At 41.5% G+C, this 72089-nt stretch overlaps 1 long non-coding RNA gene and 1 pseudogene across 2 annotated transcripts; one reads left to right on the top strand and one right to left on the bottom strand.

Moving 5' to 3' along the window:
- Positions 1–19551: 19551 nt before the first annotated feature.
- LOC121039910 (voltage-dependent anion-selective channel protein 3-like) lies at positions 19552–20719 on the bottom strand (annotated as a pseudogene).
- Positions 20720–42346: 21627 nt separating this feature from the next.
- On the top strand, positions 42347–54515 carry LOC121039684 (uncharacterized). 2 transcript variants are annotated; one of them, XR_005794932.1, is made up of 3 exons: positions 42347–43001; positions 53430–53602; positions 54058–54515. It is a non-coding gene; the product is annotated as an uncharacterized LOC121039684 (long non-coding RNA). The 2 variants fall into 2 exon arrangements; XR_005794933.1 differs by lacking the exon at positions 42347–43001 and adding an exon at positions 52421–52841.
- Positions 54516–72089: the final 17574 nt, after the last annotated feature.

Consider the following 72089-nt stretch of genomic DNA (forward strand, 5'->3'; position numbering starts at 1 on the left):
TTTGCTTCATTCTGCCACCACCCAAAGATGAAAGGCGGTGATTTCTCCTTCAAGGGCAGCGATTTCTCCTTCAAGGGCAGCCCTCAACTGACACCTTTCCCAACTTCTCCTTCCTTCTGGCCATGCTACCTCTTCCACTCTATGGCAGTCCTGCATCCGTGGCCAGTTCAAAGGGCACATGACTACAGCGATGAGGGAATAAACCAGATGCAGAGAGAGGGGTTTGACTAAGCCAGGGTTTCCAAAAGTGAGGTTCACCGCCTGCCTGCCTCAGTCACCTGGAGAGCTCATTAAGAAGGAGGCTTCATCAATCTCATCTAGACCTACTTATTCAGAATGCCTGGGTGTGGAATCCAGAATCTGTATTCTCTCCCCCACCACACGTACAGTAATTTTCCCCAGGTGATTCTTTTGCACACACAAATATGAGTCCCAATTAGATGATGTCTCAGCTCTCAGATCAAAAAAAAAATCCTGCGGCTTCATGATCCTGGTTTGAGAAAATTTATCTGATTTTTCAGTTATTTACAGTCTTAAAGTTTTACGCTCCTTTTTCTCTTGGGTATTCTCTTTGCCCCTTCTCTTTTATTAGTCAGAGATCTATTTTTTAAGTCTCATCAAATTATTTTATTTTATTTTTTTTAATTTTTTTTTAACGTTTATTTATTCTTGAGACAGAGAGAGACAGAGCATGAACGGGGGGAGGGTGAGAGAGAGGGAGACACAGAATCCTAAACAGGCTCCAGGCTCCGAGCTGTCAGCACAGAGCCCGACGCGGGGCTCGAACCCAAGGACCTCAAGATCATGACCTGAGCCGAGGTCGGCCGCTCAACCGACTGAGCCACCCAGGCGCCCCTCATCAAATTATTTTAAAATAATATACACAGTATATTACACACAAGACTCTATGCTTTGCATGGGGGATGGGATACTTCCAAAAATACATAAGGTGCCCTTCCTGAAAGGTGTATTCAGGTCAGAAAAGGAGCTAAGAGCGTGTGGAACCAACTTCACTGCACGGCTGAGGGCAATCCCAGGACCCTAGGAACCCTCCCCCACCCCCGCTCCTGATTGGTCAATGCTTGGACATGCCAGTTAATAAATATCAGAAATATCAATCCTGGCAATAAGTAGAAAGAAAGTTCTTCAAGATTTGAGAGGAGGAAGATATCACAATCAACTGGGACAATGGGGGGGGGTGGGGTCCATAGAAGTGGCAATTGAGGGAGACTTTAAAGGATAGGTATGACTTCAATGGGAAGAGGACATTTCAGTAGAAAAAAAGTATGAGAAAAGGCACAGGTGCAGGGAATTGTAAGATGTGATCGTGGGAGAGATTCAGTTTGGATTGAGCGGAGAGGGGTTTAATTGGAAACATGGATGGGGTATCCGTTCTCTAGTGCTGCATGACCAACCACTCCAAAACAACAACAATTACCTATCTTGCTCATGAATCATGAATTTATTTCATCCGTGGCAGCTTAACTGGGGGGAGGGGCTGGGGAATTCATTTTCAAGATGGCTCTCTCACGTGGCTGAAAAGTTGGAGGTGGCTCTCTGTTCTTCCTTATGTGGGCCTCTCTGCAGCTTGGCCTTCCTCACAGCTACTGGGTTGCAATGTAAACATTCCAAGAGGGCCACATGAAAGATCTCTCACCTTGTATGACCTGGCTTTGGGAGTCATAGTGTCACCTCGGCTGTGCTCACCAGTCTACCCAAATTCGAAGAGTGGGAACAGAGACTGCAACTTTTTTTTTTAATGTTTATTTATTTTTTAGAGAGAGATTGAGAGACAGAGAGAGAGCACAGGTGAGCAGGGGAGGAGCAGAGAGAGAGGGAGAGAGAAAATCCCAAGCTGGCTCCATGCCATCAGCACAGAGCCCCACGCAGGGCTTAATCTCACGAACAGCGAGATCATGACCCGAGCCAAAATCAAAAGTCTGAGGCTCAACTGATTTAGCCACCCAGGCACCCAACTTCAGAGACTGCAGCTCGTAAAGGTAGGAGTGTCAGAGTCTTTGTAAGAAGAGTGCAGGAAGGGAGATATTGATGTAGCCAATATTAGAAAATACATGTGAAATAACTCTAATAATGTATTAGTAATACAAAGTGCTTTTTAAAAACATAGATGATTTCATTATATGTAGCACAACAACCTCCCAAATAGGTAAATAGTATTCTTTTTTTTTTTTTTAATTTTTTTTTTTAACATTTATTTATTTTTGAGACCGAGAGAGACAGAACATGAACGGGGGAGGGTCAGAGAGAGGGAGACACAGAATCTGAAACAGGCTCCAGGCTCTGAGCTGTCAGCACAGAGCCCGACGCGGGGCTCAAACTCACGGACCGCGAGATCATGACCTGAGCCGAAGTCGGCCGCTTAACCGACTGAGCCACCCAGGCGCCCCAATAGTATTCTTATTTTGCAGATGAAAAAAGAAACTCAGAGAGGTGGAGTGGAGAGGTGGATGTGCCATGAATTTGATGAAACTTCACTAGCACTCACACCTTCTTCCAAAGCCCTAGGAGACACCCAGAATGGTGGTTACATAGCCATAACTTTCATAAATATTCAGAGGTAAGATGTATTAAGTGCAACTGGTTAAATCTACTGTACTTTTTCACCTTAACCTCTCCTCCATCCCATTGTTCCTTGTGTGAGGTGTCATTGGAGGGGAGATAGGCATTTTGGAGATCCAGTTGAGGGGAAATTAAATTACGGATATATTTATTTTTGGTGGAGTGAGACATATTGATGTGTTTTTCAATGACTTCAAGGTATCTAGTTAAGGTATTACTGGGAATCCCAAAGTACAACGACTTCCAGGAATACTCCTAGAGCTTATTGGCTGACTCATCTAGTATTGTGATTCTGAAGTCCAGGACCAAAGCTCATAGTGTGATATGGCTTTGCTCTATAGCACCTGGAATTAGAATTAAAATATATGGGTAGTGGAGGAGAAATAAAGTTGAAAGGCACATAACCAGAAGCTTGTCCATGGAGAATGCTTTTGATCAGGACGGACTTGCTATATCTTCCCAAAGGCAGAAAAAAGTTCAAGTTCAAGGAGAGAAGAAAAACACTATGATACCAGTATTAAGAAAGAGGGTCTGTCCTGAAAGTCTCTGAAAGGAAGGCTGGATCTCAGAGCCGCTGACAGGTAAGGAGCGATGCCTGCACTGGGTTTACAGGAGGTGGGAGAGAGATGAGGCTCCCTAGTTCTCACCATAAAGAGGAATTTGCAGAGCATAGGAGTATGGTCACCCTCGTGATCAACCAGCAACAAAAAGCTGGGTTTTTTTGTTTATAATTTATAATTGTATTTTATATAATTTATATAAAATTATAAATGTTTATAATTTATAAATTACCATTCTTTACATGACGCTGGGTGGGGATCCTGGAGTGTGGAAGGTGACACACAGGATTAGACGGTTTCTGACCTTGTGATACAAAGTCATGTCCAGTGACGCTAACTCAGACTGGCTTGGGGAGTGAAACCAATAACAGAAGGAAAAGCAAAAATTACTTATACAATGCAGCAACTGTGTCTACGCTATTTGTTGGCACATACTATTTGTCGCTTGAGATGGAACATAGATATCGTGTTTGGGAAAGGACAGATGGGAAAAAATCACCAAAGTCCCGTGCTTACCCAGGGCAGGAATTAGAGAAATCCAACTGGAGAGGCTTTGTGGAGGAAATTGATTCTAAGAATCACTTACGAAGTGGGCTGGGGAAGGGAGGTTATTCCTGGGGCATGCTCCAAATAACACTTGGGGGGTTCAGCTCCTGATGGAATTACTGTGTAAGAAGTGAAGGAATTTCGAGTGTGTTTGAGAGGAGTGATCTAAAACCCACAATGACTGGGGCACCTGGGTGGTTCAGTATGTTAAGCATCTGACTTCGGCTCAGGCTCAGGTCATGATCTTGTGGTTCGTGGGTTCGAGCCCTGCGCCAGGACCTCTGCTGTCAGTGCAGAGCCTGCTATGTACGGATCCTCTGTCCCCCTTTCTCTCTGCCCCTCCCCCACTCACTCTCGCTCTCTCTCTCCCCCTGTCTCTCAAAAATAAACATTAAAAAAAAATAAAACCCACAATGAAAATAACTGCTATCATTTTTTTAGACACCTATGTGAAACCAGAAAAAAAACCAAAGTCGGTAAAATAATCTTCGATCCCGACGATGCCTTTGAAAGAGACCAGACAATCTTGGATGTGTTTGCTAAAGGTCTTAGGACCCAGGATGTCATCAGAAATGGTGCGGTTGGGGTCAAACGGGCCAGGCTGATGAGTGGTAAGTGAGACCTGAAGAAGACAAGAGTTGTAAGACCATGACCATGGCCCTGGCGATGGGAGAGGGGGCGTGTCCGCGAAGCGATGAGCCGTGGCAAGGGGTGGACAGGAACTGAAGCTCACTCTGAGGTTTATGGGTGGTGCTGGCCTCCCCGAAAACAAAAAATAACCTCCTGTGTTTCTTTTGCGACTATCTCCAGACACAGCCTGGTCCTCTGTACACGTACCCCTCTAATGAATGGATGAACAGGCAGCACCCGCTGACTTTTATTGCCACCTGGTTCCTGCCAGTCTGGCTTCCAGCTGTCACCACACCAACTGCAGAGTCTTTTCTGGTGGGGGGGGGGGGGGCCGGGTCTTTCCTCCCCTCAGCAGCCCTGGGCACAGAAGACCTTTGTCTTCTTTGGAAAATCCCTTCCCTGTTGTGGCTTCCGTCATCTGCATTAACTGTCACTTTTTTTTTTTTTTTTTTTTGGCCTTACTGTCTCACCTCTCCCTCTGCTCCTTCATTTTGTCTTTCAATGGCTCCTCTCTAATCTCCTGTTCCCCAAATGCAGGCACTCCCAGGTGTCAGTCTGAGTCTTCTGGTCTTCTATCAGGCTCTAGTTCATTTTTGTTTTACAAATACAGACAATTGTTACAGTAATCCCCCAATCTACGTCTCCAGAGTCAACCTTTTGGTCAAAGATTCTAGTACATTGTCCTCGAGGTATTACCCTCATTTCACGCTCCAAATATCCAACCCGTTCCTAAAACTAACTCTGTCCCTTGCTTCCTGATTTCTGGTCATGTTATCACACTTCTCCGATTCTCCTACATTTGTGTCTTTGGGTCTGTCTTTTCCTTTGTCCCCCAAATCAGCCGCCAAAGTCCTATGGACTCATCTTTGCCGTTTTTGTAAACTCGTTCCCACCTGTCCCTCCTTATCCCAGGAACTCCAGGGTGTAGACTGTTAGCTGTCTTTCTCTAAACTATCACCTGGAAGTGCTGCTTTCACGGCAGTGGTAGTAGCGGGAGTATCACGTGTTAAGCGCTTACTGTATGTGAGGTACTTTAGCAGAAGCTTGAAATACATTACCTCACTTAAGCCTCTCCCCCTATGAATGGGGGGTATCGTAAAACATATTTACAAGCAAGAAGACAACCTCGGCAAGCTCAGCTGTTTCCCAGAGTCATTCAGCTGACGTGGAGTGTGGCCTTGAACTCATACCTTGTCTCATTCCAAACTTTGCCATGCTATGGATGTGCTAAGATATCCACAGCAGTCTCCTGTTACTTACCGGGTCAAGCCCAGCACCCTCGTTCAACATCCAGTGTCTCCAGAATTGAGCTTGACCAACCCGTCTAGTTTACTGCTTTCTGCTCTCCAGAGGGGACCCTTCTTCCTAACTCCCCCCACCTTCCTGTGTGGTAGGTGGAGCACAGACATTGAATCATGACTCTGGCATTTAGTACTTCTCTAAATTGGAGTTCTCTCATTTGTAAAATACCCAACCCCAAATCCCAGATTGTGGCGAGGATTAGATATAATGAAGGTACAAGAGCCTGGCATGGTGCAAGGCACATACTAGGGGCAAAATAAATAGGACCACTCCGATGGTTACTATTATTTCTGCTTCGGTGCCTTTGTTCATGATATTCCCCACATACGGAAATGCTTGTCCTTCCTATTAGTCTTGCCTAACAGTTCTTGTTTTGTTTGTTGGTTTAAATTCTAGTTAACATAGAGTGTGTTATTGGTTTCAGGAGTAGAACCCAGTGATTCATCACTTACATACAACACCCCGTGCTCATCCTGACACATGCCCTCCTTCATGCCCATGACCCATTTAGCCCATCCCCCCCACCAACCTCCGCTCCAGGAACCCTCAGTCTATTATCTGTATTTAAGAGGTTTGCCTCCCTCTCTGTTTTTATCTTATTTTTCCTTCCCTTCCTCTATGTTCATGTGTTTTGTTTCTTAAATTCCACATATGAGTAAAATCATATATTTGTCTTTCTCTGACCGACCTATTTCGCTTAGCATAATACACTCTAGTTCCATCCACATTGTTCCAAGTGGCACAATTTCATTCTTGTTGATCATCGACTAGTATTCCATTATATATATATGTGTATATATATGTATATGTATATGTGTATATATATGTGTATATATGTATATGTATATGTGTATATATATGTGTGTGTGTATATATATATATATATATATATATATACACACCACATCTTCTTAATGACTCATCAGTCGATGGACATTGGGCTCTTTCCATAATTTGCTATTGTTGATAGCACTGCTATAAACATTGGGGTGCCCCTTCAAAACAGCATACTTGTATCCCTTGGATAAATAACTAGCAGTACAATTTCTGGGTCTTAGGGTAGTTATATTTTTAATTTTTTGAGGAACCTCCATACTCTTTTCCAGAGTGGCTGCACCAGTTTGCATTTCCACCAACATTGCAAAAGGGTTCCCCTTTCTCTACATCCTCGCCAACATCTATTGTTTCCTGAGTTGTTCATCTTAGCTATTCTGACAGGTGTGAGGTGTATGAGACAGGTATCTCATTGTGGTTTTGATTTGTATTTCCCTGATAATGAGTGATGTTGAGCATCTTTTCATGTGTCTGTTAGCCATCTGGATGTCTTCTTTGGAAATGTGTCTATTCATGTCTTTTGCCCATATTTTCACTGGATTATTTGCTTTTTTGGTGTTGAGTTTGATAAGTTCTTTATAGATTTTGCATATGAACCCTTTATCCAACAAGTTGTTTGCATATATCTTCTCTCATCCTGTCAGTTGCCTTTTAGTTTGTTGATTGTTTCCTTTGCAGTGCAGAAGCTTGTATCTTGATGAGGTCCCAATAGTTCATTTTTGCTTTTGTTTCCCTTGCCTCTGGAGACATGTTTAGTAAGAAGTGCTGGGCTGAGGTCAAAGAGGTTGCTGCCTGTTTTCTCCTCTAGGATTTTGATGGTTCTCTGTCTTACATTTAGGTCTTTCATCCATTTTGAACTTATTTTTGTGTATGGTGTAAAAAGTGGTACAGTTTCATTCTTCTGCACATCGCCGTTGAGTTTTCCCAACACCATTTGCTGGAGGGACTGTCTTTTTTGTCCATTGGATATTTCCTGATTTGTTAAAGATTAGTTGGCCATATGTTCGTGAGTCCATTTCTGGGTTCTCTATTCTGTTCCACGGATCTATGCGTCTGTTTTTGTGCCAGTAGCATACTGTCTTGATGATTACAGCTTTGTAATCTCGCTTGAAGTCTGGAATTGTGATGCCTCCAGCTTTGGTTTTCTTTTTCAACATTGCTTTCGGCTATTTGGGGTTTTTCCTGGTTCCATAAAAATTTTAGAATAATTTTTTCTAGTCCTGTGAAGAATCCTGGTGTTATTTTGATAGGGATTGCATTGAATGTGTAGATTGCTTTGGGTAGTATCGATGTTTTAACAGTATTTTTTCTTCCAATCCACGAGCATGGAATGTTTTTTCCATTTCTTCGTGTCCTCTTCCATTTCTTTGATAAGTGTTCTATAGTTTTCAGCATACAGATCTTTTACCTCTTGGGTTAGGTTTATTTCTAGGTATCTTATGGTTTGGGTGCAATTGTAAATGGGATCAATTCCTTGATTCTTGATTTCTCCTTCTGCTGCTTCATTATGGGTGTATAGAAATGCAACCGATTTCTGTTTGTTGATTTTATATCCTGTGATTTTGCTGAATTCATGGATCAGTTCTAGCAGTTTTTTTTTTGGTGGAGTAATCAGACAACAAAAAGAAATAAAGGCATACAAATTGGAAAAGAAGGAGTCAAACTTTCACTCTTCACAGGCAACATGATACTCTACGTGGAAAACCCAAAAGACTCTAGCCAAACAGTTCTTACAGGCCAAATCCCACCTTTATTAAACTCCCCTATACTCCAGAAAACACTGATCTCTCCCCTCTACAATTGTAGACACACTTTTTATACACATGAGATGATTAGTATTATATACTATCTTATTTTCCAATGGTTTCATGTAAATGAGTCTCACACGTTACTTGTGAACTTGGTTGTATTTCTTCTGTTCTCATCCTTTTTTTTTTTAATGTTTATTTATTTTTGAGAGAGTGAGAGAAACACAGAGTGCAAGTGGGGGAGGGGCAGAGAGAGAGGGAGACACAGGGTCTGAAGCAGGCTCTAGGCTCTGAGCCATCAGTACAGATCCCGACACAGGGCTCAAACCCATGAACGGTGAGATCATGACCTGAGCCGAAGTTGGAAGCTTAACCAACTGAGCCATCTAGACGCTCCTGTTCTCATTTTTCTGTTTTCATCTCAAAAGTCCCGGCAAAGGGTACCAGAGTGATTTGTTAATTGATTGATGGAGAAATTTAAACATTAGGAGAAGGAAATTTAAAAATTATGAGAGAAAAAAGAGCAAATTGGGTATTGTCTTGTTTGATTTGATTTAGTAATCAATGGTTTGTGTTTAGGTAGCCCTGTAAGAGGTCCGGACCAGGGGAGGAGATTCAGAAAAACAGGTAATAACAGCTGTATTCTAGGGAGAGAGAAGGAGTAGATCTCGATATTATCGAGGTCTTACTTTGAAGAAATGATTTGAGATACATTTTCAGGGAGTAGTAGTGCAAGAGACACAGCTAAGTGTGAAGATTCAGTGGGCTGGAAATAGTGAAGGGACGGTCCAAGACATTCATTTTTTAAAAATAACATAAAAACCAGAAAGTATATTTCAACAGAAAACCCAGAGGTTACATTAAAGAAGTAAGGTTGTGACTGACCTCAAGAGGAAGAGGAAAAGCCTTGACTGAGCTCAGGGACCCAGCTAATTGGGTCTTGGAAAGCCAGAAGCTTTGCTTAACTAGCTACTAACAAAGGAAATTAGATAACCATATTACTGTGAAAGACACCAGATCACATTTATTGAGTGATCTGAAAGAAGTGAAGGAGCTAGATACGAATGCTTTGTGTTGGTTTCTGAGACTGAGTCACACCAAAGCCATTTGACTGTATTCACTCAGTTGCCCAAATAGGCAGACATCCTGATAAGCTCATGAAGCTTGACGTGTGAGACTGGCCACCATGGATGAGAAGCAAGGATAAGTTGAAAGGAGAGGATGTGTTCACAGCTTTAAACCCCCTTCTAATTCTGCTGAGAAGATGTAACTTACATGACTTAAAGTGGAGGCAGAGTAAATAGTAGGAGTGTCATAAGTCAGTTGTGACATGCCATCTTTGTGCCATGTAGCGAGGCTGTTTACTCCAAAGACTCCTTTGCTTCTGCAACATAAAGGAGAAGAGGAATGTTTCAGCCAAGTCTGTGTCAAACAGTCCCAGAAGTCCCGCGATTCACCTCAGATCCAGTCAGCTAATAAGCATGTGGCCTTACCCATAATCGTTCAGGGACATGGCTTCTTTCATGTAGTTCCACTGTCTTCAACACAGGATTTCAAGCTCATCCTGGTGTCCTCCAGTCAGCAGATGGGGGAAGAAGGACAGAACCTCCTTAGTCCCTCAGGGCCAGTTCACTTTCACTACATGCCATTGACGAGTGCTGGCTGTCAGGCCTCATGCCCATGCAATGATGATTGGGAAATTAATTTCACTATGTTCTTAAAAGGATGAGATAAGCTTGGTGAGTCAATCTCTTTAGAGAAAAACATAGTAATGTGCCGGGTAAAAAAAAAAAAAAAAAATTCAGGTAATGATTTATACTTCTCTACCAATCAACATACCTATACACATGGAATGATTTAACCTTCCGTTTCAAACAGATGTTTTGGGTTGTGTAAACCCAAAAAGCATATGGGTCTTATGTGCTTTCTGGTAAAAACATTTGTGTAAATGCATATTGCAAGAGTTTGTTTGTTGAATGAATGTGTTATTAAATCAATGAATTGTTGGGGCGCCTGGGTGGCGCAGTCGGTTAAGCGTCCAACTTCAGCCAGGTCACGATCTCGCGGTCCGTGAGTTCGAGCCCCGCGTCGGGCTCTGGGCTGATAGCTCGGAGCCTGGAGCCTGTTTCCGATTCTGTGTCTCCCTCTCTCTCTGCCCCTCCCCCGTTCATGTTCTGTCTCTCTCTGTCCCAAAAATAAATAAACGTTGAAAAAAAAATTAAAAAAAAAATAAATCAATGAATTGTTTACAGTGATAAGGTGGAAGCTAACTTTGTCCCACCAATAATCAAGGAAATTTTAAAACTCTAAGAAGCAGAAATGGGAAAGGAACTATGAAAAACTAATCAGTCAGCCAACAATTAGAGCATACATCAAGAGACTAAAAGTATAGAACATTGAAATAGTTGAAATCCAGAGACTATTTTTTTTAATGTTTATTTTTTTAAGAGAGGGAGCATGAGCTGAGAGGGGCAGAGAGCAAGGGGGACAGAGGATCTAAAGTAGACTCTGTGCTGACAGCTGTGACCTTGATGTGGGGCTTGAACTCAGGAGCCGTGAGATCATGACCTGAGGTGAAGTCAGATGCTCAACCAAAGGAACCACCCAGGTACCCTGCAATCCCATGACGTTAGTGTTCCATAATATCAGGGTGACATTTCGTTTCAAAGGTTAATTGCTTGTTTTAGGTCTCCAAAACACTTTCGGGTTGAAGGAAGTTGTTATGGTTTTCACACAAGTAACTTAATGTACAGAGTAGAGGGTATTTTACGGAAAGTGGCAAAGGTAGATTTGAAGGTAAAATCACCTGACCAGTATGATATAGCTGATATAGATAGAAAAGGTCATTCTGAGGCCATAGCAGGAGGGATAGGAGTCAAAAATAGACTAGAGCTCTTTGTCTATGATGGAGAAAATTTTCAGACTCTCCTCCTGGATGACAGATAGATCTACTTAAAGAGTTAGCCCAGGAACCATGCTTTCTTCCCCAGAGTCCTCAGATAACAGAAAAGATGCCTCAGCTCTAAATTCAGAGTTTTCTAGCAGGAAGATGTCATCGAATTTAATGCCCATTTTAACTAGGAGGAAATAAAGCCTCAGAGCAGGAAAATGATTTGCCTGATGTCACAGATGGAGTGGACCATCCAGTTCTACTCCATAAAGGCATAGTAGCAAGACCATCGTTGTGTTGAAATTGAGGCTATTTGAGTGTAGTATATCATAGGTCCTTTGAAAAAAATGGGTGGTGGGGAGTAAAGAAAGGAGGTGTGCCCTAGTTTCTGAAGCAGTGGGTGAAGGAAGAGTCCACAATCAGGTGGGCAAGGCCTGGAGCTAGGGGTGCGAGCAGCCTTCAGGTGCTCAGGAGCCAAGAGGACCAAGCACTGCTCCCTGAAATCTGTCTGTTTATGGCAGGAAATGACAATATGGGTCAGTTCATGCCCCAGAGATAAGGCCAGGATGGATGCCAAGGCCACCAACAACTGAACTGGAATTCAGAATAAAGCTGGCCTCCCCTAACCTAGAGACTAGGCAGGGCAATGGACCCGACTCCAGCTGGAGTGCCCAGCTAGAGAGGAGTGCAGCAAGAGAGAGAGAGCTGGGACTATTGGAAGCACTTCTGGAACCTGCCGGGTCTGACGCACAGCAAGGTCCCTCAGGAGTCACCTGAGCCCAGATATTATTATAACCAGGCCATGGAACTGGGACTGGGCTGTTGGCTTATTCTCAAGCCCCACCAGGCATGAGAGGAAGGTGGAACCCCTCATGTTTTTGTATCTGTGGCATTCAGGGCTGGCTCTGGGGCTGGGACTATGAGAGGGAGTAGCTGGAAGTGGATTAGGAAGCAGGGCCCCAGACGCAGGCTAGATTAAGTAGAAATGAAGAACAGACTCAGAACCTCTGTGCCCACCCAAGGTCCAAGATAGGTCTTCTAAAGACCTAGAATCTCAACTCAGCATTGTCACTTACTGGTTGCTTGAACCTGGGCAAATTTTTTGTACCCTCTAGGTTGCAGCTGCTTCTTTTAAAAGGTGAAAATAATATAGTTGAAAAGTAGGGACACGAGTCTCAGCGAATTGGTGATTGACTGAAGTTCTGTGCAGGTGGTGGGTCGTTGGAGTGTTAAAGGGGCTGAGGCACCGAGAAGTTCTCTCTGAGCTGGAAGGCGCTGGGTGGACGCAGATGCTACCCTTCACGGTCACCTTTTCTCTGGGGCAAAAACCCATTGGGGTGCCTGGGTGGCTCAGTCAGTTAAGCATCCCACTCTTGCTTTCGGTTCAGGTCATGATCTCATGGTTTAGTGAGTTTGAGCCCCGCATTAGGCTCTGTGCTGATAGCTCAGAACCTGGAGCCTGCTTCGGATTCTGTCTCCCTCTGTCTCTGCCCCTCCCCCACTCATGCTCGCTCGCTCTCTCTCTCTCTGCAAAAATAAATAAACATTAAAATAAAATAAATAAATAAATAATAGCTTTTCTAGGGGGCGCCTGGTGGCTCAGTCAGTTAAGCTTCCGACTCTTGGTTTTGGCTCAGGTTGATCTCACGGTTCTTGGGTTCCAGTCCCGCATCGGGTTCTGCATTGACAGTGCAGAGCTTGCTTGGGATTCTCTCTCTCCCTTTCTCTCTGCCATTCCCCCACTCATGCTATCTCTGTCTCTTTCAGAATATATAAATAAACTTAAAAAAAAAAAAAAGAACCATTTTCCGAAATATTCCCTCACAGGTCAATTACCCATTTTCTCCTCACGTGACCACGACCAGGGTTGGACAAAGGCCATGAAGAAAGAACTGCCTACCTAAATAATGTTGCAGCCTAGACCCACTGGGGTGTAGCTTCACTAACAGCGGACATGTATTAAATCCTTCAATCGCCAGGTTCTACCTGAGATACTTTACATTTATTACCACCCCTGACAACCCTGTCACGTAGTTTCTATTATGAGCCCCTATTTGCAGATGAAGTCATCAAGGTACACACAGAAGTTACCAAAAGTGGTGGAATCAGAATCCGAACTCAGGCAGCCTGAGTTCACTCACCCAACCACACAGTCTTTCTTTCCTAGATTAAGCTACTAGGTCATGAACAGGTAGCGATAGAGAGTAAAGAAGGAATTTTCCATGGGAGCAACTGATAGCTGGAGATTTGGGGGAAAAGGGAGATGAAAAGAATTGAATGGAGAAGAAAAATGTCAAGTTTTTGTGGGGGAAACAGAGAGTAAAATTTTTCTTGGGAATAAGATCAAAACAAAGCCATCGAGGCTGGTTGTATTCATGTGTCATATACTGATAAATTGAACCTTCAGCGGATAGCTGGAATTAAACATTGTATCAGCCTTCAGGGGACTCACAGTCTAAAACCAGACGTTCGCACACCTCTAAAGTCTAGTTTGATGACGAGAGGTTTCTGACAGAGGATGGAAATCACTGCCTAAAATAGATCCTTAGGTCAGAGGCCACAGAAGAATTACAGGAGGACTTCAGCAAAGACATGGGTGGGGGTCCCCTCTGAGGGTCTCCCATCTCTCACAGAGGGAAGCATATGATTTCTCCTGTGTCTCCTCAGAGCAGAGATGGGGGGGGTGTCTCTGCATCATGAGCAGTATACTCAAAATCTACTCATCCAGGTCAGGCCCTTCCCTAATTCTGGCTAAGATCAGACAAGGATGAAAAAAACTTGGGGTCAATTATTTGAGGGTGGAGAGGGCATGTGGAAATGAGGCCACTGGGGACTTTCTACATTGCAAAACCCTGAAATCATTCTTGGTTTTGCGCTGTTGTAAGACGAGCCAAAAATTAGCAACCATTTCTTGGTGGAGAGGTGAGGAGCCAGTAAATCTACTAACCTCTGCCCGATATTTTCATACTAGCTTTGTGAGTCCCTACAAGACGTACAATGGTCTAACAGAAGTAGACAGAGCGGTGAAAATAATTATTTAAAAGTTATTGCAGGTAAAATTTTATTTATTTATTTTTGAGAGAGAGATCGTGAGCAGGGGAGGGGCAGAGAAAGAGGGAGAGAGAGAATCCCAAGCAGGCTCCATACTGTCAGCGTAGAACCCCACGCGGGGCTCAAATCCACGAACTGTGAGATCATGACCTGTGCCAAAATCAAGAGTCGGACACTTAATCGACCAAGCTGTCCAAGTGCCCCAGGACTGTTTTTAAGGGGATAAAAATCTTGGTACCAGAAAAGAGCTCTTAATCTTTTGAACACTGACCTAAACTATTTTTGTGGTGGAATAGAGTGAGTAGGATTAACGGAGCAAGTGGATTCCAGGTGCTTCTGGAAGCCAGGAAGCCCAACACATAACGAGGAGAAGAGCAGGATGGTTGAGTGAGCAGGAGCTACAGGTCTCATTCCTGATATTTTGCACCCCACTCCACCTCCTCACCCACCATCACCAGACCCTTTCCTCTCTACGATGAGAGCATATGAGTTGACACCAAGGGAGAACGCCCATCTCAAGCCAGTATCGCTTTTCATAATTACTTCCCTTCTTCCACTTACACTTTTTCCCCAAGTATAAAAATAGCACACTCATTGACAAGGATTCAGGACATACAGAAAGGGTCAAAGAAGAAAATTTCTTAGAGTCTCAGTATCTGTTATCCTTTGCACTAAGAGTAGGGGTCATTTGTCTTGTTTACCAAGCTCTATCCCCCACTTCCTGGAGGACTAAGTGGCACATAGTAGGTGTTCAATACAACACCTTTTTTGTAGGCATCAACCATATTTTTCAAATGAATCAATCAGCATACAGAGATGACATCTTTGTATCTAATTACACATTATCTAATATTTCAAAGCATACATTTTTTGGGTAAACTTGGGCATATAATTTTTTTCTGTGCATTTTTATTGTGGTAAAATACACATAACATAAAATTTATCATTGTAACTATTTTTTTTATTTATTTTTTTTAACGTTTATTTATTTTTGAGACAGAGAGAGACAGAGCATGAACGGGGGAGGGTCAGAGAGAGGGAGACACAGAATCGGAAACAGGCTCCAGGCTCTGAGCTGTCAGCACAGAGCCCTACGCAGGGCTCGAACTCACGGACCGCGAGATCATGACCTGAGCCGAAGTCGGCCGCTTAACCGACTGAGCCACCCAGGCGCCCCCATTGTAACCATTTTTAAGGACACAATTCAGTGGCATTAAGTACTTTTACAATTTGTACAACCATCACCACTATCCATTTCCAGAACGTTTTCATTTTCCCAAACTGAAACTCTAGACCCATTAAATACTAACTCCCCTTTCCTTCTTCACCCCAGTCCCTGATAGCTTCTTTCTGCTTTATGTCTCTCTGCATTTACACATTCTAGGTACCTCATATAAATGGAATCATATAGTAATTGTCCTTTTGCATCTGGTTTACTTATTATTTTTTAAATGTTTATTTATTTTCGAGAGAGAGAGACAGAGTGCGAGTGGGGGAGGGGCAGAGAGAGAGAGGGAGACACAGAATCCGAAGCAGGCTCCAGGCTCTGAGCTGTCAGCCCAGAGCCCGACGTGGGACTCGAACCCACGAGTCGTGAGATCATGACCTGAGCCAAACTCAGATGCTTAATCGACTGAGCCACCCGGGCGCCCCATAGCATAATATTTTCAATGTTTACCCACTCTGGAGCATATTAAGGCTGAATACTCTTCGATTGCATGTATATTATAACTGCATAATAAATATAGTTATGATAATCATTATATATTCATCCATTTTATTATTTTATTTGGGGGACACATTCTATCCGATTGAGCGACAATTTCCCTATGAGTTCATAAGAGATGACCTAATCATTCTCCTATGCTTGAACATTTAGGTTATCTCAGACTTAAGCCATGGTACGTAAGCCTGGAACCCCCTTGGACATAAACCTCGGTCCAGGTGTGTGACTGATATCACCATTTCCCAGTAATAGCTTCCTGGAAGGTGAATTACTGAGACAGTTATGTTATCTAAACTTCTCTTGAGGGTTTCTTTCCAATTTGCTTGTCAAATGGTTTTCCAGAAAGATGCATGGTTCTTCCAGTGGTGCGTGAGAAAGTCTACCGTACCCTTTCAACACTGAGTGTATTTATATGAAATGTCTTGCTAATTTGGTTGATGAAAATGGTATCTTGTTGACCGGAGTTGCATTTGATGGGTTATTTTTTAAAAAAATTTTTTAATGTTTCTTTATTTTGAGAGAGAGAAAGACAGAGACAGAGCGTGAGCAGGGGAAGGGCAGAGAGAGAGGGAGACACAGAATCCGAAGCAGGCTCCAGGCTCTGAGCAGTCAGCACAGAGCCCGATGCGGAGCTCGAACTCATGAACTGTGAGATCATGACCTGAGCGGAAGTCGGACACTTAACCAACCGAGCCACCCAGGCGCCCTTTTGATGGGTTATTTGACCTCACTTGGACAGTCTCTAATATGTCCATGTCCTTCCCAGCAGCTCTCAATGCACCAAGAGTGGAGGAGTCTGTAGTTGTGGGGGTGAGGGCAGGGAGGGTGAAAGGTGAGGAACAGGGGAGTGTAGACCAGCTGGCTCTGTGTATGATTATGTGGGGCTCCGATAAGTTAGCCTTTACCTGCATTTATAATGTCCTGAGTACTTAGCTAAGCTCAGCCCTCTGCTACAATTTCAGTCATTACAACCTGAATTCTCTCAGTTTCTCAGGCTTGCAGGCTGACTTCTGTTCATCCGCAGTCCTAAATAATTCCTACACAATTCCTTTGGCTTACCACCAACAGGTGTTATTATTTGCTTTTTGCAGATGAGAAAAATCAAGCGTCGAATACCTTGAGGAACTTTTCAAGGAAACACAAGTGATAAGTAGCCAATCTGGGATTTGAGTTACCTGACTAGAAACCTATGCTTTTCCCACTACATTACTCTTAAAAAGCTTCACAAACTTGAAAAGTGCTCTTCATTTATACAAGGTATATAGAAAAGAATATTTATTCCTTGCATTTTACTTAGGTGTACCTTTTTAATAGCATTTTTATATAGATTGACGATATTCCCAGGTGAATTGGTAAGTGTTAGGTTTTCTATGTTTAATCTTTTGATTTTAAAAGCCCAGGGGAATGCAACAAACACACCAGAACCTAATCCTGGCTCTGCTGCTTGCTGTCTGCGAGCTGTTTGACTTCGACAGGTCACTTGATCTCTCCAAGCCTCAGCTAGAATGACATCCAACTCACAGAGTCATTGGGAAGATTAAATGTGACGATATATGCCACTGAATCTAGCAGCGTATATGGCATGCATCAGGTGGCCAACACAAACTTTTAAAGGTGATGGTGAGAGGGCAATTGGCAAAAGGAAACAAATTGGGGACAGTTCAGGAGAAAAGGAACCGATGCATTTACTGCTAGTCTATATCTGTAAGGGAAAGGAAGATACATTTTCTTTAACTTTTTGTGGACGTGTAACACAAATACAGAGAAGTGAGCAAATCGTCATAAAGCCCAGTGAATCACCCCAAGTAATCGCTCTCGTGGAACCACCTCCCAGGACAAGAAATGGGACATCAGTAACAGAGCCCTCTTGGCTTCCTCTCTTGATCCTTTTCCCCTCGGCTCTCCCCAAAGGTAACCATGTGCTTGACCTTTAAACCAATGGACAGAGTTTTCCCCATTTTACCTAAATGAAACTTGGCCCCTATCTCATACCATATATAAAACATAAAGCATCTAAAAAAATATGGATGACTCTCAAAAGCATAATTTTCAACGGGGGAAAAAAAAAGAGCCATTCAGGGAAGAATAGCGTTTACATAAAGTTGAGTCTTTTGAGTAACAATTTCTTAATGTAGCCATATTTGTCCATCTTTTCCCTTACAGCAATATTTTTGTCTTGCTTAAGACTTCCTGTCCATTAATCTATGATAAAGAAGAAAAGAATATATAATAGGAAAAAGAGTCTCTTCAATAAATGGTGTTGGGAAAACTGGACAGCTACATGCAAAAGAATGAAATTGGACCCATATCTTACACTATCTACAAAAACAAATTCAAAATGGATTAAAGACTTGAATGTAAGACCCCAAACCATAATACTCCTTAAAGAAAACATAGGCAGTAAGCTCTTTCAAATCTTTATGTTGTACACTTGAAACTAGCATGTTAATTATATCTCAATAAAACAATCAAAAATAGATAAATAATTTAAAATATTATTTTTTGCTTGTTGTTGGGATAGAAGGATAGATTTGATTTTTGTCTTTTGGTATCCAACAACCTTGCTAACTAAAGTCACTAATTAAATTTAAATAATTTATTGGAAGGGGAACACCTGGGTGGCTCAGTCGGTTGAGCATCTGACTTCACCTCAGGTCATGACCTCACACTTTGTGAGTTTGAGCCCCGCATCAGGCTCTATGCTGATAGCTCGGAGCCTGGAGCCTGCTTCAAATTCTGTGTCTCCCCCTCTCTCTGCCCCTCCCCTGCTCATGCTCTGTCTCTCTCTCTCAAAAATAAATAAACATTAAAAAAAATAATTAAAAAAATAAATAATTTAGGGGCGCCTGGGTGGCTCAGTCGGTTAAGCATCCAACTTCGACTCAGGTCATGATCTCACGGTTTGTGAGTTGGAGCCCCGTGTCGGGCTCTGTGTTGACAGCTCAGAGCCTGGAGCCTGCTTTGCATTCTGTGGCTCCCTTGCTCTCTGACCCTCCCCCACTTGTGCTTTGTCTCTCTATCAAAAATGAATGAATGAATGAATAAATAAATAAATAAATAAATAAATAAATAATTGATTGGTAGATTCTTTTGGGTAGTCCACGTACATCACCAAATTGCGAGTAGGAGCAGTTTTTATTCTTGTGTTCATATTCTTATACTTGTTTGCTTTTATCTTGCTTATCAGATTGGTAGGACATTCTTATCTCATTCTCATATCCAGAGGTAAAGCTTTTAACATTCAATCGTGTTGTGTAAGATTATTTATAGGTACATTTTATTAGATTCAAGCAATTTTATTTATATTTGGTAAAAGTTCTGTTCATGAATATATATTGGCTTTGGGCAAGTTCTTGTTCAGAAATTATCTGGAAGGTAACATGTTGTTTTCCCCTTTATTCCGTTAGAGTGACAAATTTCATTTTTTTTTCAAACGTTAAACGATTCTGTTGTTGTTGTTGTTGTTGTTCCAAACGTGATGGATTTATTTCATTTTACTCTGCTGCAAAACAAAAGTTCCAGTACAGCACAGAGACCATTATCTTTTAAAAGGTCTTGAAACATGTGGGACATGCAAGACATGATGTATAAAGTGGAAGCTTGGATCACACTTCCTTTATAACCCAACACTACATTGTCGCTGAGGCATGCATGGGAAAATAACACTGGGGCACTGAACTGAAATGTGGCACAGACGTGACAATTCTTGGCCTGCCTTCAAGCACCAACCTTAGGATGGACTTAGGATCTCTAGACTTCAGTGTGGGGAAGATTATTACCATTCTTTGGAAGAATAAAAAGTTCACGCTTCTGAAATTTCACAGAAGAGTTTTAAGGCCCGAACACAGTGTGTCCATTTCTCTTCGTGTCCAGAGACAAAACGGATGCTTCACTCAAAACCACATGAAGCTTCATAGCTCAGACCCCACCCCAAACTTGTGACCTCCTGCATTCATGTTCTTTCCATCAGTGAAAGCTGATAGGGTAGGTTTGACTACAGGCTGAAAGGTTTGAGTATAACCCAGTCCAATCAGACTGGGATTACTCACTTTGGCCTATAGAGAAGTTCTACAAGCCAGTGTGTATTTAGCAGCAACGTCAAAACAGGTGCTGGTGACAGCTACGCAAGCCAGGTTCACTGGCAATTCAGTCTTCTCATTTTAAGCCCCTGGTAGATAGAACCTCCAAATTCAGTGCCATCGTTTACATGCGTGTGCAGCTGGAGGTGTGCATCCCTGTAGCCCAGGGCAAAATGATCCTGTGACAGCTTGGATTTGGCTGTGTCAAAACTCATCTGAGAGCCAGCAAGAAACCTCCAGTGGCTAACACAGCCCAGTCATAGATGGTTGGTCCAGAAAAATCTGTATCCGCATCACCGTCAAGACAGAAACAATCTTATTTATAGGGGATTTCAATTTTCCGCTCTCCCTCAGTATAAATATGGTACCGAGAGTCAGTTTCAACCCTTCAGCCAACTTACGCTACAAAGAAGTTTCCATCCCAAGAGTGTTGTCCATGTTCCATTTGTTGATTGAAAGTAAGTCCCCAGTTACAGATCTTCTATTTGGTCTCTAGGTGGTCTGATGTTTTCCCTGTATCCGTGGAAGCATGACCAGAAGTAGAAAATTCCACTCCGCTACAAGATTTGGTTCTCAGATCTACTGACTATACCAAAACCAAATCCTCTGTTGAAGACATCCTTGGCAGCCATTCCCAGGTCATGCTAAGTCAGTGTGTTACATGTATCTCCAGCCAGAGGGCTTGTCCCCATTCTGCCAGGGCAACCAGAATATTAAACCATTCTCACATTCTTGGAATAGCCCTGTTTGGCCACAGTGTATTCACCAGACATTGCTGGATTTATTTTGCTAGTAGTTAATTTATTTCTTACATTTATGTAAAACATCATGTTATTAGCCTTTAATTGTCCTTTTTTTTTATAATGTGCTTGTCAGGTTTTGGTATTGAAGTAACACTGGCCTCAGAAGACAAAATGGAAAGTGTCTCACTTTTCTATTCTCTGGAGAAGTTTATACACAATTGGCATAATTTTTTTCTCAAATATTTGGTAAAATTCACCAGTGAAGTAATCTGGATTTATTTTTTTAATGGAAAATTTAAAATTATGCATTCCATTTCTTTTATTGTTATAGGACTGTAGAGATTTTCTTGTGTCAGTTTAGGTAAACATTGCTTTTCTGGAAAATTGTCCACTGGTAAAAAAAAATTAGTTATTTACATAACATTGTTATAATATCCTCTTATAATATTTTAAATATTTGTAGGATCTATAACAGAGTCCCCTCTTTCATTCGTGACGTGGGTTATTTTTACCTTTTTTTCTTTGATCTCACCAGGGAATTAGGACTTTATTAGTCTTTTCAAAGAGCCAACTTCTTGTTGTGTTGGCCCTCTCTCTGTTGTATTTACTTTCTATTCCATTTAGTTCTCTTCTTATTATGTTTTCCTCTCTTCCACTTTGAGTTAGGTAACTTTCCAACTTTTTGAGATAGATACTTAGATCAGTGATTTTTCAGCTTTTCTTCTTTTCTATTATATGTGTTGTAAGGGTATAAATTTTCCTCTAAGTATGGCATTAACTGCAACCAATATGCTTTGCAATATTTTCATTATCATTCCAGTAACATATTTTCTAATTCCCCTTGTTCTTTCTTTCTTTTTTTCATGTTTATTTACTTTTGAGAGAGAGAGAGAGAGAGAGAGAGAGAGAGAGAGAGACAGAGCACAAGTGAGGAAAGGGCAGAGAGTGGGGAAAAGGGAAAGGGCACAGAATCTGAAGCAGGCTCCACGCTCTGAGATATCAGCACAGAGCCTGACTCAGGGCTCAAACTCACAAACCTTGAGATCATGACCTGAGCCGAGGTCAGACGCTTAACCAACTGAGCCACCCAGGCACCCCTCCATTGTTATTTCTTCATTGACTTATGGGTTATTCAGAGGATAATTCTTAATTTTCATACCTGGAGCGATCTTCAAATGGTCTATTTATAATTTATTTCTAATGTAATTCCACTACTGCCAGACAATAAGCTATATCATTTCAATCCTTTGGTGTTTGTTAAGGTTTGATTTAAACCTAGCATGTGGTAATTTTTTATAAATAATCCAAACGTAATTTTAAAAATGAAATCTACAGTGTTGAGTGAAATATTGTTTATCTATCAATTAGGCCAGATTTGTTAATTGTGAAGTCCAAATCTATACTTTTTATCTCCTTAATGAGAAAGGCATGTGAAAATTTCACACTATGCTTGGAGATTTATCCATTTCTTCCTGTAGTTATGCTGAGTTTTGCCTTACACGTTTTAAGGCTATTTTATTAAGCACATACAGTTTAGAATCACTATATACTTCTGGTAAATTAAACTACTTATTTTTATAAAATAGTCTATCTCTACCAATTATTTCTTCCTTAAAGTCCACTTTGTCTGATAATAATATAATAACCCTGGCTTTTTTGGTTAGTATTTGCATGATACATCTTTTTTTTTATTACCTTACTTTCAATATTTCTGTGTCCTGATCTTTGTGATGTGTTTCTTATAAGCAGCATATAGTTGTTTTCTCACTCCATCTTACCATTTGCTTTCTAGTTGTCCCACATATTCTATGTTTCTTTTATTACTTTCAAATTGATTGTTTCTGTTATCCCATTTTCCCACTTATTTTGGCATTTATACATTACTTTACTATTCTTTTAGTGGTGACCCTAGATATTATTACACACATCCTTAAAAAAAATCAACATCAAATAGAAATACTTTTATCTCTTCCTGGACAGTACTAGAACTTTATAGCACTTTAACTATATTTACCTTATTATCCAACTTAGATGCTATTTTGCCATATGTTTGTAAATTTAATTAACTTTGTTAAGGAGGAGTTGGCATGGCATAAAATGTTCCTGTTTTAAGTGTACAGTTTGAGGAGTTCTGACAAATGCATACACCCATGTGACCATCGTGGTATAGAACATTTACTTCACCCTGAAAAGTCATCTCATGCTTAGGTAACTATTGATCTTTAAGATTGGTTGGTTGTGATTGATTTTTAAAAAAATTTTTTTTTATTTATATATGAGATTTATTGTCAAATTGGTTTCCATACAACACCCAGTGCTCATCCCAAAAGGTGCCCTCCTCAATACCCATCACCCACCCTCTCCTCCCTCCCACCCCCCATCAACCCTCAGTTTGCTCTCAGTTCTCAACAGTCTCTTATGCTTTGGCTCTCTCCCACTCTAACCTCTTTTTTTTTTTTTTTTCCTTCCCCTCCCCCATGGGTTCCTGTCAAGTTTCTCAGGATCCACATAAGAGTGAAACCATATGGTATCTGTCTTTCTCTGTATGGCTTATTTCACTTAGCATCACACTCTCCAGTTCCATCCACGTTGCTACAAAAGGCCATATTTCATTTTTTCTCATTGCCACGTAGTATTCCATAGTGTATATAAACCACAATTTCTTTATCCATTCATCAGTTGATGGACATTTAGGCTCTTTCCATAATTTGGCTATTGTTGAGAGTGCTGCTATGAACATTGGGGTACAAGTGCCCCTATGCATCAGCACTCCTGTGTCCCTTGGATAAATTCCCAGCAGTGCTATTGCTGGGTCATAGGGTAGGTCTATTTTTAATTTTCTGAGGAACCTCCACACTGCTTTCCAGAGCGGCTGCACCAATTTGCATTCCCACCAACAGTGCAAGAGGGTTCCCGTTTCTCCACATCCTCTCCAGCATCTATAGTCTCCTGATTTGTTCATTTTGGCCACTCTGACTGGCGTGAGGTGATATCTGAGTGTGGTTTTGATTTGTATTTCCCTGATAAGGAGCGACGCTGAACATCTTTTCATGTGCCTGTTGGCCATCCGGATGTCTTCTTTAGAGAAGTGTCTATTCATGTTTTCTGCCCATTTCTTCACTGGGTTATTTGCTTTTCGGGTGTGGAGTTTGGTGAGCTCTTTATAGATTTTGGAGACTAGCCCTTTGTCCGATATGTCATTTGCAAATATCTTTTCCCATTCCGTTGGTTGCCTTTTCGTTTTGTTGGTTGTTTCCTTTGCTGTGCAGAAGCTTTTTATCTTCATAAGGTCCCAGTAATTCACTTTTGCTTTTAATTCCCTTGCCTTTGGGGATGTGTCGAGTAAGAGATTGCTACGGCTGAGGTCAGAGAGGTCTTTTCCTGCTTTCTCCTCTAGGGTTTTGATGGTTTCCTGTCTCACATTCAGGTCCTTTATCCATTTTGAGTTTATTTTTGTGAATGGTGTGAGAAAGTGGTCTAGTTTCAACCTTCTGCATGTTGCTGTCCAGTTCTCCCAGCACCATTTGTTAAAGAGACTGTCTTTTTTCCATTGGATGTTCTTTCCTGCTTTGTCAAAGATGAGTTGGCCATACGTTTGTGGGTCTAGTTCTGGGGTTTCTATTCTATTCCATTGGTCTATGTGTCTGTTTTTGTGCCAGATTTTTAAAAATTTTTTAATGTTTATTTATTTTTGAGAGAGAGAGAGACAGGGCATGAGTGGGGGAGGGGCAGAGAGAGAGGGAGACACAGAATCCAAAGCAGGCTCCAGGCTCCAAGCTGTCAGCACAGAGCCCGATGCCAGGCTCATGACCTGAGCCAAAGTTGGACACTTAACTAAGTCACCCAGGCGCCCCTGATTGATTTGTTTAAGATCATCATGATCCTAAAGACTATCTCATGTTTTGAGATTCATTCATGTTCTTACAGATATCACTGGTTCACTACTATGTATAGCTGAATGATATTCTATTGTTATCTATTGTTAATAGTTCACAATTTATTTATACATTCACCACTTGGTGGATATTGGAATTGCTAGGTCTCATATGTTTGTTTAATTTTTTTAAAGAAACTACCAAATTGTTTTCAAAGTGGTTTTGCCATGCATTTTGATTTTTATATATTTAAACCCCATAAAATTTTATTACTATGATCTCAGTCATCAATAATTATTTTTATTTCCCCTTTCTGTGTATCTTATATTTTTCTCTTCATTCTTTTTGCATCTCTGAGCTGCTGTCTGGAATAATTTTCTTTCTGCCTGAAAAACATCTTTATTTTCATTAGTGTAGGTCTGCTGCTGATGAATTCTATTTTTATCTGTCCAAAAATGTATTTATTTCGCTTACATTTTTGAAGGATATTTTGGATGGTATTGAAATATAGATTGTGATTATTTTCTCTTAATATTTTGAAGACACCATTCCATTGTCTCCTGGCTTTTATTGTGTCTATCAGAAAGTAAACTGTCAGTCTTATTGCTATTACTTTGAAGGTAATGTTTCTTCTTTTATTAGCTACTTTTAAGAACTTTTTTACCCTTCATTTTCAGCAGTTGTACCATACTATGCTTAGGTGTGTTTTTATAGTTATCTGCTTGGTTCTATAGTGCTTCTTAAATCTGTAGTTTGATATCATCAATCCATTTTGGAAAATTCTCAGGTGTTATCTTGGCAGATAACAATACTGTCCAATTCTCTTCTTTCTTCTCCTTCTGGACACCAATTATGCATATCACAAAACTTTTCACTGTATCTGTTATGTTTCTTAGTCCCTTTTCTTCATTTATTGTACTTTTGTTTCTCTGTGCTTTTATTTTGGATATTTATTACTGATCGTTCAATTTCCTATTTCTCTCTCTAGCTGTTAAACTCATTGCCAAATTTTTCTGTTCCCGAAGTTTCATTTTAAAAATAATTTCCAGTTTTCTGTAAAAATTCTCAATTATGTCTTTTATTTCTGTAAACATATTAGTACAGTTATTTTAACATCTGTGTCTGATTATCCGGATACCTAGAAGTCATTTTTTGTGTGTGTTTTCCCCGTTGGTTATCTATTACATTAACTTGTCTCGTCATAGTCTTGATTATTTAAAAGTGAATATTAGATATATTACATGAAAAATTGTAGAGAAACACTGAAGTTTAAGATGATAGTCTCTTTCAGTAGAGAGGATTTATGTTTTTCTCCTTGGTAATAGCTAAAGGTTCTAGCAATCCTAAATAACCTGAGTCTAACAAGGGATTGGGATTATTTGAAGCTGCTTTAGTCCCTTTGAGATTAGATTATTTATAGTTCACTTATTGAGATTAGATTATTTATAGTTCACACTTAGTCCTAGCGTGCAGCCATGTAGTTTATCCAAAGTTTAGAGGGGTACTTGGATCCTTGTCACCCTCTATTGAACTCCTCAGCCTCTCATCTGCCTCTTCTAGAAGCTCCAGAGTCCTGAATGCAATGCCCATCTTCCTGTTTTCCTTCTTTTCTAAGATCTTGGCTCCATGATTCTTCACTGGCTTCTTAATTCCCTGATGCCTTCAAACATTTTTAAAAAATAATTGTTCAGCTCTTCTAGCTGTTAGCAATAGGATTAATCTGAATTACTTAGATTACCACAATCAGAAGGGGGCCTCCCAGAACACAAATGTTTAGGTATAAATGAATCAGAGTGAAGAAAAAGTCTACAAAATAAAGTATTAGAAATCAGATGCACATGAACATGAGTACAAAGAACATAAACAGTACAAGTGAAATACAGCTATAGCCTCTTAGGTAGTCTTCAATATCTCTGTTATCGTCTATATGCTATCTTTTATATGTTTTATCTCCTGTATATATTCTACCTTATGACTAATCACCTCCCTACTTTGGTACATTTGCCTGGGAAATGTAATGGAATTTGTTGTATAAACCTCAATTGTCAAGTTATTAGTGAGAACATACAAGAAATTGAGAGAGGGAAAGTAAATGATATATACTACAGTTACTTGGGTAATAAAATAAGAATATAAGATGCAATTGGTTGATCAATTCTCAGGGACAAAACAATTGCCACTCAAAAAATTAACTGATAAAGAGATGTGAGGAATAGTAAAGATATAAAATATAAAAATTAGGATAACTCCATGGTGGTTGTGAGGGTGGAGGGAAAAAAAGCCAAACTAAGAGCAAAGTAGTATTACTAAAGCAAAAGGGCAGTAGCATTTGAAAATAAATAAACAAATCTTCAAAGAAGCTTTATCATCAAGAAAAATAATAGAAAATGAAGTGGTGGTAAAATAGAAATCAAGGAAATAAAAGTTCTCAAACCCCAAACTCCTTTAAATATAAATTCCTATTGAAAAATAACTTTTCCATAAGTTAATCTATTATTTTCTGCTTCAGTAATTACAAGGCATATCATGTATTTCAATAATTTTTGTTACATTAGGACTTCATCATCAGTTTTTTAGGATTACCACTTTGATCATAGCCTTTATTGAAGAGATGGAAGATGTCAAACGTGTATGGGACTAGGATGAGTCTACACAGACCCAACTTATCCTGAACAATATTTTTTGGAATCAATTCCTGGCATAATTTTTTTCCTTGCCTTGGCTTCTTTTTCTTAAAAATCTGCTTACAAAGGGGTCCAGTGAACTCTTTCCAGTTCAGTAAACTGTTGTCCAGTCCAGCTCCAGTGAACTGGTTGATCCATGACTTGAAAGAAAAGTACAATTTCCAGAGTTGTAGCAATTTAGTGTCACTGTACCAAGTCAAAAGATGCATTTATAAACGAGGGAGAGGAAAGGAGACAGAATTATTGAGAATGAAGTATGAGAAGCAGTTAAATATTTTAGCTTGAGGTCTTTCTTCGTTGTCATGACAAGAGAGTGTACTGAATGATGTTGAAAGCCAAACAAGCCATCCCAGGCTAGGTAGGACCTCAGAGCTTCAAGATTCGTTTACTTGAGAACAAAAGAGGGCACCAAGCACAGTACTGCAGGTGCTCTAACCTGGTACATTTTGGAAGTCAACATGGGGAGCACATGATGCTAGATAGACCCAAGAACTTTGAGCTCTTTTAGTCTTGCTTTTATAATTGAAGAGCAGGTTGGTAATATGGGGAGTATATTAGACAACATATCTAGTAATGTTGAACACAAATCTGGCATTTGAAAATGGAAAACTACATTTGGAAAGACTGTTCACACAAGCCATCAAAATAGATCAGAATATGAGTAAAAATGCAGAGGTTGCACTCTCAAAATAGGATATACGTTTCTTACTCTGAACTTCTGACTCAGGATGTCTCCTCTATGGATTTCTTCGCACTTGCTGTTATGAAATGGTTTGATGAAACCATTTAGTGTACTGACCCAGAAATTCTCCGCTTGTTTTGAGTTATCCTGCATTATCTTTAGTTGTTTCAAAGAAAGGTATGAAATTTTCAGACAAATGAACTAATAGCTTTAATTAGAAACTAAACATATATGAGAAGGGATTGAAGGAGATTGCCTGGAGTGTTAGAAAACAAAATAATCCAAGGGCACATCCTTTCTAAAAGTTGGATAATCATTGCATTATCTAGAGTATATCTAAAAACACTATATAATTTCCATACATGTGTCTCTTTTTTTAATGTTTTATTTTTTGAGAGAAAGAGCACAAGCAGGGGAGGGGCAGAGAAAGAGGAAGACACAGAATCCTAAGCAGGCTCCAGGCTCCGAGCTGTCAGCACAGAGCCTGACATGGGGCTCAAACCCACAAACCGGGAGATCATGACCTGAGCTGAAGTCAGATGCTTAGCCAACTGAGCCACCCAGGCGCCCCTCCATACATGTGTCTTAAAGTGAGCTGAAGCTACAACATATAAACAAAACAAAACAAAACAATGAACTGAGAGAAAAAGTCTTGTCTCAAGGATACATAATCAAAACAATTGGTGGATTTATGCTTTTTGCTTTTTGTCACATTGAGTCATGTACCACTTATAAAACTATTGTCTCTCGAGTTCTGATTTACCTTCTGTGCTCTGCTTCGTAATGGTGGGGCTGGGACTCTACCCACAATTTTCTCGTGCCAGCTGGCTCTCTCTTGGAGTGCCAACAAGGAGTATTAGAGGAAGCCTAGTAGGCAGGAGGAAGGAAAGAAACCTACTCCTTTTTGTAGCTTCCTGTTTGCTTCCTGTTCCGGTCAGCAGCAGAAGCCCTGCTTCCTGCCCCCTGAAGCCTTACTCTGTGCCACAGGCAGCAGTTTCCAGTTCTCTTAACCTTTAGAGAACCTGCCTCAGTGTCCCACCCCCGCCCCCTCAGAGACGCCACCACTAGCTGCCGGCCTCTTGTCCTCAGAGGTCTGAGCTTCTGCTCTGTGGGACTTTTCTCTAAGCTTCAAAATTGTCAGCATTCCAACATCTTCCCTTCATTGGAACCCTAGATGGGTTGCTGCTTCCTGCAGTTGCTAAGTCAGTCTATAAAATGCAACACCTTAGTGTTCCATTTTTGCCTTGTCAGTTACTTTGATGGGTAGAATAATGGTCCCCCTAAAGACATCCACATCCTAATCCCCAAAACCTGCGAACCTGTTACCTTACGTGGGAAAAAGAATTATCAGTTCAGGATCTTGAGATGGGAAGATTCTCCTGAATTATCTGCATGCGTCCCGTGTAATCACAAGGGTCCTTATGAGAGGGAGGCAGAGGGTCAGAGTCAGAAAAGGGGGTGTGCCAGTGGAAGCAGAGGATGGAGTGAAGCCAGGGCCAACGAGACGAAAAAATGCAGATGGCCTCTGGTAGTTGGAATAGGCAAGGAAACATAAATGCCCTGGAGCCTCCAAAAGGAACACAATTCTACTGACACTTTGATTTTAGCTCGCTAGAAATGATTTTGGACTTCTGACCTTCTAGAAATTTAAAGTAACAAATCTGTTACTGTGTGGTCTCAGGCCACTAAATCTGAGGTAATTTGTTATAGCAGTAATAGAAGCCAACTCTCATTACCTAGATTAATATTAAACCTACCTACCTAGTTTAGAATACTTTATATTAAATTCTGTCTGTTAAACTAACTGTGGGGGTTTGAATCTCCTGACTTGACCTTGACTGATTCAAGTAGAGCTGGATGTCTAGTTCTGTGTTATTAAAAGGTTAAGTACTGCTCAGTTATATTTTATTTTATTTTACTTTATTTTGTTTTATTTTATTTTATTTTTTATTATTTATTTTGTTTGAATAATCAGGTCTCAGTTGTGTTCTCCAAGGTTACCATTAGTTTGTGATGACATACTTAGCATGGAATGTTTTAAAAATAGTCTTCCTGGGGCGCCTGGGTGGCGCAGTCGGTTAAGCGTCCGACTTCAGCCAGGTCACGATCTCGCGGTCCGTGAGTTCGAGCCCCGCGTCGGGCTCTGGGCTGATGGCTCAGAGCCTGGAGCCTGTTTCCGATTCTGTGTCTCCCTCTCTCTCTGCCCCTCCCCCGTTCATGCTCTGTCTCTCTCTGTCCCAAAAATAAATAAACGTTGAAAAAAAAATTTTAAAAATAGTCTTCCTATTTAGGCCAACTTTACACTGCAGAATATAACATTAAAACATATGAACTACATTAGAAATTAAGACAAAAGACACTTGCCAATTTGTCAGGTTGTTGTGAAAATTAGGAAAACCCAGCGTAAGGTCTGTGGCACTCATTATAGTCATTGTGTGGGAAGCAGAGAAGAAGACCTGGCCTGGCTGAGACCAGGAGTCTGGTGAGTGAGGAAATGAGCGAATGTTACTTACCTGGACATGAAGGTACAATTCAGTAACTGGGAAGGCCAGGAAGACTGGGAGACAAGGTCAAGTGCCAACTCTAGGGATTTAGCAGAGGTATGAAATCATAGCTATACAGAGTGATTCAGGTTGTTGAATTAAATCCAACATTCAAGAAATGCCTAGCGGATTAGAAGCAAGACTGCCATCATGGTTTTTAGTAGAAAAATAGAGTTCATCGTCCAGGGGTATCTACAAAGGTAGTAATGAGCAAGTCGATCCACAAAACTATCTCTTCAGAAGGGCTTGATCTCTATTCTCAGAGCAGTTACATGAATATGTGTAGGGTTTACTCTGATTTCTGTAACTTCTATCCCTCAGTGTGAAAACGTACAAGGACTCCAAGTCCATTTAGGGTTAAATACATCTACAAAATATATGTAATATACGACATGCTTAATATTATATTTATATATTTCGGCACATTAATGCTTTATATATTCGTAGTTAATACATTTATATTTATATACATAAAGAGACTTGTTTTAAGGAGTCAGGTCACATAATTACGGATGCTGGCAAATCCAAAATCTGCAGGATGGGCCAGGAACCTTGAGAGTCAGGTAGAGCGGATGCTGCAGTTCGAGTCCAAAGACCATCTGCGGGCAGAATTCCCTCTTGCTCTGGTGAGGTCAGTCTTAATTCTATTAAGGCCTTCAACTGATTAGATGCGGCCCATGAACCTTATGGAGGTCAATCTGCTTGACTCAAAATCCACTGATTCAGATGTAGGTCTTATCCAAAACACCCTCATAGAAATATTCGGATTAATGTTTGACCAAATATCTGGATATCATGGTCCGGCCAAGGTGACACAAAATTAACCGTTACAACCTCTTACCTAGCTGATGAGGTAGAGGAAGATATTATATTTTAAGAGCAAAGGATATTCACATAGCCTTGCTATAAGCTCTTATTTCCTCCAGTATCCTGAAGACAATAGAACAAGTTATTTTGTCTCCAGAGAACTCCTATTCCCTTTGATAATAGAGCAATTTGAGAACTAAATTATGTAGTGCTCTCTTCAAATGCAGGGTCCAGCTTAAACAAACGAATTTTATTTTGTTTTAAGGTTGTTTTTTAAAAAAAAGTATAATTATAGTAAAATATCGCCTATTTAAAAATAAGTAATCTGAGAAATTTTTCTTATTAAATGTAATTGCAAAAACAGAAATAATCACCTCCCCTTAAGGGAGGGTTAAGAAGCAAAAGCTTCCAGGGGTGCCTGGGTGGCTCAGTTGGTTAAGCATTTGACTTCAGCTCAGGTCATGATCTCGTGGTCTGTGAGTTCAAGCCCCCATGCCAGGCTCTGTGCTGGCAGCTCGGAGCCTGAAACCTGCTTCGGATTCTGTGTGTCCCTCTCTCTCTGTCCCTCCCCCACTGGTGCTCTGTCTCTCTCTCTCTCTCTCTCTCAAAAATAAATAAGCATTACATTTTTTTTAAAAAAAAGAAGCAAAAGCTTCTATAAAGCACATATATTTTTTTCTAAAGGAAAAGCAACTATATTAAACATTAGACTACCGATTATAATAGCAAGACACATTGAAAGAAGTGAGAAGTGACAATTCATCGCTAAAAGAAACAATAACCCTTAGACCTCTGATTGCTTTCTACTTCTTCAGTAATCGACTGGGGGTCACATAGTGTTTGGTACAGGAGTGCTATCCATCCCCTGAAGGTGGTATAGTCCCAGAGCACACAATGATAATTAACAAAATGATTGAGTCATTCAATTGGCTTACATTCAGAACACCGAATCTGTAAGAAAGGTTAGATATTAAATCAAGATGAAAAACAGAGTGCATCTTTCTCTACCCAAAATGTCCAAAAAAAAAAAAAAATCTTAAAACATTCAAAGAACACATTAAAAAGAGAGAGAGAGAGAAAAATAAGAAGCACAGCCAGAAAGCTTCAAACTTGGAGGAAATTCGTGAATGATTAAAAGCAGATGGGATCCTGTTAATTGAGGAAACCCTAATCCAAAACACACGCAGGAGAAGGCAGCTATGGAGTCCAGGAGAACTCCCGACAGAATTTCCAGCGCAGGGTCAAGGGAAAAGGAGAGGAATAACTGAGTCGATAAGCAATTTGGCAACTGAACAACGGAGGAAGGTGGACCTCTCCTCCTTCCCCCTCTCGTGCCGAGTGACAGCAGCCACAGAGTGTAGCCCCGGTGACGGCAGGGCTGGCCAGGCAGAGTGGAGGACCTGGGCCACCGCCCCGGGTGAGATCCGAGAAGCGCCTCCGATGTCCAAGCTGTCAAATAGGCAGGCGCATACTTGGTTGTGGAACTCAGGGGAAAGGTAGGGACTGGAGAGGCCAGCCTGGACTCATGGGACCTGGACGGCAGTTGAAGCCATGAGACTACATGAGATTACCTGGAGAAAGAATGCAGGAAAGGAAGAGCTCCAGGACATCTCGACAGATGGAGGACAGGTTTTATCTACGTGACACTGAAACAATCAGTTAGTGGAATCAGTTCATGGTTGTGAAAAAAAGGGCATTGGAGGTTATGTAGAAGGGGGCTTTGCCTACCTAGAGCAGAACTGAGACACATTCTAGTCCCCCTACCGAATCCAGGGCCGTCAGGGTTCCTGGGAGATCTTTGAGGGGAGGTTGCCTTGCTTCTCTTTACATATCTGAGCTGCCACACAACAGGTGCTTGATCAGTGTCTATTTAATGAACACATTTTTTACATTTATAAATAAACTTCCATAGCTTGGGGAGAATTTGGACCAAATTTCTCACTGTTGTCGAGCATTTTCTCCACCCACCTCAAATGCTTGCTCTCCATTCTTCTCCCTTTGCAGGTCTACAAATGTCTACAAATATATCTTTTGGATTTAAAGACTTTTAAGTAAAAAGGGACATCCTTCCTTTTTACCTGTCTCAATATTAAATTGGCCTTTTGTCATTTTATTTCTAGTTTTCCAGCTGGGACTAATTTCACTTTTCCATCAAGACCTTTATGCAGAAAATACTGAATGAGGAAATATTCCCTCCGCAGGGAATACCTCCAAGGACAGTAATGGAAGATGATTATCTGACAACAAGAGCAGTGACCACACGGTTCAGCTACTGTTTCCCAAATGGAGATTTGACCTTCATGATGATCTCTGAGTGTGATTTCATTAAAGGAACCAGTGGGTTCCTTGTACTGTTTAACTGGAACGGTAACAATACTCATATCCTCTTGGAATTCTAATGTCTATCTAGATCCCAGTGGAGCAGAGTACCTGTTTACTGATATTCTCTAGAGTTGATAGGAGCACCCATCATTGCAAAGAGGAGGAGGGAAACAGACAAGGGATAGATGCACAAGGAAAAAAATGTGTTGTGCGATATTTCCATGACCATAAATATAGCTCTACCTTATAATTTTTTATGACTTCAGAGATTCCATTTTACAAATGTATAACAACTTCCTTCACCCAATCTACATTCTTGGACGTCGATTTTTTTCCGCTTGTAAACATCTGTTGTGGACAGTTTTGAACCCCTGTCTGATTATCTCTTGAGATAAAATCTTAGACGAGAGATTAGTAGATTACAGGATATTCACTGTAGAGGATTTTTGACATGTACTGCCAAAGTGCTCTTCCGAAATGTTGTACCAACAGGTCCTCTCGTTATCAGTGACCCCTTTTCCCACTCCATTGCTAACTTAGAGCATTAACGTTCTTTGAAATCTTTGTCAATTATTTGGGTGAAAAAGGTAGCTGATTGTGGTTAAAATTTACTTTTCTTTGCTTACATTTTTTACATTTTTATTCAGGTCCAATTTTCCAAGCTGTTAAAGATGCCACAAGAAAAATGCAACCTAGTGCTGCTTCTTTTCTCCAGGGTATCTTGTACGGTGGTAGATTTTGTTCAACAGGCTCCCACCAAGGGTCTTAGGACCCACGCATCTGGGCAGTCACGCAGCAAGACACAGAAGAGACTGAGAAATCTGAGCCTGTGTGTCCCAACCCTTTGCTTCTTACCCTGAAACCGTGATCTTTCACAAGACAGCAGAATAGTGTCTTAAGGCTGAGGAAATATACCTCTTTTAAACAGAGTTCACCTAATGATGACAGACCTTTGCTATTGGAATGTATTGGAGAAAAACCAACTTTTTTCTTTGAGAAAACAACTTTTCTGCAGGGTAGCAGAAAGCAGAGTAACGAGCATGGGATATTGCCAACTTCACCACTTTATGAAAAGCAATGTCGACGGCAAGAAGCCCTCTCCTTTCTGGGCCAAAGATCAATCAAGAGCCTACTCTTCACGTATCCCCTCTAACAATTTAGTAGGAAACTTTATAACGCTGACCTAATTAAAAGGTTTCTTTTGTAGTGCCTGCAGTTTGGGTTAGTGGTTTGTTCTCGCTCTCTCTGTTATTGATGCAAAGCCGTGCGAGCTTCGGTTTTCCCACTGTTATGCACCAGGCTTGCCTAGGTCAGTAACACACTGGGTTGCAGGCTTTTAGGGTTTTAGAGGATTACAAATGGTAGCCTATCATGGCCACAAGATCATAAAGTGGCATTTTATCCCACAATGAAGGGCTTGGGTTTTCTCTGTAAAAACAAATTGTTGTATTGCAGATGGGCCATCTTTTCTTTAAAAAGGAGAAAAGACCTACTTCCAATTCAAGCAGGATATCGCGTGTTGCAGAGGAGCGAATGCTTTTTGGAACAAATTGCTTGTACAGGGCAAAGGAATGCGGGCAAAATGCTGATGAAGTTCAGAAACAAACCTAGTGAAGGGCGGAAAACGTCTGGCGCAGTATTCGAGCCATAACGAAGCACTTAGCTTATGACAAGAATGCACTTCAGCCACCCGTGTTCAATGGAGATGTGGACACCCCAGCCCAGAACTGGCCTCAGTGAATGCCCTCATGTCTGGGCCTCCAACAACCCAGCAGGGGCAGCCCCTCGGGGGAAAGGACAGAACCTGTGTCTTAGAGCCAAAGGGACCTCAAAATGTGCCTAGTACAAACGCCTCGTAGGTTAATAGCCAGCCCAGAGGAGATCCACAGGACACCCAGCTGGACCTGAGATGCTCTCCCTCCACCCATGCCAGGTGCCGCTCAAGTCCCTCTCCTATCAGCTGCCCCTCTGTAGGAGAGGGAAGAATTCTCCATACATGCTAACATATATTTACAGATGGAATAGAGGATGTCTGGGATTCCCAAGGATGCAAAAACCTTGGTGGGGACACAGATGAAACCAAGTTGGCTATGGGTTGGTCATCATTCAAGCTGATAATGGCTACGTGGAGATTATTATACTGTTCTCCTTTCACCTGTGTTTTAAAATTTTCATAAGAGGGGCATCTGGGTGGCTCTGTCTGTTAAGCATCCGACTTCAGCTCAGGTCATGATCTCGTGGTTCGTGAGTTCAAGCCCCGCGTCAGGCTCTATGCTGACAGCTCAGAGCCGGGAGCTGGCCTCAGAATCTGTGTCTCCCTCTCTCTCTGCCCCTGCCCTGCTCATGCTCTGTCTCTGTCTCTCAAAAAATAAATGAATGTTAATAAATAAATAAAATTTTCATAAGAAAATGCTTTTTAAAATTTTTTTTAATGTTTATTTATTTTTGAGGGGGAGAGAGAGAGAGAGAGAGACAGAGCATGGGTGGGGGAGGGGCAGAGAGAGGGACACACAGAATCTGAAGCAGGCTCCAGGCTCTGAGCGGTCAGCACAGAGCCTGATGTGGGGCTTGAACCCATGAACTGTGAGATCATGACCTGAGCTGAAGTTGGACGCTTAATCAACCGAGCCACCCAGGCACCCCAAGAAAATACTTTTTAAAAATCATGAGACAAGAAAGAAAGAAAGAAAGAAAGAAAGAAAGAAAGAAAGAAAAGAAAAGAAAAGAAAAGAAAAGAAAGAAAAAGAAATCATCTCTAAAACTCAGGGTGTGAGGAGCTAGGAGGTTCCTGCAGAGCATTGGTCTGGTGTCCTGCACTTGGCTTTTGTTCAATAACTACGGACAACATTGATAATGATCAGAAAAATGACATGTGGAAAAAAAAAGTGGTACAGAGAAACTCAGTAGATGTGAAGGCAGTCCAAGACTTTATCCTCTAATAAAGTACTTCAGCTGATTCACACATAGGTGGCCCAAGGACCACAGTTTGAGAAATTCTTCACCCATGACTTCTACGACATAGCCTGATTTCTAGCTTCCAATTGGGCTAATTTCCTTTATTCAAGCAAGGCCACTCTAACAGTAGGATGTGGGCAATTAACTCAATTTACCTCAATAGCCCAAAGGATCTGAAAAGTGTGATGAGAGGTAAGTGCTTCCTAAATGCTACACACACAATTATTCTACTCCCCGAAAATTTATTGGCAGAACAGCCTTCTGTAGTTCTTAAAAATCCTTACATATCAGACTAAAGAAGAACCACTGGCTAGCAACCATTTTATTAGGAGATTTAGTGGGAAAACTGTTAATTATTAAGGGAAAAAATAGGAATATATTGAAAGTTCTTAGCATTCATGAAGGTATTTGATTTAAAGAATGTTTTATACCTTATCATTTGGGGTGCCTGGGTGGCTCAGTTGGTGAAGTGTCTGACGCTTGACTCTGGCTCCGGTCATGATCTCACGGTTCGTGGGATCGAGCCCTGCATCAGGCTCCGTGCTGACAGTACAGAGCCTCCTTGGGATTCTCTCTCTCCCTCTCTCTCTGCCCCTCCCCTGCTTTCTCTCTTTCTCTCTCAAAATAAGTAAACATTAAATAATAAAATAAAACTTATCATTTATTAGAACAAAATATTAATATGCTAGCATTTCTTTGGCAGGTCTAGGGAGCCAGGTCAGGTTCTGGGGAAAAGAGAAACCAACCGTATTCCTCTCTTATTTGCTTGATTCTGCATAAAGAAAAGCTTGAAGGAAGTAGTGAAAATTAGGGTAACCATATTATTTTTTGTCTAAATGGGATATTTTTGAGAGGGAAAGGAATCACCATTAATATTTATATCGACACAGTTGGTACAGTTTGGGAGTGTCCTAGACAAACCAGTCTGCATGGTCACCCCACCTAGAATGGGTGGGGACGGGGCATGGGGAACAGAGTAAAAACTTCACAAAGTACTCCTTGTTATATTGCTTTGACTTTAGAATCATGCATATATATTACCTATTGGAAACAATGAGAAATAAAATTTAGAAAATATCTGTGAATACCACAGTCATGGTAAAATGGACTACTGGATTTTAATGGTCTGTATGGTGGAGAAGCATTTAATGATATATCAACTCCCTATTGGCAGTGTTTGAAGACAAGATTGGAGCATGCATGAATACATCCTCACGGGTGAATTTTCCAATGAAGAGTGGAAGATAGTCAGCCTTCATTTATTCAGCCATCCATTCATCATTCATTCAGCTTTCCACAAATATTAATCAAGCACCTTTTACGTGCTAAGTGCTGAGGTAGGATAGATACTGACCTCCTTCCTCATGGAACTTTGCATCCAGAGGAGGCTACAGATAGTACACAGGCCATAAGAAAAGCATAACAAAGTTTGGTGCCCAGGAAAACAGCAATGCTGTGGGCACATGAGCTTCCCTGAGGACATCCCTGAACAGCTGAATGAGTGAAAGAATGAAGGAATGAAGACAGTAGCATAAAATGACCTCTTTTATCTTCCAAATCTGCAATTTGCTTGTTGTATGACACATGGAGCTACTAATATTTTGGAAGAACAAAAATGAATAAACTCAAATTATTCTGACTAGTTGACAAGAGGGTTTGATGATATAGAATATTCCAGAGTTCTGGGTACCAGTTCTTGCACTGGCTTGCTGTGAGACTCTAGGGAAGGTAATAAGACTGTCTAAACTTTAGAAAGTATGCAGTAATGGTGTTTGGCAAATTGCTATCTGTGAGACTTCTAGATCCATAATTCTCTGTCCAATATTTCTCTATTATTTCACTCTACTTCAATAGCAGGCATTTAATTTTCCCCTCTCAGGACCTTTGCACATGCTATTCCCTCTGCTTGGAATGGGCTTGTTCTTCACACGGCCAGCTCCTCTTCATCTTTAGGTCTCAATTTCCCCTTTGCAAAGAGGCCTTCCCTGCTCTCTCCGGCACAGTTAAGTGCCCTTGTTATTTCCTGTTTCCTTCACAGTTCATATCATGCTGTGATAAGAAATTGTAAGTCTTATAAATTGTAAGTTTTGTAAAGCAGGAATGGTGTCTGTCTTGCATCCCTAGGGCCTAGCACCTGGGAAGTAGTAGGTTCTCAGGGGATATGTCGAATGAATTGGTAAAAGCAAAAACAAAACCAAGAAGAAAGTCCTTTCATTTGGTCATATTCTGAGAGGTGGCTTACACTGCCTCATCAGCTTGCCATTTCCAGCTTCAACGCAGCTGTGTCTTATCCAGACTCACTTGACACAGCAACCCTGTGTCACCGCACACATTTGGGGGTCATGGGTTTGCCTCCATTAGTGTTGCTGCAACACTTAAGTGATTGCAGGCTGTGGTGCAGGTCCTGGAGGCAGTTAATCCTGGTTCCAAATCTGGATATTTCTGAGACGTAGCTCCCACAGGACACTGGCTTTTCTGTCTGCATATAATTTTTGCAAAACCGATAATTATTTATAGCAGTTTACACAATTGACATGACAGCTGGGACTAAACTAGCAAAGTTGACAAGAAGCCTGCCAATTATGTATTATTTTGGGCCCCTCGGCATAAATCTGTTCTCGAAGGGAGACCGAAAATTATCTTCCCCTGGGCCTCTTCCTTTCCGTGATATTTTTTTTTTCCATTTCTGCTTTTACATTGAACTTAAGAAGCTACAGCTAGCTTAATTTAGTAGTTACCACTGAGGGCCTGTCGCCGTCCTCAACCACTGACTCATCTCTCCATTCATTTTATCAATGACATCAGCCCAGGCTAGAAATAAATGCCGAGGAAAAGCCAGCTGAGGAGAACGTACCTACAAAGTTTTTCACTGGGCTCTGAAAATGAATAGTTGTTTTGAAAATGTTTTCATGGTCACCGATGAATCTAATCCAATTCTCCCCTCTTGCCCTCTGCGGAGGCCTAGCTCTCTGAGAATGCCACAGAACGACGGAACATGAGAGGGAAGATTCTAGAATCTAGACTGATTGTGAGGGCAGAGCCAGTCTTCTTTCCTAACGAATTGGGTATAGTTTGTGAGAGAAAGGGAAGAGTCAGGAATGGCTCGACGAGGCAGGGCCTGAGCAAGTACAGGGGTGGGGTTCCTGTCAACTAAAATGTGAAAAAGTGGGATTTGAGGGGGAAGATCAAGAGCTCAGCTTGAAATAAGTTTGAGATGCTTGTTAGACACCCAAGTGGAGAGGCCAGAGTGCCTACCCGTAGGACAACCCCGCCTTCATCAGCGTGTCACTACCACCAGTGGTATCCTTGCTCCTTTCAAAAGAATCATGGTGTTTGCCTCCCTTTCTCCCACTTATTCCTGCCTCCAGGAGTTTTTTGGCATGTTTCCTCGTTCTCAGAGTGTCCTCTCAACTCACTTCTTCCTGTCCGAATTCAAGTCACCCTTCAGTTTCCATTTTTCATTCAACAAACATTTACCCTGAGCCAGCCGGGTGGGGTCCCCATGCCTCCCGGGCGGGGGGGGAGGAAAGGGAGCCTTTCCTTTCATCCGCACTGCCTCCTCTGATCTCAACCACACGCTGAGCCCCTGCTGCCTGGAGCCCTCCTTCTGACTTCCAGTCATATACAGCCCTGGTTGTCATTTAATAACTTGGGGTGAATATCCTGCCGTCTGCATCGAGTGCTTGGTGCACGATCAATGACTGCTTGTGGGACTGTATTCACAAGTCTGGCTGAGTCGTTTGGTCTGCAGAGCCTCTCTCTCTGGATGCACCTCCTGACCCAACCCAAACTCCCCCTACCTAGGGGTCTCCCTGGAACAAGAAGTAGGAGAGGAAAGAGAAGAGGGAAGAAAGGGTCTAAGTTGTCAATATTGGACTCTTGGCTTTCATCTAATGGACTACAAGCCCTTGACTCTTCTCCAGCACGTAGCCCTACCCCCCTGAGCCAAGTTAATTAGCACTTCTGTGAGAAGGAGGCTGCATGGTGTCCCATAAACAGCATGGGCTTTGCTCTCAAGCTGACTTGGGCTTGAATTTTGGCTCAACTACCTGCTAGCTGGCAACATTAAGCAAACCACTTAGCTTCTATCACCCTCATCTTACTCACTTCTGTAATAACATACCTTCAAGGCTTTTGTGAGAATTAGTATATAGATAGATAGATAGATATGTAGATTGATCTATCTATCTATCTATCTATCTATCTATCTATCTATCTATCTATCTAGAGAACTGCCCAGAAAATAAGTGCCATCTTCCCTGAAAGGGCTCACCGGCACCTTCTCTGATTCCTGTGCTGGACCATGCCAATTCTAATAGGATCAGTTCTTTGCCTGCTGGTTTTGGCCAATTCCAGAGGGCAACATATTACCTAATGACTTTCAGAAGTGAGTACAGCTTGAGGTACATGCCCTTCAAGGGTGGACAGTTGATGTGTCCCCAGGAGAACTAGGGATGAGAGAGAGTGCTTATGGAGAAATTACAAAGAAGTTATGGGGATTCCATGTCAACATTCATTTTCTTCTCTTGGATCTTGACAACTTCCCTCACTCCTAATTTGTTTGGTTTTTAAAATTTTTTCTTAATGTTTGTTTTTGAGAGAGAGAGAGAGAGAGAGAGAGAGAGAGAGAGAGAGAGAGACAAAGTGCAAGTGGGAGAGGGGATATAGAGAGAGGGAGACACAGAATCTGAAGTAGGCTCCAGGCTCTGAGCCATCAGCACAGAGGCTGACACAGGGCTCAAACCCATGAACCATGCCCTGAGTTGATGTTGGACACTTAACCAACTGAGCCACCCAGGAGTCCCTCCTCACTCCTAGTTTGATATGACTTGATCCCAATAATTTTAGGGGCATGGATAGTGGCAGGAATTTTAGCCTTTCCCTACTGCTCTAAGAGCGTGAGTGTGATTGGACATAGGTGAAGTGTTGCTGGAAGGACTGGCCACCAAGCTTACGCAACAGTAAAGTGAGTCACAAGGCTCAGTCTACAAAGGCCAAATCAGAGGACTCTCTCCACAACTCAGACAAGAATATCTGAATAGCTGAGAAAGAAGGAAGGGATTGTGGACTTAAACTATAGGGGAACCATTCTCTGCAACTTCTTCAATGCACTCACAAAGGCATGATTCCATTTAACATTTATCCCTCTCTGGGGTGTAGAGTCCCCCAGGTCATAGAGGAGGACATTGCTCAGAGCAACTACAAGGATAGAGTCTTGCTCAGAACCCAGGTCTTCTGATCCCAAGACCAGTATTCTTTCCCCTCCTCTGTCCTGCTAGATATAGGTCTCAATTCCTCTCTTCCTGCACAATGAGCATACCTGACAATCATCTCACTGATTAAATCCCACATTTTATGCCCTGCTTGACTTTTTAAGAGGATGACAGACTACATTTTTTAAGTGCCCACTTTCCTATGATTTGTGCAGCACTTGAAGTTTGGCCATGGAAGAACCTTTGTGAGGGCTATGACTTTCCTTTGCTTGAGTTGGCCAATATGCAGCCACCAAATCCGAGTAAATACAACTGCTTTCTTCAAACAAGCAGGAGCAAATCAGAACCTCGTCTCTTTACCCTTTCTTTCATTTGTTGTGTTTTTTTTTTTTTTAGGTACAAGGGTGAAAAGTCTCCAGCTCTGCAGAACTGCTAACAGGTACGTATTTAATAGGAAAGGGCACTGGGCTGGAAGTCAAGGCAACATTCTGCCTGGTCAGCAGCCCTCACCTTTGTCCCTGCACCATCCCCTATAAACACCCCAGATCTGCAGGCTCAACTCAGTCTGACATCCTGTCCACATCTCAGTGGGTTTAGCCCAACACTGACATCCTTTTCTGGCCCCTGCCTTGAATGCTCTTGCTTTACCCTCTAAAATGAACCTCATCTTTCACCTGATTATTGAGTTCCTCCACTATTACTTAAACTTGAATATCCATGTTTATCTCTTGCCAACCATATCAGTCCCTGTGGGGCTGAGTTTCTGAGTTTCTAGTGCCAGAGGCTGTCCCAGAGATAGACACCTGTTCCTGAAAATGGTCCAGTTCCTGGGACCTGCTCCCTGCCACCAGGGCACCACTTGCCTGCAGGATCTCTCAACATCATTTCCTCACAGCTTGTCCTTGGGTTCCAACAGCTGTTGGTTACACCACCTCTTTCTGTAGCCACAACCTTCACAGACCTCATTGTTTCCCAGACTGTACCTGCTTTTAGCAAAGGTCTCTCAATGTGTTCTGTTCAGGTGTCTGTCCCATTTAGGTAGGTATGCTTAGTCCCAGGTTCTGATCCTCATGGTTTGTCCTATCTGACCAGTAGCCAGGTCATGCAAGCCACATCCAAGACAGAGGCGTACAGAGAAATTATTTCCAGTCTTGGCTTTTCTACTAATTAGCTGAGTGGCCCCAGGCAAGTCAAGTGACCTCCCTGAGCCTCCTCTCTTAACCTCAGAATGGTAAGTACTAAAGGTGCTAAATGTATGGGGGAGGGTGTGGAACTTTGGTAGATCATCTGGAATTTGAGCACTGTGTGAGCTCCACATTTATACAGTTGGTTTATACAATGAATAAGATGGAACACCACTGTTCTCAATATACAAACTGACACACCAGTGATGGTTAACTTTATATGTCAACTTGACTAGGCTTAGCGATGCTCAGATGGCAGGTTTCTGGGTGTGTCTACAAGTGTGACTCCAGATGACATTAGCACTTGAGTAGGCAGATTCGGTAAAGAAGATTGCCCTCAGTAATGGGCATCATCCAATCTGCTGGGAGCTCTAATAGAACAAAAAGGTGGAAGAACGGCAGATAGGCTCTATTCCTCTCTCTCCCTCTCCCTCTCTCCCTCTCTCTCTCTCTTTCTCACGTGTGTACGCTCTCTTGTTGAGCTGGGAACATCCATCTTCTCCTGCCCTCAAACATTGGTGTTCTTGGTTCTTGGGCCTTTGGACTCAGACTGAGATTTACTCAAATGGCCCCCAGTTCTCAGGCCAATTTTTTGGCCTCCATAACCACACAAGCCAATTCCTATAACAAATCTGTCTCTGTCTCTCTGTGTGGCCCTATCTCTGTCTATCTCTGAGAGTGTTCTATATAAGCTTGCAATTCTGGTGTGTCTATAACAAAGCAAAGAAGCTTGGTTGCCATAGGCTGCCAGCCAAGACAATCTCCAGGGAGTCTGAGGCCCAAGAGAAGCGATAACAGCTATGTGGAGTAGGTTCTCATTACTCTCTGCCCCTGACCCAGTCTTGCCTCAGACTCATTTTCAACAAGGTGCTCCAGGCAGCCAAAATCAATTGATCACAAGATAAAACTTATTTTTCTCCTTCCCTGGAGCAAATCCCACTGTGTATAACCATTGCCCAAGATATATTAACTCACATCAAGTTCCATGCACACTAGAGATACTATGGAAGAGGGGGCTGGCACTGAAGGACAAGGAACTGACTGACAGTGGCCTGGGGAGAAAATAAGAGGTACTCTTGCCTTTTGTTCAGCTCTCTCCCCAGGGTTGTGTGCTTCTAGGAGCTTCGAGCCTTTTCAGGCTTGACTGACATGTCCCTCTGTTACTTGCACAGCCACATACTGTGTTCTGGATGACAAGGACAAGTCCTCTACCCAACTGTGGTTGAACAAAACTCTACCCTGGACACATTTCAGAGCAAGGAGAGGCGATTCCTCATGAGTGCATCTAAATGACCTATTCTGGACATTCCCAAAATAAAGTCTTTTGAATTGATTTCACTCCTTATACCTGGATAATTTTATAGATTTTATAGACCAGAAGGAGACATAATTTCTTATCTGTAAAAACTAACAAAGTATGTTTGTTTATAAATATGTATATCAGTTTCTTTAACCAGCTATCATATTTGTTATTTGTTCTCTGAATCCGAAAAGCTGAGTTTATTTTTCAAAATAAACAACAGCAACAACATAATCCTGCCCATGCCACCAGGGAGCTTGTGGAGGGCTGGGCAGATGGAGGTTTTGGCAGAGTGGGGAGGGCTTCCTGCCTGCTTGTTCACATTAAGTCCTTAGGTCTGTCCTGCCTTAGATGACGTGTGCTAGAAAGAAAACATTTCCATCGTTCACAACAATCTTGTAAGTTAGTTTAGGTAAGTGTTATTTTGCAAATGAGGAAATTAGGGCCCAGGGAGATTAAAGGGCCTGTCCAAGATCTCATGATTGGTTATGACTGGAAACAGAGTGCTATCCCCTGACTTTTTCTGCAGTTTTCACTGGGACCCGTAGCCATGACAGTTCTGCTCTGATATGGCTTGTGACTCTTTTCCCCTTTCCATCTCCAGAGATACGTTTCCATGCATGGAACATCGATACACACAAGGGAAACTTCTTGATCACCAGCCAGCCTCAAATGAAACTGTTGTCCTCACTAAGTGATTCTCTAAGGAAACAGATACAGGGCCACAGTCACAGATAATGCAGGAGGGACGTAGGGAGAGTGTTGGAAGAGGTCACTGAGAGAACGGGACCGCTGGTTGATGGATGAGCTGAACCTAGGTAATCAGAGGCCTGTCACCCCTCCCCTGGCATGTTCTGCTTGCCTTCCTCATGCCAGAAACTTCCCCAAGAACATAGCCTTGATGTGGTCTTGAAACCATCTGGATAGCAGTGTTGACTGAACCCAGTTAAGGCCTCTCTAGAAACTTTTAAGATCTGGTAGCCGGGTATGGAGATCTACTCTTCCTGTGGCCACCCAAGATAGGCCACGTAAATAAGTTCCCTTGCTTATTAAATCTACCACCTGCCAATCAGGAGTGTTCCACCCCTTTCTCTGGTCTTTCCTTTTCCTGAATGCATGGGGGCTAGTTTGTGAAGAGGCACAATTTGCAACTTTATTTGGATGCCCACAGTGATCACTCTGGAAGTTTTCTTACAGGCTGCTCCATGCCGAGCCACATGGGCAAATCAATGAATGTTTGTACATCTCTGGGTCCAGGTCGGTAAGATGGGCAAAGAATAAGAACACTCACCTCACAGGGTCATCATGAGGGGGAATTGAGACCATTGTTGTGTAAACACTGGATTTCTATAACAATGTCACCATTATTATCATTAGGGAGGCGGAGTGTGGAATATGGAAATAACAGATGGTTTCTGCTTCCTCTTTGAGAGATTGCAATCGAGGAGGGATATTCACTATGTTCACAAGTCAACTGCATTCCTGAAGAACTACATCATTCAAAACGCACGTAATCCAAGGATAATTTTTTTATAATCACAAAATGGGCCAGGAGATAGGTTCTCAGAGTGTACCATCTGTAATAGTAGCATAATTTTGCTGTAATGATGCTCTTTTAAAAAGCCCTAGCAATATCCCTTTTATTTTGTGGTCTTTCCCTAAAATTAACAGCACCAAGGGTCACGGCCACTGCCAGGCCTTCTGCCTCTATCCCATCTGACTTCATTTCATAGTAAGTCACAGCACGTTTTCAGGATTGCTACTTTATAGAAGTTTAGATGGTACTATCATAAGCTAGAAAAGATATCAAACTATGGGAGCAATGCATGTTAAAATAACAGCACTGGGTCAACAAAATCACTCACAAAAGCCTCTGCCTGAGATTCACACCATGGTTTCCCACGATAATGACCAAGGCCCATGCGGGTTTCTGTTTACCTCTAATGTAAGCGGCCACCAGACAAGGGACTAAATGTGGTTTAAATTTCACTGAGTTGGTGCGCTGGCTCTGTTATGCCATTCCAGACGAATCATACAAATTTGGAGGAACTTTGCACTATTTTGAATGTTGCCTGTTCAGTGGTATTTTATTACTATTTTACATAGCATTATTCAAAATTTACATAATTCAAGTATACATGAAGTGGGAGTGCATGGTTTGAATAAGGGCAAATAACATTTAAGGGGCCTCTAAGCCCTGAGAATAAAGGTGGGAACGACTTGATGTAGAGGGAGGCCATTCCCCTAATTGGGGAATACTTTTTGAAGAATGAACATTTTGAATACACTGAATAAAAATACATTTTGAACATGTCTGAATAGAAAATAATTTGGAATGTGTTGAATAGAAGACATAGCCTAATTACTATAATATGTCAATTCTTTTTGTACCACTGGAAATTGCTCAGTTTCAGAATCAATAGTTGTTCTTCTGATGGCTGCACTTTTGAAGGAAGCTGGGATCCTTCCTATTTTCAAAGCCTTTGTATCCCTCAGCAGCATGATAAGCACCCAGGGGCAGGGAAGGAAGCCACCCTCAAAGGTTAAGTTCTGCCCAAAATTCCTGGAATGTTGGTGGGGACAGGGGCAGAATTTCCAAACTCTACTTTGCCAAACACAGGGCACGGATCATACAATATTTCTCAATAACCAAAAGTAACCACCAATATCTACTTGAAAGAAGCTTAAGTGGGAGTTCTATCTTTGGTTGCCAAAGGATACATTGAGTCCTTTTGGGTGTTTGTTTGAATAACAGAATAGATAGTTTAGGTTGCTTAGGAGAACACAATGCATATTTTTATCCTGAATGAATTTTTATCCACAATGAATTTTTATCCTGAATTACCCTTGCTTTAAAACAATAACAAACAGTAACCAAAATTCCTTCTTTGCTTGAATTAGCACACTAATCAGTTAGTCAACAAATATTTATTAAGTTGCTGCAATGGAAACTTTGACTTCCCTGTTTAATAACACTTGATGAATTCTCTCATATCCTGTGAAAGAATAACCCTATCGTCTTAAAACCTGCTTATTTTTCCATTTCATCTTTGGACTAGCCAAAGGTGTTTGTGATTATTGTGCTTTTTGCTTCCCACCACCCCCCACGAAGAGATGGATTATTCAATCCTATGTCTCTTTCCAGTTCTAAATTCTACAACCTTAGGTCAAGAAAGGAAAACTATGTTTCCATGTTATAGAAGACAAACCCACGCGTTAAGATCACCTACCTTCCTAGTGCAGTAGTTCCCAAATCTGGATGTGCATCAAAACCACGTGGGGGACATACAGACATGTAATCAAATGGTAGTCAGTGTACCTTAACCCAAAGAATTTCACTTGGGAACTACTGACCTCATTTTACAGGCAAGGAAATTGAAGGCACACGCTTTGCTGCAGAGCTCAGCCAACAGCCCCAGGCCTCCTCCCAGCTCGCAGCCCTGTTTCAGATCCGCTCAAGCCTCTATTACATTCAATAACCTCCAGGATTAAAGAGATAAGTATCTCTCAAAGAAATCTTAAATGGATTTTTAGACATATCAATTTTATTTCTTTCCCTTAGATCTCCACTCTCTAGGAATATATGGGGTCTCAAGTTCCTTGAGGGCAAGAACCTTTCTTAGAAGTGACTGAGAGCACATAATCCTATACGGGGTGCAATTGAAAACAAACCACAAATACTCCATTTCACCCCATTAGTTCAAATTGATCATTGTCAAATCAATCATTCAGCATTCACTGAAGGCTCACTAGGTGCATGGCTCTATGCTAGGCTCTCGGCGGATAGAGGATTCAATTAAAAAATTTTTAAAAAGTGTCCCAAAGAAACTTGCAGTCTAATTGAAGACAGGGCACCAAAACACAGAGAAAGGTAATTAAACCAATTTATGGAATAAGTTCTCTAGGGTGTGTTAGGGCCGGTTGACTGCTGTAACACACAAAACCCCCACTCGTGTAATATAAATTTCTGGTATTTGGGCAGCTTTCCTTCAGCAGGTGATGCAAGAACATGGTATGAGCTATCTGTTGATAGAGATTTAAAATAGTTAGAATCTTAAAGCAAGATTGCTTTATGGTCCTCTCACTGAATCACATTATAAGGTGAGTCTTCTGCTTAGCATTCTCTTCAAGCATTTGGGGACTCAGGGCTGAGTGTCCCATCCAACCTTCATAACTCGTAGGACCTCACCACAGGCGTTCTGGGCATGAACTTCCTCTTGGGTCTTCTCATTCTCTACTTTTATTTTCCCTTTACTCTGATGCCTTGCCTTTTTCCTTCCCTTCCCTTCCTCCTCCCTCTTCTTTTCTTTTCTTTTCTATTCTTTTCTTTTCTTTCTTTTTTTTTAGAGAGAGAGTGCAAGTAGGGGAGAGGGACAAAGGGAGAGAGAGAGAGAACCTTAAGCAGGCCCCATGCTCAATGTGGAGCCCAACATGGGGCTTGATGGTACAACCCTGGGATCATGACCTGAACCAAAATCAAGAGTTGGATGCTCACCTGGCTAAGCCACCCTTCTTTCTTTCTTCTTCTTTTTTAAAAATCTTACTGGGATGCCTGGGTGGCTCAGTTGGTTAAGCATCTGGTTTCAGCTCAGGTCATGATCGCACAGTTTGTCAGGCACTGTGCTGATGGCTCAGAGCATGGAGCCTGCTTCAGTCTCCCTTTCTCTCTGCCCCTCCCCCTCCCTCTCTAAAAAAATAAACACTTTAAAAATTTAAATAAAATAAAATAAATAAAATCTTACTAATGTATACATTTTGGAAAGGTAAATATATAAATTTATTAAGTGAAGCCAAACCCAAAAATATAACTGCTGTTATGTCCCTTCAAAGCCTTTTCTGATGAAGTACAAATGCATAAATAAATACATGGAAATAAAATACACTGCCATTACACTAGAATAAGAAATAAAAGGCATCAAAATTGGCAAGGAAGAAGTAAAACTTTCACTATTTTTAGATGACTTGATACTCTATATAGAATACCCTAAAGACTCCACCAAAAACTTACTAGAATTGATAAGTGAATTCAGTAAGGTCGCAGGATACAAAATCCATAAACAGAAATCTGTTGCATTCCTGTACAATAATGAAGGGGCAGAAAGTGAAATTAAGAAAACAATCCCATTTACAATTGTACCAACAAGAATAAAATACCTAAGAATAAACTTAACCAAAAAGGTGAAAGACTTATACTCTGAAAGCTATATATAAAATGTTGATCAAAGACATTGAAGATGACACAAAGAAATGGAAAGATATCCCATGCTCATGGATTGGAATAACAAATATTGTTAAAATGTCCATACTACCCAAAGCAACCTACAGATTTAATGCAATCTCTATCAAAATACCAATAGCATTTTTTAGAGAATTATAACAAATAATATTAAAATTTGTATGGAACTCCCAAAGACCCTGAATAGCCAAAGTAACCTTGAAAAAGAAGAACAAAACTGGAGGTATCACATTCCCAGATTTCAGGATATACTGCAAAGCTGTTGTAATCAAAACAGTAATCAAAAGTAGACACATAGGGATGCCTGGCTGGCTCAGTCAGTAGAGCCTGCAACTCCTCATCTCAGGCTTGTGAGTTCAAGCCCCATGTTGGGTATGGAGCCTAGTTAAAAAAAAAAAAAAAAAAAAAAGACACATAGGTCAGTAGAACAGACTAGAAAATAAACCCATGATTATATGGTCAATTAATCTATGACAAGGGAGGCAAGAATATGCAATAAGAAAAAGACAGTCTCTTCAACAAATGGTGTTGGGGAAATTGGACATCTACAGGCAAAAGAATGAAACTGGACCGCTTCCTTACACCACACACAAAAGTAAACTCAAAATGGATTAAAGATCTGTGAGACCTGAAACCATAAAAATCCTAGAATAGAGCACAGGGAGTAACTTCTTTGACACTGGCTGTAGCAACTTTATTCTAGATAGGTCTCCTCAGGCAAGAAAAACAAAAGCAAAAATAAACTACTGGGACTACATCAAAATTAAAAGCTTCTGCACAGCAAAGGAAACCATCAACAAAACAAAAAGGCAACTTACTGAATGGGAGAAGATATTTGCAAATGAGGTATTTGCTAAGGGGTTAGTATCCAAAACACGTAAGTAACTTATATAACTTAACACCAAAAAACCTGCAGACAATCCAATTAAAAAAGAGGCAGAAGACATGAACAGACATTTCCCCCAAGAAGACCTCCAGATGGCCACTAGGTACATGAAAAGATGTTCCACATCACTCATCATCAGGGAGATGCAAATCAAAACCACAATGAGATACCACCTTACACCTGTCAGGATGGCTAAAATAAAAAACACAAGAAACAACTAGGGTTGGCAAAGATGTAGAGAAAAAGGAACCCTCTTGCATTGTTGGTAGGAATGCACACTAGTGCAGCCACTGTGGAAAACAGGATGGAAGTTCCTCAAAAAATTAAAAATAGAATCACCATATAACCCAGTAATTCCACTACTGGTATTTACACAAAGAATACAAAAACACTAACTTGAAAAGATACACACACACACACACACACAAAATGAAATATTACTCAGCCATAAAAAAGAATGAAGTCTTGCCATTCACAATGTGGATGGAGCTAGAGGGTTTAACGCTAAGTGAAATAAGTCAGAGAAAGACAAAAACCATATGATTTCACTCATGTGTGGAATTTAAGAAACAAAACAAACAAAATACAAAGAGACAAACAAAAACACCAGACTCTTAGAGAACAAATTGGTGGTTACCAGAGAGTTGGTGGGGGGGAGAATGGGTGAAATAGGTGAAGGGGGATTAAGAGTACACTTATTGTGATGAGTACAGAGTAATCACCATATTGTACACCTGAACCTAATATAACACTGTAAGTTAACTATACTGGAATTAACATTTTTTTAAAAAGGAGAAAATGCGCTGCCATTGAATTCAAAGAGAAGAATACAGCAACTTCACCAGCCTCTTTGCTGTGTGATGTTTTTTAATCCAAAAGAACCAGTAGGTCAACACAGAATGTTAGGTTCTCTTGCTAGACTGTGTACTGATAGGCTCCTCCCCGTGTATGCAGCCCATGGAACCAGAGGGGACAGAGGTCTTGAAAGGGCTCTCCTTTGTGGCCAAGCAATGGGATCCAGTCTTACCAACAGAACAGCTTTTAACCCAAACAAACAACAATGAAAGTCTTTTTGTGTGTGGGATAGGGAGAGAGAGAGCGATAATTGAGGAAAGCTTTTTTTTTTTTTTTTAAGAAGAGCTCATTTTTAAAGATCATGTAATAATAGAAAATTTTTTCACTGCGAGTTTATGTACAGACATTCTTACCAATGTCATAACTAGATTCCATCCTCCCTGCTTCCTGGCAGTAGGTTGGGCAGAGAGTTTAGGGAGCAGGTATTTTCTGAGGATTCTTTTTGGTTCTTCCAAACCCAAGGCCCCCCCCCCCCCCGCCATGATCCTGACATAAGCTACCACTCAAGGCCAAGTGTAAGAATGTGACACTGGATAATTCCTCTGGTCAGATGGGTTAGTGCTGGACAGGCCACATGAGAAAACAGAATATGTATGTACTATGTACACGTATATATTATATATGCACACACACAGATGTGTATTCAGCTTTCACACACACATATGGGTGCTTTTTCTGATTCCGAAACATATGCTTATTGTAAACTTAAAAGTTAATGAAAAATTTAGAAGAAGAAAAAAAATCATTCCTTACCCCCATTGCCCAGAGTCAAACTACTTTTTTTTTCAAGTTTATTTTGAGAGGCAGAGAGAAAAAGTGAGCGTGAGCAGGGGAGAGGCAGAGAGAGAGAGAATCCCAAGCAGGGGCACGCTGTCAGCATGCTGAGACTGATGCGGGACTCGAACTCATGAACCTTGAGAACATAAACTGAGCCGAAATCAAGAGTCAGCCACTTAACCAACTGAGCCACCCAGGCACCCCTCAAACTACATTTTTATACATCTCTATCCTTTCTTTTTTAAGTTTATTTATTTATTTTGACAGAGAGAGGAAGAGAGAGAGAGCGCGCATGAGCAGGAGCTGGGCAGAGAGAGAGAGAGAGAAAGACTCCCAAGCAGGCTCAGCATTGCCAGTCTGGAGCCCGATGTGGGGCCCGAACTCATGAACCATGAGATCATGACGTGAGCTGAAACCAAGACCCAGATGCTTAACTGACTGAGCCACCCAGACACCCCTACATCTCTATCCTTCATGTATATGTATATGTGTGTGATTTATACCTCACATAACTGGGTTTATACTATATATCCTGTTTATAGTCTGCTTTTCGGATTCAACATTATATCGTGAGACTTTTGTCTATCCCACTGAAAAATCTTTACGGATATTATCAGTGAAAGCTGATATGAATGGACCATGATTTCCCCAATCATTTCCTATTACTGAACATTTCAGCTGTTCCCTGTTCGGGTAGAGCAGAAGGGAGAGTCATGTTTCGAATGTGTCGGTCGCCAAGCTTCTGCAGCGTAACCTAAAAGAAAGCATGTGGCTGGATGCCCTGCTCTGATCCCTTTGGGGAGCTTCGAGGGATGGATCTGCCTTCAAATACTGTGAGTCAGTGGCTCTGTGTTTGGTTGGAACCTGATTTTCAAGAATGTTGTTTCTTACCGTCTCCAGGTAGGGCTATGCTGTTTTGCTGGAGCAGGAGACTCCCTCATTCCACATACCTTGTGTTTAGGAAGAGTGTACATCCTCATTTACCTGAACGGTCCCAGTTGATGCCAGTTATCCCTGTGCAATTGGTAACAGCATCCCTTCTCACGCTTAAAAGTGTTTGCGTTTGGAAAATGCATGATAGGATCCGACACCCCAGCTGCTTTGCTCCTCCAACTTCCTGCCCTGGAGGCGTGTGAGATGGCAATGTGCTCCTGTCCATTGTGGGAACATGGTTTCCATAGAGACTAGGAAGGGCAGCAGGGCCTCTTGGGTCTCCCTAAAACTGTACCCCAAGGACATTATGCCCATGGGGCACATAGACTTTCCATCTTCCACACATCAGATAGCATGTGATAGAAACATCTCTACTAAAGTTGATGTGGAAACTGATCTGGATCTTATATTTTTTGCATATTGCATGGGATTATATTAAGTCCGGAGTATAAATATGTATCTATTTTATTTGTGTTTTCCTAACACAGCATGACGTGCACAATGGCTATTAGATTAATGCTATGGAGTCACCGTCTTTAACATTGACATCGAAAAACCTGAATACAGCTTGTGATGGTTCGATGCAGAAAATGTTCCTGCCGGACAGAGCTAACAGAAGGGACAGTTGAACCAGATTGTTGACAATGGCTGCACTTTGAATGTAAGCACGGAAGTGGAATATTTTGTTATTTTTTGTCTGAATAATCTCAACCTGGCATTCACTTTTTAAAAAACAGAAATAGTCCTATTTTTAGCTGATATGAAAGTATCACCAATAACTCCGTCCTCCAAAATAAGCACGGGAAACATTTTGGTTTGTATCTTTCCAGACTATACACTATAAATGCAATTACCAAACAGATGTGAGATGGGAACCCCTCCCCCACCATCTCTTCTGGGGGCTGGGGAGGGGCAGCATTCTCTCTTTCCAACAAGTAGTTGGAAAGCCGGCCACACTTTCTCTCTTGCTGGATGTTCCCTATGCCCGTGTTGCAGTGTGGGACCCTGAGCTACGGTCCCCTCCAGCTGGAGTCTCGGAGGAGGTGCTGGGTGGGGGTAGAGGGCTAGGACAAGCCTCCTTTCCCCCTGCCCCCTGACCTTTTCCATTTCCACTAGAGTGGCAAAAAGGAATTACAATGACTTGCCCACCAATGTTCACAGCGGCATTATTCACAACAGACAAAAGGCGGAAACAGCCCTGGTGTCCATCAACAGGAATGGAGAAACAAAATGTGGTCTGTACCTTCAGTGGAATACTACTGATCCTTAATAAGAATGAAGTGCTGATACATTCTAGACCATGAGGAACCTTGAAGACATTATGCTAAGCGAAAGAAGCCAGACCCAAGAGGACAAATACCATACGATTCTATTTATATGAGGTACCTGAAATCGGCAAATTCGCCGAGACAGTAGAATAGAGGCCCCCGGGGGTGAGGGAAGGGGGAGTGGGGAGTTATTGTTTAGCAGGTACGGAATTTCTGCTTGGGATGGTGAAATAGTTCTGGAAATGGATAGTGGTGATGATGGCACAATATTGTGAATGTACCTCAAGCCACTAAATTCTGGGGAGCGCCTGGGTGGCTCAGTCGGTTGAGCGTCCGACTTCGGCTCAGGTCATGATCTCACGGTTTGTGAGTTCGAGCCCCGCTTCGGGCTCTGTGCTAGCAGCTCGGAGCCTGGAGCCTGCTTCAGATTCTGTGTCTCCCTCTCTCTCTGCCCCTTCCCTGCTCATACTCCGTCTCTCTCTGTCTCTCAAAAATGAATAAACATTAAAAAAAATTTTTTTTTTAAAAAGCCACTAAATTCTGCACTTAAAGGGAGTAACATGGCATATTTTATGTTATATCTATTTCACTCTAAAAATTTACTTGAGAAAAGAGAATTACAATGTAAGACAGTAAGTGTTAAGATTCTACCTAAAGACAGGCTTCCTTGTGGCCCTCAGGACTTCATCTACTGTGGGGAGGCACCTGCTAGCCCTCCAAACCAGGCCCATCTCTTCCATCACTACACTTTGCCTTATCCTCAGAGAAGCTGCCCAAAGGATATTGCTTCTTTCTGTGGCTAAAGTTTGAATCAGGTGATTTTGATAACAATTAAACACACTTCTGCTCTCTGCCCCATCTGCCCCTTTGTCCATCCAAATAAACAAAAACAGAACATAATATTAGCAGTAAGGCACATGACAGGTCAAATCCAGACTCACCGGCAAGGAGGAAGGCCTCCATCAACCCCTGACCATTTCTATCACCCAAATCACTGCCACCAGAATGCTGCCTTCATAGGCTCGGCCCGACAGAATTTGTCCTTTACATTTACCTCGCTGGGTTATCAGGTCATTTCTTTGGGAAAATGAAGTTGTGTTTCTGTTCCTATGTGGGTTTGAACAAACAGCCCAAGGGGAGAAATAAATTATCCTTAAAGGAGGGAAATTGTACATCCTCTGTCAAGCACCTTGAGGACAGACTGCCTTCTGTGGACAACCTGTAACTCCCAATAAGTAGTAAGACACATAAGGAGCAATCAAGTGGACAGATTCCTTCCAACAGGCCACACATGTTTGCTGCCCTTTGGTCTTATCATAGTGTCACAAAGCATGGCTTGCCTCCACACAGGTAAGGAACAGGTTTAACATAGTGAAAGAATCTTCTGGGAACCAACAGTGGCCATGATTGGCAAGAGGGAAGAGCACAGAGGGCCTGATTCCTTCCCAGAATTTCTCATCAACCAAGCTGTGGCTTCCTTGGTGTGTGTAGCTGGCATAAGACCCTGCCCACAGCAGGTCTGGCTAAACTACAGACAGTTTCTAGGAAGCCCCGGGAACAGTCATCGTGTTGATTTCTCAGATCCCCAGGCCAATGCCAACGTGGGGCCTCTCCTCTCTGGCTTCTGACACTAGAATGACAGCCAGGGCCCGGAGGCTGGCCAGAGGAATAGGCAGTGAATGCAGGTGATATAAGCCCATTCACACTGAGCCCATTTGGCAAGCACGTCAGGGTCCATTCCATCCCACCTTTGGGGCGCCTGGGTGGCTCAGTCGGTTAAGCGTCCGACTTCTGCTCAGGTCGTGATCTCACAGTTCGTGAGTTCGAGCCCCGCATCGGGCTCTGTGCTGACAGCTCAGAGCCTAGATGGAGCCTGCTTCAGATTCTGTGTCTCCCTCTCTCTCTGCCCCTCCCCCGCTCATGCGCGCGCTCTCTCTCTCTCTCTCTCCTTCAAAAATAAGTAAAAACATTAAAAAAAAAAAAAAAGACCCCCACCTTTGATTTGGGCTTAAGAGAGAGCATGATTTTCATCTGTGTTTCAGCATTGTATCTTTCATAATGACTGGGTTCCCAGATGCTGGTGTCCCAGTGAAGTCGCCCTAATGTCTTAAAAATGTCTTCCTCACTCTAGAGAAGATGAAGACTGTGGTTATAGGAACAGGAAATGTATCAAATGGAAGAGCTACCAGGCATATCCCTGAGAACTGAACAGTGGCATCTCATGGACTAGGTCAATAGTGGCTATAGAACTTAGTCGGTTTCATTTCTTAGAACTGTGCATATGTGTGTGCACGTGTGTGTATACATGCATGTGCGCATGCATGAGTGTGTAAGGTGCAGCCTGCAAAGATGACTTCTTTCTGCCCCGAGTACCTCAGCTTATCAGTTTACTCAGGGCCACAAGACTATAAGTAGATGGACAGGTGGCAAATTGGATTAAGGGGATGCCTGAGGGATGTTTGTCATTTGAGCAGGAGGCAGATTTCGTGTTTGCTAAACTCTCTTCCAGGGCAGCCTTAGGTAATGGGGTGTAGGAGTATACCTAGAAGGGCTGAAGGAGAAGTTCTACAGAGAGAGACTGAGCACTGCTGCCATGGGGAATGGAAAGCTGGGAGGAGAGGGTAGTTTAAGAAGACTTTTGAGGGGCTTTAGTGATTTATGCCCAGAAACTTATATGCCCAGAAACTTCCATGAAAAGCCCACGTGTGTTACACAGTAACAAGGACAGAAACAAGGAGATAGGGGCTATCTCTGACACAGAGAGTCAGGAAAGACTCTACTCAAGAAGCAGCATTCCTACTTTATCTCGAAGGATGGGAGGGAATTTTCTAGAAAGAAAAAGATGGGTGGGGAAGTAGGTCTCAAAAGCAAGCCCATGGGCAGATGCTGGTGATTCATTTTTCACTGTGTCTCAGGGGAAACGAGAAAAATAAGGGCAAGGTTGTAAGTCTTTCAGAAAGCTAGATTTATGGAATTTGAAGGAACTTTGGTAGGAGACGATGTCCTTTCTACCTTGGGAGTATTGTCAATTTTCTTTCTTTTATGAAATCAAGGTGCTAATAGTTGGTATTATCATAAGATATCGTCTCTCTTGCTTGGCCCAATACAAACAACACACACATTTCCCACGTTAAAAAAAAAAATGAACTGAAATCCCAAGGCCTAGCTGAGGGCAGTGCATTCTAGGCTAAGGGAGCAGAGGACGAGAAGACCATCCTGCCCGGACAGGCCAGGGTATATGTGGAGAACAGAGAGGAACCGTGTGTGATGAGGATGGGGATAGAGCAGTGGTGTAGGGTTAGATGGGGGAGGGTCTTTCAGAGGGAGCTCAGAATTTATCCTTGAGGAAACAGGAACCAGCAGGGGTTTATAAGTTGAAGAGGGAGCTGATTAATTTTCTAGAGAGAGGGGCAGGGAGAGAGAGAGAAAGAGAGAGAGAGAGAGAGAGAGAGAGAGAGAGAGAGAATCCCAAGCAGGCTCCACGCTCAGTGTGGAGACCAATGCAGGGCTCAATCCCATGACCCTGGGATCATGACCTGAGCTGAAATCAAGAGTTGGATGCTCAACTGACTGAGCCACCTAGGTGCCCCTAAATTTGATATTTTTTTTTAGGAGGGTTAATTTGGGTTCCAGTAAAACAGATAAACTGAGGAAAAGAGAGATGAGACAAGAAGACCAATGAGGTAATATTCCACGGATAAGATGAGGAGATTTTGACCAGTAGCAGTAGGAATGAGGAAACAGAACAAGATCCCAGAGACTATTCTAAGATAGCATTGGCCTCAAAGACCTTTGGTGGAAGGCTGTAAGGAATCCTTTAGGGAACTATCAACTAACAGAAACAACCAGCAAATTCAAGTTTACCTCCACAAGCTCCTTAACAATTGTATCCACCTCATCATGTCATTGGGAGAGGTCAGTGAATGATAAGCTGTTACTTGGAACCCAGAGGGAGAAACTGGATTATAGTTTAGTCTTATCAAAAGCCTTAGCCAACCCTTGAGGAGCTCTGAAGCTGGGAGAACCTTTCAGAGTTGTCCAGAGTTGGGGTAGAGGGACTAGGTCTTTATACCCTGAGATGGGTCAGTTGCTGGATATGGGCTGCTGCTGTGAAGGCAATATGCCTCACTCAAAGTGGCTTACTTCAGCCAAAAGCAACTCCTGGAGAAGGGCTGAAAATGGCAGCTGTCTGCAGGTGAACACCCAGCAGTGGGAGAAGTGAGTCCTCCACTCTGGAATGGAGAACTAGATAGGACCACAGAGCATCCACCATGATCCAGCCACCAAAGCTCATTTTACATATGCATGGAAAACATAGTAGAAGTGATCAGTGCGTGATAATTTCAAGTATTTAGGTCACTTCCTCACTTTCAAAGCAGAAACAAAAATAAATACAGAATCAGAGAATACAGAATCCTAGAAGCTGGGAGGCATTCTAGGGTTTATCTCCTCTGATTGCACTCTTTACCCATGAAGCAAATTAAACAACAGAGAGGTTTAATGACTGACCCAGGTCACCGCATGAGTCTAGATTTAAATTCAGGTCACTGAACGTCAGTGGCCCTGCCACCATATCACAATAAACCACATTATAACAGGAATGGCGAGTAGATTTCATCTTTTATGCCAACACTAGTGAATTGGTAGTGTCTGCTGAGATGAATAATCTTCCCAGAGACCTATTCTGGGACTCCTATTCTGGGTCCATGACCTAGAGACGAACACAAAAATGACAAGCAAGTTAAAAATGAGATTTATAGAGGAAAATAGACTATTACCCTACAAGAGAAAATGCCAGACTTGGTTTATTTAGAGCTTTAAGGTATCTAGCTGGATTTCTTTATTTCCTCAGATGATGCTTCCTTGAGTTATATTTCCTCTTTCCTCATTTGCAAAGTGAGGGTGTTGGGCCATGTAATAATGGAGGCTTCTTTCAGCTATCCCTCAAGGGCATCCAGAAATCTCTGTTGAGGAGGTGAATGCTCTTGGGACAACTGAGAAGGCTGATGGCATTTCCAGCTCATCCTACATGACTGCATGAAGGTGAACAAGGGCATATATCCTCATTCCTCATAGTGACCAGAGGCTAGGGCTCCAGAGTCAAAGCTCATAGGAATTAAACTTTAAAAAATTTTATTTTTTAATTGTAGTAAAATAGGCATACCGTGTAAGTTAGCATTTTAACCATTTTTAAGTGTACAATTCAGTGGCCAGAAGAACATTCACAATGTTGCTCAACTGTGTCCAGAATGGTTTCATCAGCCCATGCTGGAACTCTGTGCGCATTAAATATTGACCCCCCCCGGCCGTCCGCCCCCTCATCCCCAGTAACCTCTGTTCTACTTTCTGTGCCCATGAATTTGCCTATTCTAGGTACCTTATTTAAGTGGAATCACATGATATTTGTACTTTTGTGCCTGGCTTATTTCACTTAGGATAATGTTTTCAAGGTTCACCTTCATTGTGGCATGTATAAGTAGTTCATTCCTCTTTCAAGCCGAATACCGTCCTATTGTACGTATATGCCACATTTTCTTTATTTTGTTTGGTGTAAATAATGCCGCTGGGGGCATAATACTTTTTGCACCTAGTTCATGCCTAAAACCTTAGAATCCTGACATCACTGGAGATCATGTATTGCTCATGTTAGAGATGAAGAAAAAAAGGCCCAGGAAGACCAACCCTTCACTCATGACAGCCTGAAGAGGAGGCACAAATACCACAAGACAGAAAACTTGAATTCACTACTTGGCAGAATCATGGTAAAATGAGTGTACCACTTTTTACAGTCTTTGTTCAGTGTATTTGTGGGAGATGAGGGAGGTACGATCTTAAAATAATGACTTACTTTACTAGATACCCAGTTCTTAAACCAAGCGGTCCAGTTATCTATTGTTTTATAATAAACCACGCTAAATTTAGCAGCGCACTGTTTTGTTATGCTCACAAATTCTTTGGGTCTGGAATTTAGACAGACTGGGGATTGTCTCTGCTCCACAATAGCTCGTGTCTCAGCTGGAGAGACTCACATAGCCAGGAGCAGCTTGAACAGCTGGCCGCTAGAATCATCTGGAGATATCTGTACTCATATGCCCAAGGTCTGAGCTGGAATGCCTCAAAGGCCGGCTCAGTTAGACTGTTGATGAAGTGCATCTATATCTGACCTCTCCATGTGTACTGAGCCTCCTCACCGCATGATGGGATCAGGGCAATTGTACATCTTACGTGGTAGCTCAAGGCTCTAAAAATGAGTATTCCAGTCAACAAGGCAGAAACAGCATGACTTCTTCTGAGCTAGCCTTGGCAGTCACATATCACTTTCACTGTTCCCAGCTGGTCACTCACAAGCCTGCTCATTTTCAAGGAAGGGGCACAAACCCCACCTTTCATGGGGAAAGTGTCAAAGAATGTGTGGTCTTGATTGAAAACCATTGCACCTGGTGAATATTGCCCCCTTCAAAGTGGACCCCAACTGACTTCTGTCTCCTTCAAAGTGGTCCCATTGGGATACCTTGTAATATCCCAATGCTGCCATCGTTGCTTATGGCTTTCTAAGGTGCCCTTTTGGAAACCCATCCAGACTCCACTGAGCATCCTTTTGACTTACTGGTGGTGGTGAATCTTCAAAGGTAGATTCGATTTGGGGGAAACACAGGGATGGAGGTGGATGGATAACTGAACATTTATCAAACATTTTAGTGGCCTACAAGTATGTGCTGGGCACACATCAGTACGTAGTTCGATTTTTAGTTAAAAACAAACTAACAGACTTGAAGTCTGACCAAAAAACCCTAAACAGATTGACTGTCTTTTATGTCTAGCAATTGCTTGTGAAGGTCCAAAGGAACACATTTAGCACCATTTATATTTGGGGCAATAGTTTCCTCCTATCCCCCACATCTTCCAAGGAAAAGCCATGGATAGGTAAATTCTGGTGTGTTTACTAAAAATATCATCTCCATGATTTTTTTAAATCATATTTTCAAAGAGGTAACAGGTTCATTGGACAAGATCCATGACTCCATATGCTTTCTTCTGAATTCACCCAAGTGGTGGAGCTGTGTAAGGGAAAGAAGGGATACATATTCTACTTACACACATGGCACCAGATCAGTTTTGGTCTTATGCTGATGGCTCTGTGAGCTTATTGAACATGGCCTTGGGCCTTCATGTTTTAGATATGAATGTTGTCAGGGAAGTCTTAAGCATAGAAAGCAGTATTTCTACAGACCTTGGCTCTGGTGTCCTTGCTTCCTGTCTATTTGGAGCCTTGTCCTAGAGGGCTGTTAGGTTGCCAAGGCAACCAGCGGTCCTCTGTGAAGTGTTCCCAGCGTTTACCATGAATACACAGACAGTTTGTGTCTGTAGTATATCATCTGACTTTTTACATAGCCCAGAGTAGAAACTTAACGGTGCTCAGGTTGGAGAAGGTAATTTCTACCACACAAACTAAGTGATAGCTTTGAGTCCAGCTTCGTAGGCTGAGCACAGAGGGATAGTAAACCCCACACTTCCTCCCACGAAAGTGACTGAAATGTTTGTGTTTTTCAAGAGAGCCCAAACTGTCTCATATTTTGTATATAACTTGCCCAAAGACCCAGCTCTGTGAGAGGCCTTTTTAATTTGGGAGTCTCTTCAACTACACCCACTAGGACCCCTATTTCTTTCTCTCTCTTAAAGGTCATAGAGTGGCCCAATTAGTGTTCTGAGTATTAGTCCCAAATAAAATAGGGGTCACCAAAAACAAATAAATGGAAGAGTCAAGATGTACGCTTTTCTAAGATGGTGATCTGACCAGCATGTTAGCCTGGGCCCTTGATCTGTCATGGTGCCTCTAGAAAAAGGTGTATCACTGTGATAAGAGTATTGGGCTAAGAATTAGAGTCCTGGTCTTCCCTTATGGCATGGCATTCTCATCTGAACCTCAAGGCACACCATCAACAGGATGGGATTCATAACATTGACTTCACAAGATGGCTTTCAAAGTCCTTTATAATAATTGATGCATTCTACAGGTATTTTTTAAAACTTTACAGGTGGAGGAGCACCTGGGTGGCTCAGTCAGTTAAGCGTCCAACTTCAGCTCAGGTCATGATCTCACGGTTCATGGGTTCAAGCCCCACATCAGGCTCTGTGCTGACAGCTCAGAGCCTGGAGCCTACTTCAGATTCTGTGTCTCCCTCTCTCTCTGCCCCTCCCTGGCTCACACTCTGTCTCTGTGTCTCTCTCAAAAATAAATAAACATTAAAAAATAATAATAAATAAAACTTTATAGGTGAAGGAATAGGTGAAGTAGGTGATGAGGATTAAGGAGTATACCCATCGTGATGAACACTGGGTAATGTATGGAATTGTTGAATCACTACATTGTACGCCTGAAACTAATATAACACTATATGTTAACTATACTGGAATTAAAATAAAATAAAGTTAAATTAAAATCTTTTAAGATTATTCATTTTAAGGACAGTATTAACCAAATGTTTCAAGTAAAAAAAACCAAAAATCCTAAAAATTATTTTTACAACTTAAGCCTTTAAAGGAACAAGATGGCTTTGATTCTTGTAGGTCTTGAACAACCTATCATCTGAATATCAGAATCAGAATATCAGAATCAGAAACTTAAATACAGAGACTGATGGGGCACCTGGGTGGCTCAGTCGGTTGAGCGGCCGACTTCGGCTCAGGTCATGATCTCACGGTCCGTGAGTTTGAGCCCCGCATCGGGCTCTGTGCTGACAGCTTGGAGCCTGGAGCCTGTTTTGGATTCTGTGTCTCCCTCTCTCTGACCCTCCCCTGTTCATGCTCTGTCTCTCCCTGTCTCAAAAATAAATAAAACGTTAAAAAAATAAATAAATACAGAGACTGATTCATAGGAATTAATTGTATCTGAGGTTTACTTATTATGTGGGGCAACCCAGGAATTGGTTCAGACTTTATCCTGGAAAAAGTAAACCAGGTTACGTACACCTTTAGACATTGGACACAGAGCACAGACAGAGGCAAGGCATATGTGCAAAGAAGATTGGTTAAATAATCTGATGTCTGTTTATTTTGAGCCAGGTGGATCTATAACATGGTCTGGAATGTCTCAAGCAAATTATTTTCTTTATTTAAAAAAAAAGCCTTGGGGTGCCTGGGTGGCTCAGTTGGTTGAGCGTCCGACTTCGGCTCAGGTCATGATCTCGCGGTCTGTGAGTTCGAGCCCCGTGTCGGGCTCTATGCTGACGGCTCAGAGCCTGGAGCCTGCTTCGGATTCTGTGTCTCCCTCTCTCTCTGACTCTCCCCCGCTCATGCTCTGTCTCTCTCTCTCAGTCAAAAATAAATAAAACATTAAAAAAAAAATTTTAAAAAGCCTTATGTAAGAAAACAAATAAAACCAGCCTATTTAAGCCCACCTGGGAAATACAAATACCTTCTTGAGTCAAAAGAATCATATCTGTTCCATAAATATAGAATAGAAAGTTAAATTAAAAACATCATTAAATTTACTTACTATGCAATGTTATCATGTACATTTTCCCTGGAGAGTGAGGTAAGGTGAGGTGAATAGGTCATTTGACCTGAGTTCAAGTTTTGAACTTTGATCCCGAGGGGGGGATCAGTTGTGTGTACTTTGGCCAGTTACTGAACCCTTCAGAGCTTTAGATCCTCTTATTCCTATAAAATAGCTTTAACTGTAGTTATATGAGACTGTAATTACAAGGATTCTAGACACCAATTCACCACTAGCAAATTTCAGGACCTTAGGCCAGCCATTTAACCTTTTGGTACTTGAGTTTCTCAATCTGTGACGTAGGGTAATAACGCCTATACTACCCATATTGTACAAGGATGCTAGTAAATATAATTACGCAGGAGATACGAAGTAGTAGACATGCTCTGATGCTCAAGGGAGCATTAACGCTGCCAGCCTAACATACAACGTGAGACCACTTGCTCTCCCACAGTCCCAGAGGCCCAGGTCACAATTGCCCCTCCCCCTTTTCGCAACACCTCTAACCTATCCTCACTCCCAGCTGCTCACATTGCCTCCTATTTCACCGAGAATATCCAGGTGGTCAGAAAATAACTTCTGCCACCAGAGCCACCCCTCTAGCATTTGCACCCACATGCTCTGTTGCTGTGCACGCTCTTATCTACAACCAGTTTCTGGCTTCATTGATTTTTTTTTCCCCCCCAGAGTGTTCATTTTCTATTTTGATGTCTCCTCTAATTTGGAACATTTCTTCTTTCTACTTTGTTTGGGTTTATTTGCTCTTCTTTAAGGTAGAAGCTTACACCTACATCTTACATTTTTATTTTTATTTATTTTTTTATTAAATTTATTGTCAAATTGGTTTCCATACAACACCCAGTACTCATCCCAACAGGTGCCCTCCTCAATACCCATCACCCACCCTCCCCTCCCTCCCACCCCCCATCAACCCTCAGTTTGTTCTGTTTTTGAGAGTCTCTTATGCTTTGGCTCTCTCCCACTCTAACCTCTTTTTTTTTTTTTAGACCTTTCTTCTTTCCTAATATAAGCATTAAATTATACACTTCCTTCTAAATACTACTTTATCTACATGTTGAAAATTTAAATATGAATATGTAGTGCTTTGATTATCATTCAGCTCAAAATATTAAAAAAATTGTCCTTGTAATTCCTTTTCTCTTTTTGGCCCTTAAGTTATTTAAAATGAGTTGTTTGATTTCCAAATATTTAGGGATGTCCTATATATCTTTTCATTGCCAATTTCTAATTTCAATCCAGAGATCTGGTCAGTATAATTTCATTTCTTTTAAACTTCTTGAGACTTGTTTTATGGCCCAGATTATGGTCTACCTAGTAAAATTCCATGCACACTTGAATATATTTTCTGCTGTTGCTTGGGAAGAGTAGTTTATAAATGTCAATTAAGACAAGTTGGTTAATAGAGTTTTTCAAATCTCCTATGGCCTTACTGAAAGGAGTGTTGAAGTTTCTGACTAGAACTGAGGATTTGGTTTTTTTATCTTTTCAATTCTATCAGGTTTTGCTTCACGTGTTTTGAAACTCTATTATTAGAAGCCTACACATTTAGGATTATGTATTGTCTTCTTGATAAACTAGCTTATCTATCAGTATGAGATATTTGTCCTAAGGTTATCAAGAGAGGGGTGTTGAAGTTTCTGACTATTACTGAGGATTTGTTTCTTTATGTTTCAGTTTCATCAGAGTTTGCTTCATCTATTTTGAAATGCTGTTATTAAGTATCTTCACACTTAAGATTATATAGTATCTTCTTGAGGCTTATTTATCATGAGATATTTCTCTTTGTCTTTGGCAATATTCTTTATCCTGAAGTCTACTTTCTAGGATATTTATATAGCCATTTTAGTTTTTCTATGATTAGCACTTTCTTACCCTTTTGTACCCTTTTACTTTTAACCTATCTACATCTGTATTTTTAAAAATGCATTTTTTTTTTTGAGAGAGTGCAAGTGGAGGAGGGGCAGAGTGAGAGTGAGAGAGAGAATCTTAAGCAGGCTCAATGCCCAGCATGGAGCCCAATGTGAGGCTTGATCTTGTTACTGTGAACTCATGACCTGAGCCAAAATAGAGAGTCAGGCACTCAACCAACTGAGCCACCCAGACACCCCTAAAATGCATTTCTTATAGATAACAGATAGCTTGATCTTGCTCTTTTTTTTAATCTCTGCCTTTTTATTGGAGTGCTCAGACCATTTACATTTACTGTAATTATCAGTATGATTGAGTTTGAATCTATCATCTTGATATTTGTTTTCTATTTGTTCCATCTGATTTTTGTTTTCCTTCTTCCAGATTAATTTAATGTACTTTTACTATTTTATCTACTTTATTGGCAATTCATGATACCTACTTGGGTTTTTTTTATTGTTCTAGGGTTTACAATAGTATGATACCACTTTATATATAATGAAGGAAATTTATAATAATGTATTTCCATTTTCCCTTTCCCATCCTTTGTCAGGCATTTTATTTCTACATATGTTATAAATCTAGTAATACATTATTATTCTGTTTTAAGCAATTATACTTTAATAAAAGTTTTAAAACTAGAAGAAAGTCTTTTATAATTTCTTACATGTTTACCATTTCTTGCACTCTTTTTTTAAAAACAGTTTTTTAATGTTTATTTCTCTTTGAGAGAGAGAGAGACAGCATGAGCAGGGGAGGGGCAGACAGAGAAGAAGACATAGAATCCAAAGTAGGCTCTAGGCTCCAAGCTGACAGTGGAGAGGCTGACAGGGGGCTTGAACCCATGAAACATGAGATCCTGATCTGAGCTGAAGTTGGATGGTTGACTGACTGAGACACCCAGGTGCTCCTCTGGTACGCTTTTTTCCTTTCTACAGCACCAGTTTTCATATGTTATCCCTTTCCTTTAGCCTAAAGGATACCTTTTAATATTTATTGCAGTATAAGCCTTCTGTCAACAAATCTCCTCAGCTTTTCCTTGTCTGTTTCTGTTTTATTTTATTTTTTTTAATGTTTATTTATTTTTGAGGCAGAGAGAGACTGAGCATGAGCAGGGAAGGGGCAGAGAGAGAGGGAGACACAGAATGTGAAGCAGGCTCCAGGCTCTGAGCTGTCAGCACAGAGCCCGACGCAGGGCTCGAACTCACGGACTGTGAGATCATGACCTGAGCCGAAGGCGGATGCTTAATCGACTGAGCCACCCAGGCACCCCTGTCTGTTTGTGTTTTAACTTTGCCTTGTCTTTGAATATTTTCTCTGGATATAGAATTCAAAGTTGACAAGCTTTTCTTTCAGCACCTTTAAAAAAAATTTTTTTTTTTTAACATTTATTCATTTTTGAGAGACAGAGCACGAACAGGGGAGGGGCAGAGACAGAGGGAGACACAGAATCCAAAGCAAGCTCCAGGCTCTGAGCTGTCAGCACAGAGCCCAACATGGGGCTCAAACCCATGAACCATGAGATCATGACCTGAGCCAAAATTGTACGCTTAACCAACTGAGCCACCCAGGAACCCCTCTTTCAGCACCTTTAAGATATCATTCCATTGTCCTCTGATTTAGGTTGTTCCCGATGAGAAATTTGTTGAGTTATTATGTCTATTCTTCTGCATGCAACATGTCTTTTTCTCTGGCTATTTTTATACTTTTCTCTTTATCAGGTATTTTCTATATTTAATTATGATGTGCCTTGGCCTGATTTTCTTTTTATTTACCCTGTTAGGGGTTAATTGAGCTCTTCAGGTCTGTGGGCTTATAGTTTGTATTAAATTCAGAAATATTTCAGGAACTATTTCTTCAAATATTTTTGTACCTCTCTTTTTTCTGGGACTCCTGCTTGATATTGACATACAGTCATTGAGATTCTGTTCATTTCTTTTTTTTCCAGAATTAATTAATTAATTAATTTTTCTGTGCTCCTATTTAGATAGCTTCTATTGCTGTCAAGTTAATTAATCTTTCTTTTTATATAGTCTAATCTGTTATGAAGTCCACCCAGTGAATTTTTAAATTCAAAATATTATATATTTTTACCTCTAGAAACTATAGTTATTTTAAAAATGTATCTTTTATTTCTTTCACCATATTCATATTTTTCTTTAATTCTTGAACTGCTATAGTAGCTATTTTAATGTTCTTGTCTGCTAACTCCATCTTTCTGTCATTTCTTCATCCTGATTGTATCAATTTATTTGTCTTAAGGTTATGGGTCACATTTTTCTACTTCTTCACATATCTAGTAATTTTTTATTGGATTTTCTTTGTGTTGAGAGTCTAGATTTTGGGTTTTTTAAAATTATTATTTCTTTATTTTCAAGTTAGTTAACATATGGTGTAGTCCTGGTTTCAGGAGTAGAACCCAGTGATTCATCTCTTACATATGACACCCAGTCCTCCTCCTGAAAAGTAGTCTCCTTAATGCCCATCACCCATTTAACCCATCCCCATCAACTCTCAGTTTGTTCTCTGTATTTAAGAATTTCTTATGGTTTGCCTCCCTCTCTTTTTTTATTTTTCCTTTCCTTCCCCTGTGTTCATCTGTTAAGTTTCTCAAATTCCACATATGAGTGAAAACATATATCTGTCTTTCTCTGACTTATTTTGCTTAGCATAATACACTCTAGTTCCATCCACGTTGTTGCAAATAGCAAGATCTCATTCTTTTTCATCTCTGAGTAGTATTTCATTGTGTGTGTGTGTGTGTGTGTGTGTGTGTATCACATCTTCTTAACCCATTCATCAGATGGCAAAAAACACATGGAAAGATGCTCAACATCGCTCATGATAAGGGAAATACAAACATACAAAACCACAATGAGATACCACTTCACACAGGTCAGAATGGCTGTAATTAACTCAGGAACAAGAGATGTTGGGAAGGATGTGGATGGAGAAAGGGGAACCCTATTGCACTGTTAATAGGAATGAAAACTGGCCCAGCCAATCTAGAAAACAGTATGGAGTTTCCTCAAAAAATTAAAAATAGAACTACCCTATAACCCAGAAATTGCACTACTAGGAATTTATCCAAAAGATACAAAAATGCTCATTTGAAGAGGCACATGCACCCCAATGTTTATAGCAGCACTATAAACAATGGCCAAATTGTTGTCTTTTTTTTTCCCTTCTTTGAAATCTAAATTGTTGTCTTTAAAAAAAACACTGTTGAAGTTTATTTTGACAGGCAGTTAAGTTACTTGTTTGATCCTTTTACATCATGCATTTAAGACATGCTAGAACAAGTCTAGAGTAGCTTTTCCTCTAGACTAATTAGTGACTGATAGTTAACCCTTACTATTAATGTCTGATGCTTCTGGTGCCTCTGTTGAGTGCTCTGAGTGTTCAGTGAGGGTTTTCCATTGTAACTGGTCAGAATTCAAACATCTCCCAGCCCTGAATGAAATCTGAGAATTCTATTCATTGTTCCCTCATAGTTATTCTGTGTCCAGTGCTGTGGAGGTTTACACTGCGCATCCACAGGTCAGTATTCAGCCACCAAATCCCTGCGCAGGGATTCACCAGAATCCCTGCGCAGATTTATAAAGCTCTTTACCTTTACAGTGTCCTTCTCTCTGGTAGTCTATCCTGCAAATTGTTCCAGATGCCTTGGCCTCTTCAAACTCCGATCTCTATTTCCTCAACTCAGCAAAACTGCCTCCCCCTGCTTGAATTCTTCCCCCTTGTCTTGCACACCAGAAAGTGTCACCAGGCAGAAAGTCTACGTAATTTTAGGTTCGCTTACCTACTTCCCTTCTCTCATTCTTCCCTTGTGTTTTAGGCCTTCGTGGAAATTCCAGTACCAATTACTCCTTCATGGCAAGAAACTGAAGTCTTCTATGTAACTACCTAAAGCTAACACCTCCTTTTGTGGACCCCATCTTTTTCACCTACTGGAGGATGCCTTCCCCGTCTGCCCCGCGTTATCAAATTTTTGTTCTCTACTGAATCATTCCCACCACACAAACATGTAGTTTTCATTTTTCCCTTTCCCATCCTTTGTCAGACATTTTATTTCTACATACGTTAGAAATATAGTAATACATTCTTATTTTTGTTTTAAGCAACTAAACAACAACAAAAACCAACAAAAAACTTTTTCGCCCTACTTCCCCTGCCAACTATCACCCCATTAAGCTGCTCCCCTGTGTAGCAAAACACCTGTAAAATAGCTTTCTGTAATTGCAGCATTTAATTCCTGTTCTCTCTCGCTTAGGCCAATTCCAATCAGGCTTTCACCCCCTGTGCATCTGCTCTCATCAAGGTCAATCATAACCACCATTCGTGTTGTTAAATCCAATGCCCTACATTCGGTCTTCATCTTCCACTGGATCCAAGATCTCTAAGCAATATTTGTCCCAGTAGGTCACTCCATCTTCCTTGATTTATTTTTTCCACCTGGCTTCCAGGGCCTGCACTCTCTTGGTTTCTTTTTCACCCCTCACTCATCACTCCTTTTTTAAATCTCCTTTTTAGGTTTGTCCTTCTCTCCCCAACTTCTAAACACAAGAATGCCCAAGAATCTTGGCTGTCCTTTTTTCCCTATGTGCTCTCATTTCTTTGGTGATCTCGCATAATCCCATGGTTTTAAATACCTCATATTCATCCCATGCGGACACCATACACGTTTCTATCTCCAGTGCAGACCTCTCTCCTAAATGCCAAACATGAATATATCCACTTGGATGGCTAAGAGGAATTTCAAAGCTAGCATATTTAACACTGCCTCCACCTTCAGTATTCCCCATTTCAAGTGGTGGCAAATCCATATTCCAATCGCTAGACTGAAAATATTCTTGATTGCTTTACCTCACACACATCACATATCCATTAAGAAATCATGCTGGTTCTACCTTCAGAACAAGCCCAGAATCCACACACTTCTCACCATCTTCCTTACTACTGCTCTGGTTCAGGCTACCACCACCTCTCTCCTGAATTACTGCTATGTCCTCCTAATAGGTATCCCTGCATCTATCCTTCAGTTTGCTACCGAACCCGTTTACACTTATTTCCAACAGAAGTTAGACCATGTCACTTCTCTGTTCATATTTCTCCAGTGGCTCCCCATTTCATGCAGAGGAAAAACTAAAGTTCTTACATAGTAGCCTATAAGGCCCTATGTGATCAGTTCCCATTACCTCCCTGACTTCATTCCCTGCCATTAATATCCTCACAGCCTTCTCCTTGGTCACACCGGTCTTACTGTTCCTAGAACATGCCCCTCCTTGCTACAATGTAAATTCTATGAGGCAGGGGTCTTTGTATGCTCTGTTCTCTGTTGTACCCCAAACATACAAGAGAGCCTGGCACAACAATAGATTCTGCAATAAATATTTGTTGAACGAACAATCACATAACCACCAGGCATCCCCTGAAAACAGTGAGAGAAGGTGAACTCTCTCACCTCTTTGGCTCTGGAAGAGGGTAAACTGCTGCCTGCTGGCCAACATCAAACCCACTACTTGTTTTTGTAAATTAAGGCGCATTTAAACCATGGCCCAAAACATCAGTTTGCATGTTATCTGTGGCTGCTTTCCCCACACACCAGACCAGCAGAGTTGAGTAACTGCCTCAGAAAATGTATGGTCCACAAGGCCAAAACTATTTACTGTCTTGTTCTTGATGGGAAAATTTTGCTGATCCCTGATCTAGAATTCAGAAAGGAAGAACTCAGCTATTCCTCGCCTCCCACAAAAATCTAACCACCAAACCCAAAGAATGAAACACACTCAGATTTGGGGCGGGTGACCCAGTCCCCCAGTACTATGCAAAGATGATGTGAGCACTGCAGTTTGGGGGAAGAGTGAGCTTAGAAATGCTCCTATCCGGGGCGCCTGGGTGGCGCAGTTGGTTAAGCGTCCGACTTCAGCCAGGTCACGATCTCGCGCTCCGTGAGTTCGAGCCCCGCGTCGGGCTCTGGGCTGATGGCTCGGAGCCTGGAGCCTGTTTCCGATTCTGTGTCTCCCTCTCTCTCTGCCCCTGTGTCTCCCTCTCTCTCTGCCCCTCCCCTGTTCATGCTCTGTCTCTCTCTGTCCCAAAAATAAATAAACGTTGAAAAAAAAAAAAAAAAAAAGAAATGCTCCTATCCTATGCACAGGTGGTATTCTGTCTGTGGAGGCAGCAAAAAGTAGCCATGTCTGCCCACACACATCACCAATGGGAAGATTAAGGAAGTTAGCTCTATTTTTTACATCTACATCAATTAATCTCTCATGAGTTGAAAAATTTCCCCTAACTGCCTATTCTTAATCATGTTAGCACAGAAGGGTCATTTATATCATATTCTGTGACCAAATGACGCATTCCATTTCCTTAAAATAGAGTCAGCTCTCATCTGTCTTGAAGACAGGGCTTCTCTGAACACTGACTGACACAGTGGGTGAGCTGGGGGTTCA

This window comes from Herpailurus yagouaroundi, unplaced genomic scaffold, assembly GCF_014898765.1.
Source record: "Herpailurus yagouaroundi ecotype Mexico unplaced genomic scaffold, PumYag 181, whole genome shotgun sequence".
Taxonomy (NCBI): domain Eukaryota; kingdom Metazoa; phylum Chordata; class Mammalia; order Carnivora; family Felidae; genus Herpailurus; species Herpailurus yagouaroundi.